This window comes from Medicago truncatula, chromosome 5, assembly GCF_003473485.1.
Source record: "Medicago truncatula cultivar Jemalong A17 chromosome 5, MtrunA17r5.0-ANR, whole genome shotgun sequence".
NCBI lineage: Eukaryota > Viridiplantae > Streptophyta > Magnoliopsida > Fabales > Fabaceae > Medicago > Medicago truncatula.
Window position 1 is genome coordinate 6,596,345 of NC_053046.1, and position 72,089 is coordinate 6,668,433.

A 72,089-nucleotide genomic window follows, 5' to 3' on the forward strand; every position below is an offset into this window, starting at 1 on the left:
CAGCTAACTTATATGCAATCAGCTATAAACTAGCTTGAATTATTTACTATTTTTAACCAAACAGAACTTATAGCGGTTGACTTATAAACTAGTTTATAGCTTATAGTGCATAAGTTGGATAATTGTGTTAGCCCTTGAACTAACTTATAAATGTGAAATGACATAAAAAGTATGGTTATTGAATATTAAATTTTTTTCAATTAAAATAATATGGGTAAAATTTGGAGAAAAAATATAACCTATAAGCTATTTGACTTAGCTTATAAAAAATGTTATAACCAAATAAACATAAGTTATAGGCTCATCAGAAAATAGTTGTTACTAAACAGATCTTTTTAAGTAATTTAAACTTATAAATAAGCTATAAGCTCAAAAATATGTTTTTTTAAACAGACAATAAAAGTCGTATTTATGTCATTAGAGTCGGATGTGATGAAAATTTAAAATGACGAGATGGTGTCACATTACTCAACATAATAGACTATGCTTAAAATAAAAACACTTACAAATGATTTTACATTTATCACTCTCTAAGAGCATTAGTCGGCATCGAGATTATATCCATTTTTCGTATGAATTTATCATCCGTTGGTATATGACTTGCCAACATTAAATTAGAAAAGGTTGGATAAATCAGATATTTTTTTTGGTGTAAAGATAAATTAGCAATTGAATCAACTAATAATATAAAATTAATTATATTTTTAATTGACAGTCAGATTTATATAATTACCTCAAAAATAAAATAAAATTTATAGGATCATGTAACAACATCAGTTACCAACTTTACCTTCTTTTTTTGAGAAAAATAGTGGATGAGGTACAAACAAGTACTTCCAGCAAATTAATTTATTTTAATCCTACAAGCTTATCCACTACAAGTTAAAACTAACAATTTGACCTCAAATATGCCTTAGTCTTTGTAACTTGTGTATTGTTTCATAAGGTAAACCATTTTTTCACATTACAATTTCTAAAAACCAAAATCTAAAATGATGCTAAGAGACCAAAAAAGAGCTCCAAAAACCTCTTTCATTCAGCTTTAAATGCAAGTGGACAAGACTGTCATTTTTCAATTCTGAAACTCAGAATGTGTTACAATATACAAGTGTACCCTTTTAATAACAAACATACATATTCTCACCTGTAACTTAACACACTACAACTTTACAGTGGAAAACACAAACTCCTATGGCAAGGTAAGGTTTAACTAACTCAAACGGTAAAAAGAAAAAAGAGAGAACTTGTGCTTTGTATTGTATCGAGCTTCCAAAGTTTCTATTGAACTTTTGCAACACTTCTTGATGGGCCATGCAACAATTTCACAAATCCAAGGAAGCTTAACTTCCCATCAGTGTGCCGAATCCAATCATGAAGAACAGCATGAACAGGAATGGATGGACCAAGCCCAAGCTCCTGATTATTTCAGTTTAGACCAATCATCAGAAATGTAGTTCCATAATTATTAAAAGTGACCATTGTTTACTAAATTCAAGTGAAACCAGATAGTTCCATAAACTGCTAATGAAAAGACAACATTTATTAACTTATAAACATTATTATCAACTGAAACTAATTTAGAAAAAAGGAAAGAAAAAAAAAGCTAGTTTCTTTTCTTGCAATATATCTACAAGACTACAACAATATGGAGCTTTACATTCTATTAAATTAGCAACCACTAGGCATTATGTAAATGTAGCTAGAAAAGTAGATTATGAGGAATAAAGAAACTTCATATATTGAGATCAAAATGCAGCACCATGAGAAGTTTAAACATGTATAACTTATAATTATAGTCAAATCAATCATACCGAAGCTAATTCGTCAATGACTATGGCCTTGTTTCCATCCTTTTCAAACAGGTCAAAGGCATAACGTGCACGCTTCTCCCAGTGGTCGAGTGCTACAACTTGATGAACACTAAGGGCAGCTGCACAGAACTCGTCAAAATCCATCCTTCTATATTGCAATGCATTAAGCTGCCACCCAGATTATTGTATCAATAACTATTGTGGCCACAAAATTCTCTTTCTTAGTTTATAGAGGTATTCTACAGTTAAATCACAGCACTTACTGATGCCAGAAAGTCGGCAATGCGTGACTCCTTCATTGCATCTGTTGCATTTACTGAAAAGGCCTGAGCAACTCAAACTTGTAAGATGATGAACACCTTCCTCCCAATAGCATACATAAAAAAGAAATGAAACAAAATACCAACCGCTTTTATATTTTCCAAGTTAATGGTGCCACTTTTGTTAGGTTCTAAAAGTGCAAACTGCTCCTTCAAATAGATTAGCTCATCCACAGTTAATGCCTTAGACAAAGCCTGTCCCAATTCCCATAGAAATAACATTTTTAATAAGTTACTGAGAAGTACATAGATTGTTATAAACCAAAAGAAAAAAGACGAAAAAAAAACAAACAAAATAGCAGAAAGACTTGCTCACGCCTAATGGTTTGAAAGGAAACAATGTATAGATAATTTTTTTTGTCACGTCTTTAACTTCAAACTTCCAAAACTCATTTCATCTATAGAAACAGAAATTGAGTCTGCCATGTTGGAAAAAGAAAAACTCTGAAAAGTTTGGCAGGGCTGCTACTCAATATTTGGAAAACAATCAACTTTAGCTACAATTTGAACATTAGCTTCGACATAAACACTGGTGAAAATCTAATCATATTAATAGAAGAAGAGCGGCAGTACTGAAGTGGTGAAAATCAAGGTTGGAGAGTAACAGGACATACATTTCAATAGAGGCTCATTCCGGATCAAAATCAGGTTTTTTTTTTTTTTTTTTACAGTCAAAATCTAGTTTTTTAAAGTCAGGCAAGGATTTATATAAAGAGACACACCCTTAAAGCAGCTTTTCGTAGAGAAGAAGAGCGCATGTATGCCTTCATGAGCTTGAAAATTAAAATATCCAAAGGTACTTCCGTATCATCATAGTTTTTAATCCACGGATGACCTGCAGTACACAATTGTGAGTAACAAAAAAGAAATAGAAGAATGTGAGCCAACAATAATCGCCAAGAAACTTACTTAATGCTTGTGCTGCACTCATTCTTTTCCTTGGATCTTTATTTAGTAATCTCTTAACAAAATCGCTTGCCTCATCTGATAGAGATGGCCAAGGAGGATCGTCAAAACTTGGATCAGATTTCAATACAGTGCGAAAGATACCAGACTCAGTCCGAGCCCAAAACGGACGGCTGCCACATAATAAAATATACGCAATCACTCCAATACTCCAGACATCAGCCTCAGTACTATAAGCTCTAAGTAGAACTTCAGGAGCCACATAGTATGCACTACCAACAATATCATTGAGCCTTTCATCTATAAAGCAAAACGAGAAGTCAGAAAACAAAGCATCTCCATGATAATAAATGGCATGCAATATGCGTGAAAGGGATCCAAGCATACCTAGTTTAACAAAATCCGACAGCCCAAAGTCTATAGCCTTCAATTCTGAGTTCTCGTCCTTGGATGCAAACAAGAAGTTCTGATCCAAAAGTTAGCCATATTTAGAACTTTAAAGTTAATGCCTGATAAAAATTAGGAGGCTAGTCCCACAGGCCAAATCAAGCAAAAATCATAGCCATCATATAGCCATATTCTACTACCCCCTCTCCCCCACCCCCTAGGATAAAGAAAATTCACATAAAAAGAAAGGGTCTTTTCTAAATGCAAACGATACTTCAACAGGTACATTTGAGTGTCTATTATCTTAAAAGGACAATGTTAATAATTGTTAATATTATTATGCTGGGAGTGCGGTTTGAACCCTAGACCTCCTTATCACTCCACTCCTTAACTCCTCCCCCCAGCCACCAAACTAACCTTATACCCCTACATTTGAATGTCTAATTACTTAAGCTCAATAGCTGAGCTCAGTAATATGATGTACAAATAAAAAAGTAATATTAAAAACTGCAAATATATTTGACCTCAGGTTTAAGATCACGATGCACAACACCCTGTAGATGGCAAAATGCAGCAGCATTCAGTATTTGTCTCAGGATAGCTTTTGCATCTTCCTCCGTGTACTTTCCACCTCTTAAAGAGCACAAAACTAATTTAAAATCAAGCACACTATTTTGCCTCTTTCAATCACTCAACAATTTAAATTTTAGACATTCTGAATATTTTATATCTCAAAACTAACTAAATAAATACCTTGATAATATTCTGTCCAACAGCTCTCCACCTTCACACAATCTGGAAATGAACAAGAGTTTAAGAATGACTGTTTACTTATAAGAGAACCATTGCAATTAAATTTTCATTACTTAATCATCCAAAACGATAGGACAAAATATATAGGTACTGTAAATCAAATCAAATATTCACAAAAGATGAACTATGGCAGTCAACTCATTCGAGAAACATAGTTAAAGCTTACTCCATTACAATATAGACATTATCACGATCTTCATAAGCATCATAGAATCGTACTAGATTCTTATGTCCATTCAAAGCTCTCAATATTTTCACTTCCCTTCTCACATCCTCAATAGCAATAGCAGATGTCATCTACAATTAAAAGATAAAAGTTAAAACACAATTGCCCTATTTAGATGAACAGTTTAAGCATAAGCGCGTATCATATAAGTACTTATGTATACGATATGACCCTGTTTGGATAAACAACTTAATTTACAGCTTATAGCATAATCATTTATCTTGATACGCGCTTATGTATAAACAATTTCTATAACAAAAGATAAAATAAAGTTAAATTATTCTGTATAGGCTATAAGCTGTTTTGATAAGCTACCTTAGAGAGCTTATGAAAATAAGCTGAAAAGAGCTTGTTAACACATCAAAAGCTGTTTTCATAAATTCTCCCAAATAGTCTCACAAGTGTTCATGCCAGTGAATTAACTCAAACAAACAAATCCAGACAGGCTCATATATTTTTATAACAAAAATAAAAATAAATTCAAAATGTTTTTATATAAACAAACTATAAGTTGTTTCTAGGAAAAATGCTGAAAATGACTTATGAATATATGTCATAAGCCGTTTCCATAAACTCTCCCAATACGTATCACAAGCTTTGTAGCAAAGAACATGTCTGATAAAAGTTGTGTCAAACATGTCAGTGTCAAACATAACAATGTCACATGTGATTATGCTATTTTTATTTTTCTTTTCAAAATTATTATCGATGTCGGTGTTTGGTATATCACAAATTTATGTATCGGTGGATAAGCTTAAATAAGTCAAAAACAAACACGCTTAATCTCATAGAAACATTGAAATAGTGATTGATTTGCATGAGAACCTTAGCTTTGGGAATGACTTTAACAGCAACTTGTTGACCTTTGCGATCACCTTTCTTCAACCTCGCAGCACAAGTATATCCAAAATGTCCTCTTCCAACCTCATCTCCAACCTCATATCTACTTCCAAAATGCTTGGAAAATCCAAAATTCTTATCAAGAGCAACCACAGTCTCCTCTTCACCACCTTCCGGTATCGACACTTCAACGGAGCCACGCCGTCGAGCTAGAAGCGATCTTATATGCTTCGCCGGAGACGGCGGAGGAAACGGCCGCTTGAAAAAATTCCTCGCCGGAGACATCTTAGAGAAGAATTGATGAGCTGGACTTGGAGTGTAGAACGGGAATAACGGAGATCGCTTAACGGTTTCTGTTTCGTTAGAGTTTTCGCCATTGACAGTGACGGAGTTTGTGTGAGGTTCAGAACTTCCGTTAAGTGTGACGGAGTTTTGTTGAGGAAGTTCAGTGTTGAAATTGCGAGAGGAATGAGTGAGATTTTTTGAAGTGCATAGACCCATTGAATTGTTATTTTTTGTTAATGTAAATTTTGTAATGTTGGTGAATGGATGAAGTTGAACTAAAAAGGTGAATTAATTGGAATATGGTTTATAGTTAGTAGTGGGGAATGAAATGAAGTTGGTTAGGTTCGTTGATCACGGAGAGTGTGTGTGTGTGTGTGTTTTTGAAAATGGTGGGGTCTAAGAAGGTGATGAAGAAAGAAAAGAACATAGAAAAAGTTAACAAACAAAACACAACAAAAAATACTGGGATAAGATTTGATTTCGGTGATTTATTTTTATTATTTATTTACTTGGTAACGACTCAAGGTGAGGTATTCCTTTAAGACAATAAAGTAAATAATTGCATTAAACAATTATGAGTTATTGAAATTTGAAACCGTCCATGACATCTCATATTTGGGTTTGATACTTGTTTATCTTAGAAAATAATAATCAACTCCTTTTGACATTTTTCATTATATATTGTTCAAGGGAAATGTTAATCAAGTGTTCATGAATTATAAAAGAAAATGTATTCTCGAAAATTATAAAAGAAAAGGAAATGTATTCTACATCCTAGGTCTTTCTGTGTGTTCGTAGTGCGGTTTGGTTCCGTTTTGAAGGTAAAAGTCATCTGAATCATAAGATAAAAAAACATTTGGTTTGATTTGGTTCGGTTCGGTTGACTTTAAAAATAACATCCAAATCAAACCAAACCAAACTAATGTGGTTTGGGTTGGATCGGTTGATGCAGTTTTTTTTAGACGATAATTTTTTTTGTTTCCAACATTAAAATCAGATTAAAAAGTTAAAACACAACATATTTTTCAGTAATGTTTTAAATTTCATTAAATATTACAATTTTATTTTCATTTTACAATGTTTCCAACAACGTAGACCAAGGTAAAAACATCGAAAAAACGTAATCCTATTTTCTAAGAAATGCAAAAGACTAGGATTTTAAATAAAAAGAAAAGAAAGAATCTAACAAGAGAAAAAGTATGTAATTTTATAAAAGTTTCTATTGAGATTCTATGAGTATATATGTTTAATTAACATTTTTCTTATGTTGCGGTTTGGTTTGGTTTGGTTGGTAAAATGAAAACCGCAAACCAAACCAAACCATGCAGTTGAGCAAGAAAATGATCCATTACATCCGAATCAAATGCACTTTTTTAAGGTTTCAGTTTGGATTAATTCGATTTGCGGTTTTTCTATTGGATTGTTTCGATTTTAAACACCCCTAATTTAGACTTATTGAATGTTGATTCATCAGTAGAGTTGATCGTCTATTATTCAAAACTTTCAAACCAACTCCATTTTTTAACAACAAAAGTCACAATATTGGTAAATCAGTAGGTGGTTATATTCCTTTTCAAAGTTTAAATTTATGATGAAGTATGCATAATCTTAAACTACAATTAAAATAAGAATACTATTATTTTTCTTGTCGTATATGGGGTCTAAGATTTTTATTGAATGAATGAATCACCCTTCAGGTATAAATGCCAACCAGAAGAATCCTTTCACTCGTTCGTACTACCGCTATCAAAATTTCAAGACCCAAACATTAATTCAAAATAAATAAATAATTTGGTGAATAATTCCAAATTGGTCCCCCATGCACCCTTCATTCATTCGCTATCATTGTTTTGTTTTTATCATTATATATCGTTACTATGTTTCATGTTTTATTCCCTCTGTTTCGAATTTTGAAAAATTCTTCTGGAGAGTCAAAACAAATTTATTGTGTATTCTTCTTGCTTCCCACTCACCACGCCATCAACATTATTTAGCACCCCACAAATGTGTTCATCTAATGTTGCTTTCTTGATCGACATTGATCATTTTTGCAGAGTTAGCACTAGCTATCTCATAACAACTTTTGTTTAAACCTCTTGAGAATATATTTATTACTACTCTAGTAAAGAAATTAATTCAACAACTAATCACTATCATTGATTGTAAACATATAAGTTTATGAAAATGAAGTAACCAAATGATTTCAAATGAAAAATGATATTTGTGACAACTTTTGTAACAACTTTCTCTCTCTCTTGTACTCACATTATGTTTTTACTTTCTCTCTATTGCTTTGGTTTTTGTGTTAATACCTCATTTTCTTTGTAAATTATGATTATCCCATAAATTGTAATTGAAATGGTCGTTCAAATAACACAACTTTTTCAATTAACTCTAGTTGATTTTTTCCCGTAAGAGATTTGAGTGTGATAAATTACCTTAATATCATCGCCACCTTAGCAATATTGGGACCAATTAAATATTTTAAAATTTGTATCGTGTATTGAATCGATGAGACATTTAGTTCGTAGTTCAATTGTTTTACATCACTTGAACAGACAACAAACTGCGACTAAATTACTCAAATTAGTGAATCGCACTAACCAACTAATATTAGGTTTTTATATTGGATCTAACTTACCTTATAAAAATAGCTTATAGGGCAAGATGTATCACTCTTTATAAACTTAGCTTGATTTTACGTGAGATCATGTGAGTTTTTGTCAACTTAATTTTTTAATTTTAAATCTCAACCCTTGAATATTTTTTAGCCACATGTCATTCATCCAAGACCTTAAATATGGTAAATGGAGCCTATGGTAAACGGAGCATACCCGGCCTTGTTTTTGTCAACTAATTATAGTAATAGTATGTATGGAATTAATGGACGTTATGGGTAATAAAAATGTTGAAATTTGTTAACGCACAAGTTTAAATGATGATTAAAATTTGATTGCCAATATATTTTTGTTTATGGGATTTGATTGCATTCATTGATTGTGTCATTTGGTGGTGCCTTTTAAATAGTAGCAAGTTAGAGACCATGCAACATAATGAATCTGAATACTACAACATGTTGAGGGTGAATGTTTTAGTTATTGTTGTATTGTTGATTGTTGCAACTGCACAAGCTCAACAAGAAGGCGATTGGAACTTATACAAAACAACCGTTCGTGTTCAAAATATATTGGGAGGTAATAGTGTTCTTGTGGTTCATTGCCATTCATCAGACAATGATCTTGGCAAACATGATGTTATTGGCGGGGCATTTGTAGAATGGAAATTCCGTGTCGATTTGAGGGAAACTACACTCTTCCGTTGCACCCTTCAATGGGATAACGTACCTGAAAAGAATGTAGTCATTTATGATGCAAAAATAGACAATCCAATATGTAGAGAAAGATGTTGGCGAGAAGTAAGACCCGATGGACTCTTTTTTTTGCATGAGAAGGGATCTGGTTTTTGGGAGAAAAGATACTCATGGTGATATGATGTATATATAAGATTTTTAATCGTTTTTCTTCTCAACTATTGAAGAAATAAAATAATACTCATCGCCAATACTTCTTTTGATTATTCTTTTACAATTATAGAATCTTATATTTACAATAATCTTTGTTTTAAATTGTCTATCGGCAAAATTCACATATACACCGACGGAAGGTGTGTTTACATGAAGGGTTTAGGAAGAGAATGAGGGATAGTTTACTTTTCTTTTTTAAATTACGGACATTGTAAAATGATTTTTTGAAAATTGAAATAACAACATGATAAATGATCATATAATACACACTTAATTTATTTTAAAAAATATTTTACATTATTCATAATTTAAAAAATAAAAATGAGCCCTAACTTGGTCAGGTTTCTTTGTCGTATCATTATGAAGGGTTGTTTGTGGTTTCTTGATCATGTTTATGTCCCCTAACTTGGTACTTCCTTTTTCTATTTAACATATTTTTCTTACTTAAAAAAAAGAATTAAACTAATTCATGCAAATTAAAAATAATACATCCTTATGTCACCTTATAAGCAAAAAATTACGTTCACAACAATTAGTAATTTGGTTAAATGCAATTAATTTTCTAGATTTCAATATTTCATGCAAACCATAAATCAAATTTACTAAATTGTCCCTTTAATATATTTAGTGAATATAAACATTCAACTACACACATATATTTTCAAATTAAAGGAAGTAGGAGTATATATTAGAGATTATATCATCAAATAGCTCAAAAGTAGTTATCATAGTGACCAAAATTTGATTAACATTTTCTTTTTGCTTTCCCTAATTCCTTTGACTTCATCAAAAAACAATGATGCAAGTAAAAAGATGTTTTAGTAATCATGTTACAAAGTATCAATATAGAAAAATCTTTAATGGAAGTCAAAGGATAACCTCACCAGAAAATGATGATGAGGAGAGGTAGTGTGAACATGCATGAAGAAGACATATTGATGGATACCTCAATTTTGTATCCCCACAATTGATGCGCATGCTTACCCTCCTCTCCCTATCAAACAAACAGAACAAAAAATCAAACAAAATTGGCACTATTAATATTTCTTTCTTTTTCATTGTCACAATTTATTTATTCATCTGATATCAATTTCTCCATATGACATATTAGCATCATCAGAAATTACAAAATAATGCATCATATGTGAGTTTTTTTGTTTTGTTTGAGACAATCACATGTCAGTTTTATTCCTTATTAGGTCGTGAAATTCTATCCTCCCAATAAATAATGAATAAATAAGTTTAGTTGAGAGGTTTAAAGTTATAAGTTTTAGTTTGCTGGACAAAAACGAGTAATAATGAAAAAACAAATAAAGTTTTTAAGAAAAATAACACAAAAACGTAAACGGGCATAAAAAAAAACAAGAAAAATAGTAAAAGTTGAGATTCATACACTGTTCCATCAACAATAAGTAAGATGTTTTATCTTATGTGGACGGATGTGTACTAATCTAGTATGTTAAATAAACTCTTTTGTATAAATTTGATTATACTATTTATAGAAAAAGAACTAAACTAACTTATATGGTGCATGAATGTCAAACTTCTTCTAACTAACTTGAAAAACTTTTCCTCCAAGTTTCTTCTAGCATTTTCATTTTGGAACGTTGAAGGTCTCTGAAGTCTAAGTGCTTCTTTAAAAGTTCTTCTACTTATAACTTTTGATACGACATTTATTTTAAAAAGTTAGATGCTTCGAATCTTTGAATTTTCTTTGGGAACACTTTGAAAGATATTTAAACAGAGTACCAAAATCATAGATATCTAAATATATATAACATATTATCAAACAATATTAGTAATACCTTAACCGTGTACCTTGAATAGTTGAAGAATCCATGAGACTTGAGAGATTTAGAGTTTTGAGAGATGCTCCCGTCACCTTACTGATGGAGCGTTCTTTTGTTTCCAATGTGTCCAACCTAATGGAATAATTAAATTATATTCTCATCAGTGGAGACTGACTAATATGAACGACTCAACCCATCACAACCCGTTCACAATAAGCCCAATATATATAACAAGTAAAATAACATTAAATATTTAATACTACATATTTTATTTATATTTTAATAAATTATAAAAGTAAATCCAAAATATTCAACAGTACGCTTATCTTTGAGTTCCTCTATACTGATCTTTAAAAATGGTGCTTGAATTCTTGTACTGGCAGTAGAGGAACCTGCTTCGAATGATGAATTTCGAGGAATTCTTCTCAAACACCTTATTGTTTAATGACTTGGTAAGTTTAGAAAATATATGAATTTTAAGCACTCTTTTAATCTACTTTTACATTTTTTTTTGCAATATTCATTTTATCTTTTATTGTTCCATTGTTAACATAGGAGTTCAAAACTATTCATAAAAACTTGATTTTATTACAATTAAGGTCAAATGCATCTAAACGTTCTTTAAGTTTTTCGTTTTTCCGAAAGTGGTCCTTTAAGTTTCAAAAGTCCCAAACAAGTCCTTTTAGTTTTTGAATCGTTTCAAACAAGTCCTATTGTAGATAGCATAGTTGGTAATTGCTTCCTTGAACTCATCTTTGGTACCAAATCTGGCTTCTAACACCCACTTAAAATTAGTCATCTTTTTAGGCATGGTAAATGGTGGATAATGTTCTTTGTTGCTATCATCTGAATTATCACCATCATCCTCTAAGAGGACTTGTTTGAAATGATTCAAAAACTAAAAGGACTTGTTTGAGACTTTTGAAACTTAAAGGACTTGTTTGGGACTTTTGAAACTTAAAGGACCACTTTGGAAAAAACGAAAAACTTAAAGGACCTTTAGATGCATTTGACCTAATTTCAATTAATGAACTAAAATATTATGTTTTGTAACTTTTAACAGGGTAATATGCCACTATATATAGACAAAGACAATGCTGAAAATGTTGGTGCAAGCTTGATGCTTACACTCAATGATGAGAGAAAATAGAGAGTTCAGAACGTTGTGTTCTGTATTGAGCTGAATAGAGAGTTTTGTTTATGGTGAATTGTATTGCATAGTGATAGTGATTATGATACAAGATATGAATTATATCAACCGAGCACTTATAGGTTAAGAGGAGTTACTTGCACTACAAGCCACTAACTAACCAACAAACATAGTTGGATTTATCCACAATAGTGAAGAACATGTAGTACATCAATGGACCAAATAGGATTTTACTTCTATACAATATTATTATAGTATCACCTAAATTTTCCAAACACGAACAAACCAATAAAATACTAAACACACATTTATATCATTATTTGAGGCAAGCCCAGTTTCATACAAATACATTACTAAATTTTTTAAAATCACATATGTAGGTTTTTAGTTAACAGCCCTACAATTTTTCCTTATTTGACCCTGCTGTCCCGCAAGAATACCAATGCGACCCATTTTCTCAACAGAAACCGCAAAATCTCTGAAAAACAGAATAGGCCACTTGCTATAGTTGGTAACCAATGCAGAAGTTGTATTGTCACCCAAAAGAGCTTGGTCTGATTGTAGTAGCCCAGAATTGCTCAAAACATTTTTGTAATATGTGTTATCAAATGTGTTCGTGGTGACGGGATCCAATGGAGCCAAATTGGAGTCGGAATCAGCTTGATTTGGACATACTTTTTGTAAGTTCTGTAGAAGTGAAGAATCAAGCGATGGATCGGATTTACCGGAGCCACCAAAGTCGAATAGCCTTGGTTTGAATGTAAAGCATTGCGCGAACCCAAAGGTGTGTGCACCTGTATATATTGAGAGTGCATAGTCAATACACATGAAATTGGTCTCTTCACTAACTTTATATATATACAAGAAAGGACCTTATGATCATTAGAGTTAGAAATATGTTAGCCTTGAAAATGACGATAACATAATTCGAACACGAATCATAAACGTTATACATGTTATAAATATTTTGGTACAAATAATTGCAAGGGAAGCAAACCTGAGAGCACTGCTACATCTTTCTTTTCAAGACCCTTAGAAATGAACTTGGCAGTAATGTTTTCTAGAGGTTCAAAGGGTGATGGCAAGTTATTTGCGTCGCTCTCACTCGCGGTTGTTCCATCTCTACGACCAAGAGGTACAGCCCAAAATGGCCCTTTACTCTGAAATAATTAAAGAAGTTTTGATTAATAATATGTTGGAAGCATGCATGCAATACTCAAGAGGTTATTGCTCATGCATGATTCAATTAATCTGTTTTTCTTGTTCCCCAAAAGCATTATCATATATTAAATTTTTAACTTAGTCTCCAAATAATTAAACAGTGAGTTCTTACTTGATATACAGCATCTCTGGCTGCAAGAGTAAGTATATCAGCACATGACACTGTAGAAGGACAAGCATTCTCTAAATCAGACTTTATTTTATCAATTACATCAAATCCTCTTATTGAATTTTTATTAGGAAGTGCATTTTTCTCCCCTTTTAGTGTGTCTGTATCATCCAGTAGCACAGATCCATCACATCCCTATGTAACACAAAAATGAAATAAGAAACACATAGTTGATTGATAAAAAATTTCGAGCAAATAAATACCAAAAATAAAAGATAAACAACAATTGAGAGAGCTTAATTACATTAACAAAACAATCATGGAAATGAAGGCGCAAGAGAGAAGCAGCAATCCTAGAATCATTAGCTATAGCTGACAAGATATTGTCTTTAACAATTTTGTTCAGATTTGGACAAGTTCTGTTATAGAAATTGTAATATAGTTGAGAGCACACAAGTGGAGTAAGAAACACAAGACAAAACATGAAAATAAAAACATGTTTGTTAGAGACACACTCCATGAGCTGAAACTATGTTGACAAACTTAATTAGAACTTTGTGTGACAATAAGTTGTAAGCTGAAACAATTTATAGAAGGAAAAAATAGCACTTGTTAATTGTTAACATAGTTTTTATAGAGTGGCAGAGCCACTATGATTGTCCTTATCTGTTAAGTTTGTTACAAGTCCAAAATTTCTGCTCTAAGTGGCAAGATGATGCATGAGTATATTAAAAATAGTCTCCAAATTAGTATAGTGCATAGTTTACATATGATGTTTAAGGGAGCTAGATTGAAAGAGTGTTATTTTATTTTCGCCTAGTTGTCCATGCACTACTATAAGATACTAAGAAACTTGCATTTTCATTAGAATAAGTATTGTGCATTGTTAGAAGAAGAATATTTCAAAGAAATAATTATAGATATATACCGTAAGTGCTTCATGTTTCATGTTTGACTGTGTTATATTCAGTGAATATGTTATGTGGTGGAACATGAGTGTACAGTCATGATATAAAAGTTACCAAAACAAAACCAGGGAGAATAGATAATAATAATTTATTAACCTACATGATCAACTTTCTGCCATCTATAAACTTGTGGACAACAAATTAATTGAAATACATTGATTTTAATTTGTGGTCGAGTTCAAGTAATTGATAAGTATTGAACCTTTGATCTAGGTCGATTCAATTAGGGAAGTATCGAAATTTGATCTTCCACAATCCATAGCTACTTACTTTTTGATCGAACTTTAAATTACGGAAAATGTTTTTTTTTCTTTTTAAAAACCGGAAGACCAAATAAGTTGACTTTTCAACAAAAATAACATTGAGATTTTGGCTCTGTTTGGTAAAAATAGCGGATAGCTGATAAACTAGCTGATAAGCTAACTGAATTGTTTGGTAAAAATAGCGGTTCAACTAGCTGATAAATGTAAAATGACATAAAGGGTATTCTTAATTCATAATAAAAATTATATCATTAATTTAAGTATTTGTAATTTTGTAAATTAATTTTTCTTTAAAAAAATACTTTAAATTTATTAATTTAATATATCCTATGTATTATAAATTAAATTAAATTTTATTCACTAAAATTTTATCTTATATTTATTATCATTTAAGTGTTTCCACTTTATAAAGAAAATAACATTTACCTCAAAAAAAAAAAAAAAAAGGTAGCACTAATAGAGTAATACTAATAACAGAGAATAAAGAAAATAACACTTACCTCAAAAAAAAAAAAAGAGGTAACATTAATAGAATAATAGTATTTTGTTTCGTAAAAAAAAAAAAAACGAAGGTATATATTTTTTCAAAAAAAAAAAAAAAAAAAAGGCCAGCTGATATATATACAAAAATTGGAATAAAGGGATAGTAATCTTTATTACGTAGCTTATTATAAAAATTATAATGGATAAAAATACAATTTAAATGAAATAATAAGGGTAAAATTGGAAGAAAAAGTGAGAAGCTATAAGCTATAAGCTCAAACGCTACTTGAAATAGCTTCTGAAAAATAGCTTATAAGCTCGTGAAATAAGCTATAAGCTCACGGTGAAAAAATGTTACCAAACAGAGCTTTTTTTGTCAAACGAACTTATAAGCTATAAGCTAAAAGCTAAAAACTCTTTTTTGGGGTTTCCCACATAGACCCTTTATATGAACTAATACTAATGCTAAGGTCTTATATTATTTTTTATTTTTTTTGAATGGCACTAAGGTCTTATATTAGACATTAACGATTGCTCACACAAAGTGATTGATATTTTTTTTATTTCCCCGCCATTTTGTGTAATGGGATCAATGGTATTATATGTTTTTTATCTTCTAAGATGAGTTTCGTACGACTCTACTACACCTGCATTTTCTACTTAAGCGCAAGTCTTATGTTTCAAAACTTTATCTTCATATCTCAAACTTTTCATCTATCTCTTCTCTCGATTCTCTAATTAAAATAAAGTCATAAGGATATAGACTAAATAAATTAATTATTCAATGAATTTAAAAAGTCAATTGTTTCTTATAAATGAGACGAGACAAAATATTATTTTCTACAAAAGCATGCACCATAGAACAACTTTTTTAAATTAAACATGTCCATCTATGGAAAATTCTTTTATATTATCACTCACAATTTTAAATCTATATCCAACTTTTCATCTATCTTTTTTAAATCAAGATAAAAATTTCCAGCTATGGAAAATTCTTCTACATTATATCACTCATAGTTTTATAATAGTTGTATGGATTGTGATCTTCTCGTATAAATTTTTAATTGTTTGAACTAGCAGGTGGAAGTAGGCCAGGTCGATCGATAGAGATTTACAATCCGACCTACATTAGACTCAAGTCATACCAGACTTGTTTATTATAATAGAGAAAGCTTAGTTTTTTTTTTTAAAGAGAAAGCTTAGATTTTTGAAAAGTTTATTTAATTAAAAAGGTTAGACCACGAATTGTTAAAAAGTTTTTTAAGCATATATGACTAGCCTATTTAAATAAACATAAATTATATTTTTATTTCATTTCATTAGATTTTGTCCTTTAGATTACATTATAAATTTGCTAATGTTTTGAATAATTTATATTTATCAGCCTACAATAACTTTTTCATATTTAAATACATTATTATAAACTACCATTAAAGTATGATATCATATGTAGGTCACATTTTCCAAAATGTCATGTTAAATTTCCAATCTTTTCACAAATTATATTGTAGCAAAATGACATTGTTGCTTTGTTTCATTCTTGAGAAATGTAATGGTTCCTATTTCATATTGGCTACTTATTTGATTGGCTATTGATTTGGTATGCGAGTTTGATTGGAAGAGGATGATTAACATCTCATACATATAATGAAGCTTCAAAATGACCCGTTTTTGAACCTATATGTATGTTATATGTTTGATGTCCACTTTGTTTTACTTTTTTTCCCATATCTCTGAAACTAAGTAGTGTCATGGCTAACCTTGCTTTATGTTTGATTTCGTTGGTTTTAGTTTTTATAGTTCTCATATTTTGTAAATGGTTCTTTGCTTTATGATTTGTTCACTTTATTTTGAGCCTTAAAATGTTTGCATAAATTGAACGTTTCCAACTAGAATATGATTTGATTTTAGAACAAAAAGGGTCAGCATATGGATCATGAGGGATTTTGGAATCAAACATTTCGATATTTAAGTCATAGTATCATAATAAGTACATGCCCAAAAAATACAATGCAACTACAAATATTCATACATTATGTTTAGGATTTGCATCTAACATCACTTTGTGTCCTCTTTGTTTCAATATTTCAAGCACAAGCAAAACTACTTCCTTATATTTTCAAGAACAAAAAAGTTTCCAAAAACTATAATTTCACTCAAATTGAAGTTGTATTTAGTGCAATCTCTCAATTGATGCATTTAGATAACAAAAGAAGGGTGATAAGTGAAGTATATTTGAGGTACCATTATGCCTCTATGTTCCCTAAACTTAGGATTTATCATTGCAATACTCCATATTATCCTTTTTAGCTTTTAAAGTGTCGAATTTTGATTTTGAATTTTGGCTGAAATCATAATTTTCCTTTATCTTTTTTTTTTTTGGTTTTAATTTTAGCTTTGTTTGATTCTATCCACGACTATTTCCACTTCTTTCAAGTATAATACAAGTTGCTTTTGATGTTTCACTTATATTGCAGCAATTATATTTAGTGGGGTAAATGTCAACGAAAAAGAGTGTCCTTCTCTCAAGTATTCCTACATTACAGATATGTAATTAGTTCTGTTTTTCCTTAGCATGAATGCATAAGGGGTTTCTGCATAATTTGAAGTTGGTTCAAGGAAGGTATTTCACAACTATAGCTTCTACGTCGCGGTGCTTCAACCATGTTATAGGTATGCCATTATATTTATTTTTTCATGTAATAACTGGACTTCGATTTCTGAAAAGTTGAGTATTGTGAAAAAGGAGGAATTGGAAATATTGCTGCAATTATTCTTACAGGGGTAAATGTCAATGACATAATAAGATTGTTGTTCTCTTAAATATTCTTATATTACTGATTCATAAACATGGACGAACCCAAAAGTCTTGAGTAGTGAGGGCAATACACGCATGCACCCACCCACCCACAAAACACACACATGCAGACACGCATGCGCATGCACTACTTTAATTTTGAAGTCATAATTATACATCATAATTCTTTCGAAAAAAATATATATTTCATAATTGTTCTCTTGTGATTTCGCGTTCAGTTCTTAATAATATTCATTGTGCAGAAAACACTTTCAATAATTATAGTTGTCACATATATATATATATATATATATATATATATATATATATATATATATATATATATATATATAACTCTAAAAGCAAATATACCAATGAGTACACAACATATTTTCTTGTCTTCACTAATGTTATAGAAAGATTTATGTATATAAAAATAAGAAAATCCTAATAAACACCTTTAGGACATTCTTTAAGCAATCAAAAGGGATAACTTTTGCTTAAAAAATAGTGTAATTATTACCAAATATTTTCAAAACAAAAATTATTTTTATGAAATCCTTAAATAACACCCTTAAATAGAACACTTGTTTACATGATCATATATACCATTAACCAAAATATCTATATTATTATGTATATATCATATTACAAAGATCGTTATTTTAGTTAAAAATAATACAAAATAGTATTCAATTTTATCATATTATTTTGATGCTTGGAACAGATTTTGGCATGCTACTATTTCTTTCATCATTGCTGCAAATGCTTAATATCCTAAGGAGATCGGTGGTTTGATTTTGTATGTAATTAACTTGATTGTTGTATTAAGGCTTTTATTTTGGTTGGTGTGTTAGAGGCTTACATTAGGACGATTTTTATCTTAATATTGTATCTCTATTAGTCCTTTTGTGTTTTTTAATAGACCCGTCAAAAGTTTAGTTTAAAATTTAAACATAACCCATATACTTACTTATTAGCAAATACTAACCTGTTCCCTAACTTGTTGACCACGTTTATTTGTAGTGATTACTCCAAATTCTCTTTTGGTTTGCTCCTCATGATATTTTAACATAAAATTCAAATATGAAATATCAGTGATGACCACTCCAAATCTTATTTTGATCTGGTCATCACAATATCTAAATTGAAAATATAGTCTATATGAGTAGTGAAGGTGTCACTGTCAACTATGCAAATTTCAAAGTTGATGATTAATCTGAATCCTCTTTTGGTTTGGTCATTTGATTCGGCCGCTATCCTAATTTATAGATTATTAATTTTAGTGGCTCACCCGAGATTCTTTTTCGGGCTCAGCCATTGTGTGTTTTCATTTTTCACTTTGATGTTCTTCATTTTTCGATTCTTTGTGTTTTTGTTTTTTGTTTTGAGAGACACCTTCTACTTCCTCTTTATGATAAAATCGCGATTTTGAGAACGATCTTTCTATCTTCACGATATGCTCACCATTTACAGGAATTAAACAAGTGTAATCTTTTTATTGAATTCCCTTATTAATCTGTATCATGTTTTGATATGTTTTTTGATCATGTATGAACTTTATGTTTCAGTTATATAGATCATGGAAGCTTCTATTAAAAAGAAGATGATCGACAAAAGTGACACCAATATAGAGCAATTAATTAGGAAAGAAATTGAAAAGGTGTTTATACCCTAGCAGTGCATTTGTATCAAGTATAATGAGTATTTAGTTTTTTGTTATAGAATTTAATTCTGACAATTATTGTTTTAGACAAATGAAAATGAGAAATCTAATAGGAGGAGGATTGAGAAGGAGTTCAACCAGAAGCGCCTTGACTTGTACCAGAAGGAAAAAGAAGATATCAAAGAGAAATGTCCTTATTTCTGGACAAATCCAAACACACATAACATATTTATAGTACTAAACTTTTTAAAATCAAAGGAAGAGAAAATACAAATGCAGATCATATATCTAGTTAACAACCCTACAATTTTTCCTTATTTGACCCTGTTGTCCCGTCAAAACACCAATGCGGCCCATTTTCTCAACAGAAACCGCAAAATCTCTGAAAAACAGAATAGGCCACTTGCTATAATAGTTAACCAATGAAGCAGTTGTGCTGTCACCCAAAAGAGCTTGGTCTGATTGAAGTAGTCCAGAATTGCTCAAAACATTCCTGTAATATGTGTTGTCAAATGTGTTGCTTGTGACAGGATCCAATGGAGCTAAATTGGTGTCGGAATCAGCTTGATTTGGACATACTCTTTGTAAGTTTTGTAGAAGTGATGAATCAAGTGATGGATCAGATTTACCCGAGCCACCAAAGTCGAATAGTCTTGGCTTGAATGTAAAGCATTGAGCAAACCCGAAGGTGTGTGCACCTGTATATAGTTAATACACGCGTGAAATCGGTCGCTTCACTAACTAGTAATCCATTCGGTCTCATATGTAAAAATTCTTTTTTTTCAGATTCAATGAAATTTTAAGGATTTAAGGTATGTCTTTTTACTACTAGCCCAAACTTTTGGAGTTAAGGATTTAAACATTAATAGAGAAATGTTTTGATGACCTTATCAGATAAAATTATATGAGACATATATTTGCTATTCATTGTTTTCTTTTACTAGGCCAACTCTAATGGGTTTTATATGTTGTTCATGTTATGTTACAAACATTTTCATACAAATAATTGTGAAGGAAGTAAACCTGAGAGCACTGCTACATCCTTCTTTTCAAGACCTTTGGAAATGAACTTAGCAGTAATATTTTCAAGAGGTTCAAAGGGTGATGGCAAGTTATTTGCCTCACTCTCACTCGCGGTTGTGCCATCTCTACGACCAAGAGGCACAGCCCAAAATGGACCTCTACTCTGGAAAAGAAAAAATACAAAAATTTTAAGTAACAATATGTTGGAAACATGCAGTAATTAAAATGTTATTGCTCATGCATGATATATTGAATCAGCTTCTTCAAACTTATTCAAATAGTTATAAAGTAGTGAGTTCTTACTTGATATACAGCATCTCTGGCTGCTAGAGTAAGTATATCAGCACATGACACTGTGTTGGGACAAGCATACTCTAAATCAGACTTTATTTTGTCAATTATATCAAATCCTCTTAATGAATTTTTATTAGGAAGTGCATTTTTCTCCCCTTTTAGTGTGTCTGTATCATCCAGTAGCACAGATCCTTCACATCCCTATGTAACACAAAAATGAAATAACAAATCAACACATAATATTATTAAAGAATAATTTTAACGATCCAACGGTATATTAATTGACAGTGTAAAAAATAATGGAAATGAAGAGACTTAATTACATTGACAAAACAATCATGGAAATGAAGGCGCAAGAGAGAAGCAGCAATCCTTGAGTCATTAGCTATAGCTGACAAGATATTATTTTTAACAATTCTGTTCAGGTTTGGACAAGTTCTAATGTAGAAGTTGTAATAGAGTTGAGAGCACACATTTGGAGTAAGAAACACAAGACAAAACATGAAAACAAAAACATGTTTGTTAGAGACACACTCCATGAGTTGAAACTATGATGACAACAAAGGGAAGTTAAAATTTGTTGAGTTTAACAAACATAATTAGAATTGTGTGTGACAATAAGCTGTAAGCTGAAATAATTTATAGAAAGAAAAAAAAAACACTTGTTAGTTGTTACAATAGTTTTTATTGAGAGTGGCAGAGCCACTATAATTGTCCTTTGTAAAAGTCCAAAATTTCTGCTATAGTCCCACCTCGTGAAGTTAAACAATTGCTCTAAGTGGCAAGATGATGCAGTATATGAGAATATTAAAAACAGTATAGTGCATAGTTTGGTTTTATGATTTTGTGTGGCAGTTAAGAATTTTCTTTAATCTTGATGATATTTCATTGTTTGGATTCTATGATTGGTATTTTCCTTTATCTTCCCACCGTTGTGTGAAGGGGCTTTAGTGGTATTGTATGATTTTTTTAGTTCTAAGCTAAGATTTGTATAACACTTACTAAACCTGCATTTTATACACTATGTTTTACTTCTACTTAACCGAATATGTTGTGTTTCAACTTTCAAAAGTCGTGAACTATGACTATTATTCCTGTTTAGTCTCTAAGCTATAAGAAAATAATATGTAATCCTTAAACTTTGTGAAACCCTACACATACAAATCCAAATCACTTATGCACACACACAACAATAAACATTAACCAATGTTTTCAATAATAATAATAACAATAAATTAACTTTTTTTTCTTCCCTTTTTACATATAGTTTAAGGGTTAATTTGACCAACTTCATATATAGTTTAACAACTACTCCCTCCGTCCCATAATAACTGAGTCATTTTCAAAAAAAAAAAGTCCCAAAATAACTGAGTCATTTCACTTTTAAATACAATATTAATTACTTTTTTTTCTCTTTATAACTTTAATTAATATTACTTTCATCACTCCGAATTCAATATATTTCACTTTACATTTATGATAGTGGAGAATGCACCAATACTTAATAAAAACACTTAAACTCATTTTTCTCTCTCCTTCATTGATACATTTTTCTTAATCTATGTGAAATGATCATTTGGCTCAGTTAAACTGAGACGGAGGGAGTACCAGTTATTTTTATATGATTTGGAAACTGAGTAACAAAGAAGTTTTTGATTATTGATCTCCATATTATCAATGGTTAAGATCATAGCTCAAGATCTTCACATTATTTTCTCAAAAAGAAAAAATTCAACAGAGAGAATCCATTTCTGCCTATTATACTCCTTTTTTTCTTCTCCAACACCTTTCAAAGAACCTCTCTCGATGCTTTCTCATATGGTTTTTGTTATGGTACAAATTAGGTAAGATCACATGGACGAAAGAAAAAAAAAATCTCTCTAGAGTTCAACATTATTGCGTATTTTAGACAATTGGACAACGTGACATAAACTACCCTAATCTCCTAAAAAAAAAAAAAAAAAACTACCCTAATCTAATGTTCCAAATGGACAATATGATATAAACTAAAGGCATAATACTCAAAGCCACTGAAAGTAATCTATCTTGATCTTTGATTTCCTACTTGGACTCCAATGAAGAATAGTGGGGTTTATATGTATGAGTGTCCCTTTAATTAAATTGAATCTCAATATATCCCACGTTCTGCACATGAGAAATTAAAGATTAGGTTAGAGAAAAATAAAGAACTTTTCTTTCAGAGGAAAATAAAGAATGCTTACATACCCTCTATTTTTGGATGATGCACTAAAAATAGGTTAATATTTCTTTTGATCCCTATAATATTAGCAAATTTTTGTTTTAGTCTCTGTAAAAAAAAATAGATTTCAACATTATCATTTGAGATTCTTCCACTTTTGGGTGGAGGCGGAGGCGGAGGTTGTTTGTGTGGGAAGATGAGCAGTTGGGGGAACTATGTTTATTACTTCAAACTGTGATTTTGCAGGTTGACAAGGACGACAGATGATTATGGAATCTAGAAAAATCTAATGATTTCTCTGTTCGTAGTGCTTACAATTTTCAGACTGCTCAGGTCATTGTTGACGCTCCGGTGGATGTGAAGTTGCTTTGACATAAGGATATCCCTCTGAAGGTTGTGGTTTTTGCTCCGTTTCGGAATAGATTGCCAACAAAAGATAACTTGCTTCTACGTGGAGTTATAACTAATGATTCTTGTCCCTGTGTTACTGGATGTGGCTCTCCGGAAACTGTCAATCATTTATTTTTACATTGATCGTTTTTTGGGTCATTTGGAATTGTATTCTCCGATGGGTTGGCCTTTCAATGGCCATCATGTTCTATGCTTCAGATCATTTTAATCAGTTTGGTTTTGGTGGTGACAGACCTCAGGTGCGACAATCAATATTGAACGTCATTTGGTTTGCTACTGTGTGAGAAATATGGAAAGAAAGAAATAACAGGATTTTCAACGGTAAAGAATGCTCGATTATGCGATTAGTGGGCAAAATTAAGTTATTTTCCTTCTCGTGGTTGAAGGAGAAATTTGTTCAGTTTTCCTTCAATTACCATGGATGGTGGCTTAGTCCCCTCGCAATGTTGGGCTACGACTAGTTTGTTATTTCTTTCGTTTTTTTACCCTTTTTGTTGTTTTTTCTTTTCCCGATTTATAAATATTTTCAGACTGTTTTTCATGGACACACCCCATGCTATGAATGACATTTTAATTTGGTAATATATTTTATTTTAATCTCTTAAAAAAAAAAGTTAGCATGACACTTTTTTATAAGCAAAAGTTTTGGTGAGGGACAGTGCTTTAGTATTAAGTAAAGAAGAGACACATTCTCTCATTCCAAAGATGCACCATGTATGGATCACTTTACTTTCAAAGTCTTTTTGCAATAAGAAACTTCTCATGAATTAGGGCTAACATGACATGTTTTTGCCGAGACATATATACAACCACTAATCAGAGGCATGTCTAATGTTTTTTGGTCAATGACTTAAAACGAGTTAAATTTTTTACAGAACTGTTTAGGTGATAGTTGTAGGAAAAATATCGAGGTTGTAGCTTTTGTTATCTTTCTAGAATTTGTACAAATTATGCATCGATATTGATCAAATCAAATGCATGGACAAACTTTTTGTCCAAAAAAATAAATAAATGCATGCACACATTTTTCATCCATTAGAAATACAACACATGAATAATGTTTCTCAAAAATAAAAAAATCAAATAAGAGAGAAAGTTGAGGAAAGATGTATAAATGAATCAGATCGGATGACACCAAGAGAAAAGATATATCGTACCATTATAACTTTCATTTCTCTTTTCTCTCAACATAATTTTTATTGTTATTCCATCTATTTTACTAAGTGGAATTTTTAGGTTGTTGAACTGATAATGAATGACACACGGGAAAGCCTACCTCCTACTTTAAAAGGCACAAATCGTATGACAAACTACGCTATTGTATTTGAACAGCAAAAGAGATATCATCGGTCATGAAAAAATGTCAACACAAAATAAGAAACGGGTTTGAGGATTGACATGTTATGTTGTATTGCTTACATTATGTATGTCGTTAATGGAACTTGTGTGTGTGACAATTGTTTGGCCTCCAACCTAAACGAAGCGGAGCGGTGACGAAATCAAACTTATGGGATATATATGTGATGAAAAATCAAATTGTTGGATATACGTTGTTTTCTTGTCTCATGATGATATATTTGTCTACGTAGAAGATGGACGAATCAATTAAATTGAGGGTTGGGTTCCTTCTAATTTGGAATATAAAAGTTGTAAGTCAAAAATAGATGATCAAGATCCTCTTGTGAGCCACATCAAAGTTATCGCTTCCGGACCGACTTTCATACTTATCCTCTCTCATTCTCCCAAGCAGACCAGTATCTAAACTATCACTAGTGAGACCAATCTCACTCTGCCCCAACTAAACAACAAAAAATCCTTAGGGAAGGCTTGATATCTAGCACACATACAAACACTAAACATGATATCGGATGACACGACCGTGTCAGATTCTCCTGTAAGGGATGACACGATCGTGTATTCTGATGACGCGACCGTGTCAAGTTGTAGCCACACCAGATTATTACCCTTTTTTTTGTCAGATAGCCTAGTGGCTAGAATTCATCTTATAAGATCTTATAAGATGAATAAGTGGGGTGTCCGAGGTTCGAACCCCGGCCCCTGCATATAATAATGCATTGTTCTACCAGCTGAGTTATGCTCGCGGGACGATTATTGCCCATTTTTATTAGACTTAAATAATGCATTATATATTATATACAATATATGTTGTATTGTTGTATTTTGTTTCATGTATTCTTATTGGAAAATGTTATTTCTCTAGAAAAATATCATAAAAAAAAAATAAAAAAAAAAATCAGACACAGTCGACAAGTTTTAATTGCATGATTTATTTGTTCACTTCCTATTTTTCAGGCACACCTCCTTGAATTGTGGTGCATTCTGATTGACTCCTTGAATAATTCTTGATGCTATTTTTCAAGAGATATAGCACTGCTCATTCTTATTTCGCCTAACGATAAAAAGTGCTTTTACTTTCACAGCGTCTTAGTGTGTTACAGGTTCTCTTTACTTTTTCTAAGGCTAGTCTTAAATTAAATGAATCACACATGTGATATGAGAGATGGCGATGGAGAGGCGGCGTAACAAAGAGACGGTATATATGGCAGTGAGATGGCGAGGTGGTGACAGGGTGACAGTGAGACGGGATGACGCAGGCGGCGAGAGGGAGAGATGATTGGGTTACAATGAGAGTTGGTATCTAGACCTTTGAAATCTTTAATTAACACGTGTTGGATATCTGTTAAAGGAACTAGAAATAAATGAAGACCGGGATCATACATAGATTGAATAATGGTCTACCATTAAGAATATGAGAGCAGTACAATGAAACATAGGTGCCACATAAGAAAGAAAAATGACTGACTTGGAACAAATAGGATTACTTAGCAAAAACAAAATAATCAATAAAATAGTTTGAAGGTGTGATTTAAAAAACTTAATAGATTTAGGCATCAGATAGCAAATAACTCTAGTCTAGTCTAATATAGTCCAACATCACCGTAAAAACTGTGTCCTTAATCACCAACTACAAAAATTTGTTGTTTATTCAAGTTTCGCTACACTATAGTGTTATTGCGCCCCTACGATTGCTACTTGACAACACTCTTAACATTTCCCTAATATATAAAATAGCACACATACATGATGATTTTGGGGTTAAGATGGATACAAGTGGCGTTGGAAGAAAAAAAAAATGATTTTAAAGTAATATAATAGTGTTTTAATTAGGTATTTGAATATTATTACATATACATGTCATATTTTTCTTCGACAATATTCAAGATGGTGATTAATGAGTGGGTTAAAGATCTTAAATTTGATTACATTATTTTCAATTTTTTAAAGAGATAGATATATAGATGAAAGGTAAAATACTAGCCTATATTGTTTTAGTAATATGTGCAAATATATCGATGAAAGGATAAAAAGTGAAATATAAAAGAAAAAATGAAAACAAATAAGAATGTTATCAAGTAAATGATTTATATTTATGTTCAAAGTGGTAAGTGTAATAATTATAATGATTTGTCCAACAAAATAGAATGTTATCAAGTTTTATGCGATTATTTATAACGAAAAAAAGAAGTTATTTGAGATAGATAATAAATACATAATATATGAATGTATAAAGATAAGAATTTACAATCTTGTTGTATTTCTAATTAACAATACAATATTCATTATAACATGAAAAGCATGACTCTAACATTCATACTTAATACATGAAGAATTGAGAAAAAATTCTTGTATGTAGTTGGATGGTGGCCTTCTTAATGATTGATATGCATGTAGTTTTTTGAGGTGTTTTAGATGATTGAATATATGAATCCAAGAGTCATATTTAATACTTCTTCTGTTTCACAATATTTGTCTTTGTGCACGATTATTAAATAAATAATTAATTGTGTTGATTTCAATGGTAAAATTAGTAGCATTTACCAAAACATCCTTATTAATTTTAGTTAGTGGAGTGGTTAAGTTGGATGAATTCAATAAATAAGGGTATAATAGTGGAAAAAAAATAATAAATGTTGCATAGGTATTGTAAAGTGACAATTATTTTGAGAAAAAGAAAAATTGCTAAAGAGACAATAATCGTGAGATGGATGGAGTGCATGTGAATGAGTAAAAATCAATGGTGTATAATTTATCTAACATTTGATATTTAATTATTTAAATTTAAAGATTTGTTATTGGGTTAATTATTGAAATTGTCCATGTAACATACGCAAAGTTTAAAAAAAAAATTATGTAACATTCTACCATTGTAATTTAACATTCTTTCTATTTTTGTCCTCAAACAGCCTAGTCTCACAGAAGACGTTGGTGAGGCAGGGAATGTTGCCACTGCCACGTTGTTTTGCCTCAACTATTTTTTTAATTTGGCATCCAACTTAAGAACTAGCTATTCTGAGGGGCTAAATCTCACCTTCTACTTATGGGGGTTTCATTCAAAATTAGAGTATAAATATGAATCGACTTAGTCACCGAAATTAGCTTCAAGAGAAATCAAATCTAATATCTTGAGAGGAGCTCACATGCACACTTTAAAGTCTTAAGCCAACCACTAAATTAACGTCAAATGAGTTCAAAATTTACCCATTAGCGTAGCAGTGAGCTTATTTAAAAAAAAAAAAAAAAAGTTAGACATACTTTTATGTCCATATATAGGTGAAAACTAGGCTTTGTAGCTTGTTCTATTTTACATTAGGATATTTCCAGCCATGTGGTGGCGGCAAATAAAAGCTGAACCAAACTAGGCTTTGTGATCTCTTAGACTTTGTTTGCGAGTTTTGAGGGGAAGGAAAGGCTAAGGAGGGGAAGGGAAGGAAAGGGAGGGAAGGGAGAAAGGAGGGAAAACCTTCCCCTTGTTTGGGAGTTAAAAAGCCAATAAGGTAAGGAGATGGAGGGCTTATGTTATAATTTTACTATTTTACCCTTTTCCCTCTTAAAATCAATACATTGTTATACTTCGTAATTTAAATTCTAATTTATTCAAAACAACTTATCGCATGAAAAACAAATTATTAAGATCTATTTTTAAAAAACAACTTATTTAAGCTATTTTGCATAAATAAGCTATTTTTGAAAATAAGGTCGTAATAAGCTGTTTTGTATAAATAAGTTGTTTTGAATAAGCGGTTTTTGAAAATAAGGTCGTAATAAGCTGTTTTGTATAAATAAGTTGTTTTGAATAAGCGGTTTTTGAAAATGAGGTCGTATTAAGTTGTTTTGTATAAATAAGCTGTTTTTGAAAAAGACAACGTATTAAGCTGTTTTGTATAAATAAGCTGTTTTGAATAAGCTGTTTTTGAAAAAGAGATCGTATTAAGCTGTTTTGCATAATTAAGCTGTTTTTGAAAAAGAGGTCGTAATAAGTTGTTTTGTATAAATAAGTTGTTTTGAGTAAGCGATTTTTGAAAATGAGGTCGTAATAAGCTGTTTTGTATAAATAAGCTGTTTTGAATAAGCGGTTTTTGAAAATGAGGTCGTAATAAGCTGTTTTGTATAAATAAGCTGTTTTGAATAAGCGGTTTTTGAAAATGAGGTCGTATTAAGCTGTTTTGTATAAATAAGCTGTTTTGAATAAGCTGTTTTTGAAAAAGAGATTGTAATAAGTTGTTTTGTATAAATAAGCTGTTTTGAACAAGTTGTTTTTTGAAAAGAGATCGTAATAAGCTGTTTTGTATACATAAACTGTTTTGGATAAGTTGTTTTTGAAAAAGGGATTGTATTAAGTTGTTTTGAATAAGCTGTTTTTCTGAAAAAAGGTCATAATAAGCTGTTTTGTATAAATAAGCTATTTTGAATAAGTTGTTTTTTAAAAAAAGATCGTAATAATTTGTTTTTGATTGTAATAATTTTATTTTAATTTTATAAATAAGTTGTTTTTTAAAAATAGATCTTAATAATTTGTTTTTCATGCGATAAGTTGTTTTGAATAAATTAGAAGTTAAATTACGAAGTATAACAATGTATTGATTTTAAGAGGAAAAAGTGTAAAATAGTAAAATTATAACATAAGCCTTCCATCTCCTTACCTTATTGGCTTTTTAACTCCCAAATAAGGGGAAGGTTTTCCCTCCTTTCTCCCTTCCCTCCCTTTCCTTCCCTTCCCCTCCTTAGCCTTTCCTTTCCTTCCCCTCAAAACTCGCAAACAAAGCCTAATAGATCACAAAGCCTAGTTTGGTTCAGCTTTTATTTGCCGCCACCACGTGTCTGGAAATATCCTAATGTAAAATAGAACAAGCTACAAAGCCTTAGTAAACATCATGCTTAATCGGAGAGAGATTTGGGCAAGCTTTGCACTGCAAAATGTTGAAATTTTATTTTGGCAATTAATCCTTAAGGTTTTGTTTGCGAGTTGGATTTTGGAGGGGAGGGAAAGGGAAGGAAAGGTTTATGGAGTGGTAAACCCTTGTTTGCGAGTTTTAAAAAAACAAGGGAAAGGTTTTGGGGGGTTTTGAAGGGCTTCATTTGTCCAATTTTAAAGTTCCCCCAAATTGGAGGGTTTTGGGGAGTTAAACATACAAATTGACAATTTTGCCCTCTTAATAATTCAAAATTCCAATTTTAGACATTACTAAAATTATTACAATCTTTTTTAAAAACAACTTATTTATACAAAACAGCTTATTACGGCCTCATTTTCAAAAACCGCTTATTCAAAACAACTTATTTATACAAAACAGCTTATTACGACCTCATTTTCAAAAACCGCTTATTCAAAACAACTTATTTATACAAAACAGCTTATTACGACCTTATTTTCAAAAACAGCTTATTTATGCAAAATAGCTTAATACGATCTCATTTTCAAAAACAGCTTATTTATGCAAAACAGCTTAATACGATCTCTTTTTCAAAAACAACTTATTCAAAACAGCTTATTTATATAAAACAACTTATTACGACCTCATTTTCAAAAATCGCTTATTCAAAACAACTTATTTATACAAAACAGCTTAATATGACTTCATTTTAAAAAACAGCTTATTCAAAACAACTTATTTATGCAAAACAGCTTAATACGATCTCTTTTTCAAAAACAGCTTATTCAAAACAGCTTATTTATATAAAACAACTTATTATGACCTCATTTTCAAAAACCGCTTATTCAAAACCACTTATTTATACAAAACAGCTTATTAGGACCTCATTTTCAAAAACAACTTATTCAAAACAGCTTATTTATCCAAAACAGCTTATTATCACCTCTTTTAAAAAAATAGCTTATTCAAAACAGCTTATTTATGCAAAACAACTTATTACGACCTCTTTTCAATAAACAGCTTATTCAAAACAATTTATTTTTACAAAACAGTTTTGGATAAATAAGTTGTGTTAAATAAGATGTTTTTGAAAAAGAGATCATAATAAGTTGTTTTATATAAATAAGCTGTTTTGAATAAGCTGTTTTTGAAAAAGAGATCGTATTAAGCTGTTTTGTATAAATAAGCTGTTTTGAATAAGCTGTTTTTGAAAAGAGATCGTAATAAGCTGTTTTGTATAAATAAGCTGTTTTGAATAAGCGGTTTTTGAAAATGAGGTCGTATTAAGCTGTTTTGTATAAATAAGCTGTTTTGAATAAGCTTTTTTTGAAAAAGAGATCGTATTAAGCTGTTTTGAATAAGCTGTTTTTGAAAAAGAGATTGTAATAAGTTGTTTTGTATAAATAAGCTGTTTTGAACAAGCTGTTTTTGAAAAAGAGATCGTATTAAGCTGTTTTGTATAAATAAGCTGTTTTGAATAAGCGGTTTTTGAAAATGAGGTCGTATTAAGCTGTTTTGTATAAATAAGCTGTTTTGAATAAGCTTTTTTTGAAAAAGAGATCGTATTAAGCTGTTTTGAATAAGCTGTTTTTGAAAAAGAGATTGTAATAAGTTGTTTTGTATAAATAAGCTGTTTTGAACAAGTTGTTTTTTGAAAAGAGATCGTAATAAGCTGTTTTGTATACATAAACTGTTTTGGATAAGTTGTTTTTGAAAAAGAGATTGTATTAAGTTGTTTTGAATAAGCTGTTTTTCTGAAGAAAAAAAAAGGTCATAATAAGCTGTTTTGTATAAATAAGCTATTTTGAATAAGTTGTTTTTTAAGAAAAGATCGTAATAATTTGTTTTTCATAAGATAAGCTATTTTTTAAAAAGAGGCCGTAATAAGTTGTTTTGTATAAGTAAGTTGTTTTTAAAAAGTGATTGTAATAATTTTATTTTAATTTTATAAATAAGTTGTTTTTTAAAAATATATCTTAATAATTTGTTTTTCATGCGATTAAGTTGTTTTGAATAAATTAGAAGTTAAATTACGAAGTATAACAATGTATTGATTTTAAGAGGAAAAAGGGTAAAATAGTAAAATTATAACATAAGTTATCCATCTCCTTTTCTTATTGGCTTTTTAACTCCCAAACAATGGGAAGGTTTTCCTCCTTTCTCCCTTCCCTCCCTTTCCTTCCCTTCCCCTCCTTAGCCTTTCCTTCCCTTCCCCTCAAAACTCGCAAACAAAGCCTAAGAGACTTCATATATACATATTTGATGTTAAAAAAAGTAAAAGAGGAAGTGAATGTTTGATATCACATAATTTTACCAAACATGCAGCCCGCCGGCCTTACTATAGAATAGCAACAGGATCCTCCGTAACTGTACACAACACAACACTGACAACAGAGTTTGGAAAGGGACCCAAAAATAAAGGAAAAACATAATGTTCTACAAGTCTCAATAACTAAAACCACAACTTTATATAATAAACTAATTAATAGAGAAATGGTTGAGGAAATAGAAGAAACCCCCATTACATAATTGACTGTAATAGTATATTGTTGCTAATAATACTTGAAATTGAAATCTAATTCAAAGAATTCACCAGAAGCTGCAACACAAGAAGTCAAAGAAACCTTGTGTACAGTCATAACAGCAAGAACAACTGCATCATCCCATAATAAAAAACAAAGTCAGACAATTAATATATGTTTGGTGTCACAGTGGATGTATTGAAATCATAGGAAGCCGTCTTGATTTTGCAAAAGTTATACAATGTAGTTTTTGCACAATCACGGTAATCTATATAGCTCTTGCAAAATCAGAATAATTCATCGTAATTTTGACAAACCTACCACGATACCAAATAAATGTTTTTATTTCTTAGAATTATTGCAAAAATTGAATGAATTTATGAACAAAAAGAAACAAGATAGATTGATTACCAATCGTTGATGATTTTGTCTTGTAAATCATCTCCAGCTGGGTTTGAAATATCAATGGATTGTGTTTGAGGAGGGTCCATAGCTTTGTTCTTTGATGTCTCTCACTTGTTCTATCTATCTAAGAATTGATGATGAGTATGTTCTATGGGAATATGACAGGTGAAGTGATGTGAAACAATGAAAGTGAAGTAGGAGAGATAATTAATGCACGTGAACGCGTATTGTCATGCCGTTACATTTTCTAAATGAATCAACGCTCATTCTTAATTTCTCATGCCCCAATTAAATACATTCCTTATTTTTTGCACAACAATTAAATATGGGTCATTCAACAAATTAGTATGTGACACAATTGGAATTGACTATCTCACTCACAAAATGCATAATTTTGATCTTAAATCTCTTTAATACTCCATTCGTTTCAAAGTATTGACATTTATATATTAGTTGATTGCGACATATATTTTTAAACGGAATTAAAAATCTCATAACTACATTCTACAACACACATTGCATTCAATAAATATTTGATGCATTGAGATGTTGATCGAATTCTCATTTCCACACTTTCATGCACATAGTATGTGAGAGTTTCATTGCTCAAAATGAAAAGACAAAAAACTTAAGTTGAGTACCTCTCCTTTTATTTTATTCCTAAAAGAAAGTGTAAAAACTTCCTGAGAGAAAATGTTTCTATTAAATAGCGCTAGGTTCGTGAAAAATAAGGTGTAAAAACTAATAAAATAAATTGAGAGCTATTTTTATCCGCTAATTTCCTTAAAACCTACCCGACTAAAAGTACATTTTTGGATGAATAAAAAACTTTTTTTTTTTAATTTGAATTTACCCAATTGGAGGATAAAAATATTTTTTTTCCTATATTTATGCATGTGAAGTGCATGTTGGATGAGAAAAGAAGCTCCCAAAAGTTTGGGTATCAAGAAAATAAGTGTATGTTTGGCTTAAAAAAAAAAATATGTTTGATTTCATTTTTGGAGGAGTTAAAATTAATTCTAAATGTGTAGAATTTATTCTAACATGTTTGATGTTCTTGAGTATAATACAACCGATTTAACTTAAACAATTGATTATAGCTGGAAGTCTCTCAAAAAAAGAAAATTGATTATAGCTGGAATTTGTAGTTTTTGACTTCTTTAATTGATTTCTTGCCTTTTTCAATTCACTTTTACATATGAATATATTAAAACATATATGATCACATTCAACTCAAGTTTAAAGAAAATCAATTAAATAGAGTATCAACTTACGTCATAGAATCAAACACACACTAAAAACATTTTACTAGATTACATCCCCACCCAAACCGGAGGATGAGGCAGACATATTATGTACATAATCAAATTTGATTTCATCCTAATGTTGACATTTCTGTCCAATTTTTTAATTTTTTTACAGAAAAGTTGTCAAATAAAAAATACAATGGTGTGATCCAATCTAATGAAAAATTAAAAGAAAAACAACAGCTTTTGATGTAATTGTTATTATTTTTACATAACTTATGTCACCGTTGGAGCACTCTAATAATAATATACAAAATCTGCTTCTACATTCACTTGCAGTATAAACTCCATATTGAATTTGCCCTTACTTTCATAGGCATCAATGAAAATTTCAGGAAGATCCTACATCAGCAACAGCTGCAAGTCACCAAAAATAAGGTACACATGAACTCAAGTCATTTGTATAATGAGTGAGAACTTCCCTTATCACATTCATCTGAAAATGACCCTTTTTGTTTTCCTATTGCCATGTTTGACACATCCTACAATGACAATAATCACAAATCTGATTGAGTGTGTTGCAAGCCGAGCATAGACTTCGAGGGTGAGCAGGGAAATGCTTCAAGAGTAGAGCGAGTGGGACATCCCAATGCCACTGTAATGTAGAAGTTACTATGTTACATACTTCAAGAAAAGGATAATGGATTGTAAAGTAGAAGTTACTTTCTCATATACTTAAAGATAAGGATAATGCATAAAAATTATGCAGAACATAATGGTCAAGTTGTACGCAGGATGGGTCATGGATTCAGAGGTTAAAAAATGTAGGAAGATAATCAAGATATCCAAGTAACTAATGAAGAATCCTCACCTCTCGGTGGCAGATTTCCCTTTTCCAATCTGTGCACTGACAATGGAAAACTGATCAGGTTTGTTTTCTGATAACCCTCTGGGGCTATGGGGTTTATCCTGCCAGCATAAGAAAAGTTAATATCAAATGCCTGGTTTGGCAAATAGAAAAGAGCCACAGATCTTATATTATTACCATCAAGGTTGTTCCATTATATAGATGGGAGGAAGGTGAAGGATCTGAATGTTGTACGTTTTTCAGAAACCGATGCTCTAATAACATTGAAGCAGTTGGCCGCTCTGCTGGATTTCTTACAAAGCAAAGCCTCAAGAAATCTTTACCTTCTGTTGACAATGTTTCAGGTATAGGAGGGGTATCCTTCATTACCTTAAACATAGCTGCAGCCTGCATAATTAGATCAAAATTCACACCTATTTAACATATGAAGGACATGTATACATACAACACCTCTGTTAAATCCACAAGCTACATATAGAGAGAAGGGGGGAAAAAATAGTTGAATAAAGATGCTTGAGTTGGTTGTTGAACGAAATTTTACCGAAACAAGAGATATTAACAATTCAATATTATATATCCTCCATTGGCAAATTCAGTTTCTCACATAAGCTCGTATAAGACCATTTCTAAATATGAGGTCACATTGTTATCAAGTTTATTTTAACAAATTTTGGGGCTTATTATACTAATGGGAAATCAAATTATGATATGTATAATGAAGTGGCCTGAATAAAAATTGACAGGAGCCAGAATTTTATTGTAGGGGCTTACTCCTTCATATTCACTCCAAGGAGGCTTTCCCGTGAACATTTCAATAATTGTACAACCCAAACTCCAAATATCAATTGCAAAAGCTAGATCAGAGCTGTTATCTTTATGTATGACCGCTTGCATAAGCTGTATGAGAAGCAAGTTTGAGTAAAGAACACGTGATACATAAGAGAGTAATTTAGAGTTCAAATATACAAATATACCTCTGGAGCCATCCAATATGGACTTCCTTTCAAAGACAGATCAGCAGAATGCCCAGTTAGCTGTGGAAACAGAGATTCCAAGACTATTAATAGGTGCAAAGTAACTACTGGCAGCAAATTGGTGGTGAAAGCTACTAAAATTCAAAAGAAAGGATAATTCTATGTCATACATAATTCAAACTAAAGAACATATAAAACTTAGAGAAGCACACTGTTCTAAAAGCAAACGTATAAACATCACAATCATATCCGAGTAATGAAAATTAATAGATGATCAGTTGATCACCCATATATGCTGCAAGAAGTTTCGTTAGTCAATTGCAACTGAACCGGCTTGAATGGGTAATAGAATTGTTGATTTCAAACAAGCAAAATAAAATTTGTCCTTCAAGTTTAACTCCTGAACTTGAAATGCAAATTCCTTCTTGTATCATGATATTGATTAAAAATTCAAAGTATTTGTACAACGAGTAAACCATTCTCTTTATGTCCTCGTGAGCTTAGCTCAGTTGGCATGGACAATGCATAATATATGCAAGGTCCGGGGTTCGAACCCCGGCCACCACCAAAAAAACCATTCTCTTTATTGAAAAGTATATCATAGAGGGGGGATTTTACAACTCACATGCTTGGCCATCCCAAAATCAGCAAGCTTAACAACACCAGAAGAATCAACAAGCAAGTTAGCCCCTTTGATATCCCTATATGAAAAGAAAAAAGAATGTCATAAGATGGTCTAAATAAAAAATCAAATAGTAATTTCTGGAAAAAATAAATGAAAAGCAGAAAACACACTCCATTCAAATATATTTGCACAAATATCAGGTAGAGATTTCTTATCCTAGTTGGATATTGAGCAGCTTATCAAGCATGTGACCCATACCTGTGAATTGTCTTTTTGCTGTGCAAGTAAGCCAACCCCGAAAGAATATGTCGTGTGAAATTCCGAACAACGGATTCTGTTATCGCACCACAGTGGTCCCGAACGTATTTATTTATTGAACCAGGATGGATAAATTCCAAATAAATATAAAACTTGTCTTCTATCTGAAAATATTATGACTTATAATTAGGTTGTGTGGCATTTCTATCAAAAAAATTACTTATCATGGACACAGGACTCCTAATCAACATTTAGAGTACTTACTATTTCACTACCGTAATACTGCACAATATTTGGATGTTGTAGATGGCTGAGAACTTTAATTTCCTGAAAAAGAAATGGGTACAAAATAGTAATAAGGATCAAGTGAGCTAACAATAAAAAATATCTTGAATAGCTAAGTCATTTCAGATAGCAAATTGATGAGATAATTTGATCACACATCCATCTCCCCCCAAAAATTACATATCCAATTGTCGAGAATCCAAAGCAATGAGCAATGCAGTCTGCATCTAGGCTAGCTTGGAATGAAATTTATTGTCTCTATGACATTGACACTGAAATATTCTACATTCACATTTTAAGTTTTAAACTCTTTAACCATAATAATATGGTTCTGATTATAACTGAAGTGTCCACACCAACAGACAGAACAAATAAAACAGATAGTGAATTTAAATGTACATACTTCATACACCATACATATAATAAATAAACAGCATTAACAACCAAGTGATGGATGAAAACCTGTTCTAACTGCTTTATACTCTCGGCAGATTTTGGATCATCAAAAAATATGTCTGCTTCCTTCATTGCACACAATGCTCCAGTTTCTCTGCAAGGAATGAAAATATGTTTCAGAGATGCCAGATGAGAAAGAGAAAAGTGAATAGCTCAAACTGGTTGCCTAACTTTGGTACACATACCTATTAGTGGCAACATAAACACTTCCAAAAGTACCTCGCCCTATAAGTTTACCCTTTTGCCATTGACTTTTCATAGATAAGGACTCTGTCTTAGCCACTCCAGGTTGAGAATAGGTAGCATTGGCAGAGGGTGAAGGTAAGGAAGTTCCAGGCCAAGGAGGCAAGGGTAACGGGTGAACACTGGGAGGAGGTGCAGTTGTTGGGTATTCAAGAGATAACCTTTCACGGCGTGCAGCTGTTGGGTAGTCAAGGGATAACCTTGGTAGGGGTGAAGAAGATCTAGCTGGGCTTTTGGGGTTTTTTCCTCCAGGACTTTGATGGGGAGAAGAGGCACCATCAATGCCTGACGCAGATAAATCAAAGAAAGCAGGAGGTGGTTGCCCCGTAGATGTTGGCATTTCTGGTGCAGACCAGAATTGATTTGCTTTTGGTGACACATAATAATATGGCACAAAATCATCTTGTTTGGTGTCATATGGGCTGATTGTGGGACTGGTAAAGGGAGTATTTGAAGTACTAGTACTCCTTGGAGGGACACTTATCCGGAAGTTATTCCCTCGAAAGCCTGGAGCTGCATCCCCACTTGTATCTTGACGCACACTCCTACTCCCAGGTGGCCTTGTCTCCGCATTCTCTGCATTCCTTCTCGTCTCTTTGCTTGCAAAAACACTGTACATGGAATTTAGAGGTCAGAACATGCTGCAAGAAAATCCTCATTAATCAAAAGGACTATTTTTACATATCTTTTTTGAGCAACTCACTCTCATTTACTTCAATGGTACAACTCTTAAGAACTCTGTATTTGAAAGGCATCTACGTCGCGGTGGCCTAGTGCGCCCCAACTTGGGCGGGCGTACTGGGCCACAACAATTTAATACCCTTCATTGGAGTAGTTCTAACATAATCATTGATAACTAATATGAGTTTGATGACATTAATAATTTAAAAAAAAAAAAATGAAAGTCCATTGTCTAATTAACTTAACCTAACAAAATCCTCAAAATGAATTACCTGCGCATTTTAAATCCAACGGGAAGAGAACCAACACCAACATTAACATCAGATTCCGTGACTCTACCAGAAGCTTCTCTCGGCGACAGGGATGGTCCAGAAGCTTCTTTCGGCAATGGCGACGGCAACCGACAATCAGCATCTCTTTGCCTTAACAACCCACCAGGTGACTCCGGCAACGGCAACGGCTGAGGTGCAACGGAGGAAGAAGTATTAGACCGAATATAACCCCGTGCACTCGGAGACCGTTGAATCGGTGCGGTTGAGTATTCAACGTTAGCATCATCCACGTGTCGTAGCTTCCTTGATCGCGTTGATTTTTTACCGTTGCCGAAAAACCACGTGCCGCGCGAGCTCCTCCTTGAATCAGAAGGTTCTGAAGAAGCAGATGAAGGAGAAGAAGAAGAAGCTGATGATGATTTTCGCGTTGAAGGAGATGTAGCGGAAGAGGAAGAAGAAGAAGAAGAAGAAGAAGGATTGAAAATTAGGGTTGGCAACCAACGCATGGCGAATGCAAGCAATAATTTACATTACAATAATTATGATTAGAACAAGAATGATTCATTATTTGTAAAACATTGTCATTGGGAAGAAGAGGAAGAGAAGGAAAAAGAGAGGAAAGAAAATGTAGATTTCTTCTCTTTCTCCTTCTTTCTATCTTCTTCTTCTTTCTTTCTATCTATCTTTCTCTGGTTGTTGTTTGTTTTTGTTTGTTGTTGCTGCGTTTGTTTTTTCTGTGTAAACGATCACACGGTTTGGCAACGCCAAATGCGCTGCTCTACCGTTCCCGCCAGATGTGCAAACTTCTTTTTCTATCTTTTTTTTTTTCCCTCACCAAACGAACAAAATTGTGGAGGTGTGTTTAGTAAAAATATATGTAATATGATTTAGGCTATTGTATGTACGGTGGGTCCATTGAACCTATATTTTTTCCTTGGCCCACTGTTTTGGCAATTTCATATGAAAATTGCTGTTCACACATATGCAAAGGCTTAAACACGCATATAAATGACTGAAATACCCTTACGATAGTTAACTGTCGAGGAAAGGAACCGGCTTTCTTCGGAAGTTAATTTCCGATGTGTCAACAACAATTAAAAAAAAAAAACTCCATCGACACTTAATTATGAAACAACTCCTCGGTACTTAAGTGTCGATAGGATTTTTTTTTTTAACTGTTGTTGACACATCGGCAGTTAACTGCAGCCGGTTCCTTTCCTCGGCAGTTAACTACCGCGAGGGTATTTCATTCATTTATATGTGTGTTTCAGCCTTTGCATATGTGTGAACAACAATTTTCATTTCGTATTGGACTCACGTTGTAGGTTTATGATATATGTAATTTAATTATTTTTAAAAATTATTTACAAATAGGAAATTCAAGGAGTGTATCACTACCATTAATAAACAAGGAGTTTGTCCCCTTGATACGATCATCACACAGACAAATGTGTTTTCTTACTTCCAAGTTAGCCTCAAATGTCATACAAAGAAAAAGACTCATATATATAGCCTACGCATGGACATTTGGTGCCTAATTGCTGCACACAACTTAAAATGATGGCTAAGCTGCATACCATCTAAACGCATAATAGTTGTGCATATGATATCATGTGTTTAGGTGCGCACACAGTCCAAACATGGTTCCTAATTGAAACTACGATTGTTTCATCCTAAAATTAGAAGGTCTTAAGTACGTCAATTCTTTAATCAAGAGAATGATTAATAGGATGTGAACCAATTAATATTGTCATAGATCTTAAGAAAAAGAAAACTAACAACTTGTTGCTTCAATTGCACCTTTACTTCATAGCATTATATCTAGTTAATGGCCTTTTAACTTGGCTATTTAAGCTCCATAACCTTCATGTATGGTTGATCCACATCATTTTGTCACATACGTGGAAAATGTCAGGTCTATGGAAAGATTATCTCTCTTCAGATCTAACGATTCTCACGGCTGATGCATTGTAAAAGTATTATTGATCTATTTTCTTAAAAGAGGTGCTATATGACACGAGATGTCATATAGCACGACATAAACAAGAGCACAATATTTATCTTTTAAAGATATGAACTTGCGTCCCTTCTATATTTAAAAGCTAAAATTGATTTTGGTTCAAAATAATTATTAACTTAGCTTTTGAAGAAAAAATTTGTAGAAAATTTTAAATAATAAATCCATTTAAGTCCCCTTAAATTATAAATATTAATCCCTCCGTCCCATTTTATCTGAGCCTTTTTTTCTTTTCACACATATTAAGAAAAAGTGTATAAATGAAAGAGAGAAAATAGTTTTGAGTGTCTTGTCAAGTATTGGTGCATTCTTTTTTATTATAAATGCAAAGTGGAAATATATTAAATTGGGAGTGATGAAAGTAAAATTAATTAGAGTTATAATTAGAAAAAAGTAATTATTGTTGTATTGAAAAGTGAAATGAGTCAACTTTTTTTTTGCAAATGGCTCAGTTATTATGAGACGGAGGGAGTAGATGTTTTGTTGAGTAATTTTTTTTGTTCTTTGTCATCCTACTTTTTAAAAAAATTGGTATTGGTTCCGGGACTGACTAATCTGATGTGTTTTATTCCATTGATCACTTGTAGACGATCCTATTTAAAACTAGGCTTAATACATCATTTGGTCCCTTAACTTATTTGTGGTTTTCACTTTGGTCCCCTAACTATAAAGTGTCTCAAACTGGTCCATAGTATAAGTTAGGGGACCAAATGATATATTAAGCCTTAAAACTAAAATACAACTCTGTATGGACTTAGTCCATCAAAACCGACATCAGAGATAATCGAACTTGAGACCTTGAGAAGAGCACTCCAGGATCATCCTATAAATTACAATTGTTTGTAACTTAAGAGATCAAAAACATAAATAAATAAAAAAACTTAAAAAATTAAAATGCCTAAAGTTTGCAAATTAAGGAACCAAAACGAAAGGAAACTGACTTAAGGTACTAAACTAAAATCTAAAAATAATTTAAAGGACTAAATTGTAATTTAAAAGAAGAAAGATAAGAAAAAATATCAATGGATATTGGTTTAGTAGAAGATACTAAACTCACACACCATGATAAAATTAAATCTTAGCGAAGAGAAGTACTCACATTTTATCTAAGAAACTTCAAATAAGATTTCAACTAATAGAAAAAAAAACCTATTAAAAACTTTATTAAAAAAAAATAATAATTGCAAGTTGGTTAAATATTCATGCGAGGACGACGACGAATGTTATGTCACATAAAGAAAAATTATTCATTTTCTTTCATTTATCATGTTTGTGAAATAGTCAAATACGTCAATCATAAAGAATTTTTCAATTTTTAACCATGTTGGTTAAAAAATTATTCATTTTCTTACGATGATTGTCGTATTTGACTATTTCACAAACATGATAAATAAAAGAAAATGAATAATTTTTTTTCTTCTAAAACATCCTCACTAGCTAGCCAGTGTTACATTTGTGTTAATGTGCAAATTATTATAGAATTGAGCAAGATAACTTCTCTAGTTGCCTTGGTATTATATGCAGTAAAAGAGAAAAGAAGAAAAAAATGAAGCTTGCCCAAATAAAATTGATTCTCACAAATAGAGCTGTAAAAAAATGGGCCGGGTCAACGGGCCAGCCCAAAAGCCCATATTTTTAGACCGGGCCTAAAAAACTAGTCTAAAGATACACTCGGGTTTTTTTGGCCCATACAAAATTTGGGTTGGGCCGGCCCATTATTACTATATAATTTGAGTTTTTGTTAAAAAATAGTATATTTGTAAAAAAAATTATCAACTATTTTACTCAATAAAAAAATATTTAAATAAATAAACTTAATAAAAATGAATGAATTTAGCTTAAAGCTTTAAAATTTTAAAGTTTATAAAATATTAATTTGATTTAATTGAATGAATAATATAGAGTTTCATTAATATTCAATGTTAATGTAAAATCCAATTTTATTTTAAGAAAAAAAATAGTGGTGAGTGACTAATATATAAAAAAAATGAATAAATTTTAAAAGTAAAAAATAAACGGGCCGGATCAGACTGGTCCATAACCCACACAGGCCGGACCGGGCTCTAGAATAGCGGCCCAATTATAATTAAGCCGGGCCGAGCTGACCCATTTATGTAGTCGGGCCTCTTAGATCCAGGCTGCGTCAGGCCAGCCCATTTGACACCTCTACTCACAAACAAGGTAAAATCTCAGTTACCAAGCAGAAGATGGTAAACCTTCCCTTTCTGGGTAGATAGGTAAAGTCTTGAATGGGAAGCGCAGTATGATTGACTAGATAGATGACACATGATAGTGAGTGGGGTATTGGTTGGCTTGGCTGTGAGGACAAAAAGGTTGTAATACTAATCAGACAACATAGCAGACCAGACCAGGAGACGTTATTGATAGCATCAGAATATTCATATCATCCATTTAATAGTAATAATGACAAATAAAGTTTCATTGGTATTATTCATTCCCATCATGTCAAATCCATGCACGTGATAGGACTCCCTACTTCTTCTCAACAGTTTCCACACCAATTTCAAAGTCAACAGCGACAAAAAGCATTAGGAGAAATCACAAGGAGAATTGAACTTTCAAAATTTGCTAAATAATTCAGCTTTGAAGCAAATAAGACAACCTAGTGAATGTTGCTGCAGGAGTCATCAGGTCAATCTTCTTCATGCAACAACTACTTCATTTCTAACTCAAAAATAATAAATTAAAAATTATACTCTACTTAATTTATTTATTTTATACTAAAAATTTATGATTTAACTTCAATTATATAGTCCAATTATTAATTTTAAGATAATTAAAAATTTAAATATATTTGAAGCTTTTATAAAATAGTTGTAATTCTTTCTTATTAAGTTTAGTTATCTATTATCATTATATTTTTTTTTTATCGATACTTAGTTTTTTTTTTTTTTTTGTTAATTTAAAGTTAAAAAAAAAAATGAAAATTGTCACCAACTAATTTTTTTTTTTTTTTAATAAGATAAAAGATAAATTGTCACCAACTAAATTTGGGAGTACACACAAATTACAATTTTTGGATGACTGAACTTGATATATAGTATGGTATTTTAAAAGCATTTTATTTTGTGCATTAGTTATATTTATAGTTTAACGTTTTGAAACAAATATTTCTTTCATCCTATAAAAATATTTTTTATAAGGAACCCGGAAAACTGTTTCTTTCGTCCTAATGCATGGCTTGGAAGTCTCCTCTGTCTCTTACATATGTTTGTGAATATGAGCTTCCACAGGGACATCCTCGATCGGTCATTATATCAAAGGTTTTCATTGTCACATTAGAACTTTTCTGTTGTGGATGTTGATATTTGGGGTATGCTCTATGGCCTTCTTGCCTAACCAGACAACTTTCAATCATGTGACTCTACGTAGGATCAGACTTTAGGCTTTGTTTGCGAGTTTGGAGGAAAATGGAGGGGAGAGTTTGAAAAAAAGGAAGGAGTAAGTGGAAGAAATAGAGGATATTGAAAAAAATGGATATGAGAGTTTATTTTTCTTCCAAATATAAAATCCTCATCATTTTGGAGAACTAAAAATTTATATTGGAGGAGAAATTTGGGGAGTTTGAGAGGGTTTATATGAATTATTCAAATTAATATATGTTATTATAATATTCTTAAAATTAAAAATATACTAATTACAAATATTAATTTATCACTCTCTAAAAAAATACTTTTTTAAAAAATGTGGAAGATTATCAATTTTTTCTTATATTTCTCACCACCCAGAGTCCTAATTAACTTCCCCTCTCCTCCAAACTCTCAAACAAAGCCTAAGGTGTTGATTACTACCATTAAAAAAGGATGCACTAAAATTGCCAACTCAAAGATCTCTTGATCGAAATCTTCAATTTGATAAAGGAAAATACTAACAAGTGCTCTTAAGACATTGTTTAAACATTTAAAAGTAGTAATTTTTATATTAAAATTTGTATAGTTATGACTTTTACCCATATGTTATTTTAGGTTCCTTAAGCAATGCATGTATGGTACATGTTTGGCAGGCCCTTTGATAAATGATTCTACCCTACGGGTTCATTTATAGGGTGATTTTTTTGGACTATTTTGGAGTTGGGACTTGGACGATCTTCCCCACCTTTTTTGTGTCTTCTTTTACAATTTGATGTAATAAAATTTAGGGGTGTTCGCGGTGCGGTTTAGTTCGATTTTGAGGCTCCGAACTGTAAGATAAAAAAGCATGTGGTTTGGTTTGGTTGACTTTTAAAATAAAATCTGAACCAAACCAAACCAATGTGGTTTGAGTTGGATCGGTTGATGTGGTTTTTTTGAGCCAATATTTTTTTTTGTTTTCAACATTAAAATCCAGTTAAAAAGGTAAAACACAACATATTTTCAGCAATATTTTTAATTTTATTTCACATGATAATTTTATTTTCACCAAACAACATAAATCAAATTAAAAACATGGACACATAATTATGTAAGAAATATAAAAGATTAAGATTTTATCATTCTCTACAAGTTCAAGTAGCACATCAATACATTTTTGAAATCAAAAGCAAAGAAAAAACTTATCAACAGAAAAAATATGTCATTTTATAAAAGTTTTCATTGAGTTTCTATGAGTATTGGTCCACGTGACATAGATTTAATTAAAGTTTTTCTTATATTGCGGTTTGGTTTTTTTTTGGTTCGGTTCGTAAAATGAAAACCGCAAACCAAACCAAACCATGTAGTTGAGTGAAAAAGTGATCGGAATACATTGAAACCAAATTCAATTTTTTGCAGTCTTGGTTTGGATTGGTTCAATTTATGATTTTTCTATTAGATTGGTTCGATTTTGAACACCCTTAAAATTGAGATCTACTTTGTTTAATTTGTTTTGTTTATTTGCTCTTTGAAGTTTGAACTCTAAGAGTGTGTTTGGATGGGGGGATATTTTGAGGTAATGTAATGTTTTGAGGGAATTCAATTATTTCGAGTGAATTCAAACAATAGAATTCACCTCAAAGTAGTTGAACTCCTTTAAAATATTACATTCCCTCGAAATGTTCCCCCATCCAAACACACCCTAAGATCTTCTCTATTTTAATTGATCTATCATCCTCTCAACATAATATTTTTTCAACAAAATAAATTACTCAATCATTTCCGGTAGAAGTCAATATTACAAAGACAATTGTAGATACTAATTCTTGAGAAATACTTTTTTTTTAGAGGATTGGTCTCTACAATTTGTAAATGGTATGTTTAAAAAAAACATTAGGTTGTTGAAATGACAATATTATTGTGGTTAGACTGACATTAATTGAGGTAATGAGGTCCCCTGTTTATACGGGGCAGATAAAAACATGGTTAATTGGTTTGTGAAACAAGAAAGAAATGGTTACATATGAAAAGACAATGATCTTAACCCACACAAATAAACAAAAATTGTACCTCAACCAAGTGACAGAAGGTGTGAGGGAATACATTAATTGAAAAGAGTCCTTCTGTACGCAATTGCTCACCAACACACTGAGTCACTGCACCCCTCTGGTCCTATGTCCTGCTTCTTTTGCAGTCACTGTGACACACCAGTCACTACCATCATTCTCTTCTCCCACCCTTTTGCCCCCCTGTTATATTCTCCTTTTTTGTTTTTACCCTAATAACCTTCTTTTTTATCTTTGTAATTGTACCTACCCTTTGGTTTTTCTTTCCCCTAAAATATGTAAGGATTAAACAAGACCTGAAAAGTCACTTTGGCTTTAATACATCTTTGACTCTTCATTGCTTCATCTCTATGAGTATTTTAGTAGTAAAGTTAAGGGTATTACAGTCCCCCGTTTTTGTTGTAAACAATATTTTTTTTATTTTATTATAAGTTGTTTTAATGTTTTTACATTTTTTTTTTAAGGAATGTTTTTACATATATTAGAAATGTGATTAAATTCATATTACAAAAATAAATTATGAATGATTTTAAAAAGTTATTTCTTCTTAAAGACATGGGAAATATGATTAAAAGAATAGAAAAAAGAGAGAGTGATAAATTGTGAAGGGAATGTTAAAAAAAAGGCTTAATATCCGCTTCTCTCTTTCTCAAACTCTAGCCGTCACCCCTTTCTTCTTCTCCTTCTTGTCAGAGGGATGATTTAGGGCCAATTTTGACCCAAAAATCACCCTCTCTGAGTTGTTTTTCCTTCTATCATAATTGAATAAGTGATTTCACATATTTTCTGTTTTCTTTAGTTTGTTTTTGTGATTTCGTCGTCTCTGAACGACTCTGTTTGTTTTGATTTTCCTTCTTTGTAAGGTGTGTTTGATTTTCCGTCTTAGTGCGGTGTTTATTTGATTCAAGTTGAAAGATTAGCTTTGAGCAAATGCAGATCCGATCAATGACAATGACTTTGGCGTCGTCAACGTTGCAGATCCGGAGACATGAGTATTCCGGAGATTTGAATATAATCATATTAGTCATATTTGTAGGCATAGGTACTTTGTCGTTTTATGCTATTATCATGGATACTGTGAGTTTGTTCACAGATTCATCCTTTTTGTTTTTAACGAATTTGAATTTATATTGTATCGATGTACTCTATCAATTTGAATGAATGAAAATCGTTTATTTTTGTCAAAGAAAAAAAATATATATATATATATATATATATATATATAATTATTTTTTCTTTTCTTTTCTATATGCTCCCTTTTTAAAGTTTTTGCACACATATTAAACATGTAATAATTGAAGAAAATGAATGGTAATTGTTATCAAATTAAGCTTTCCTCTAGTGGAATATGATGTTTTTGAAGTAACGTGTGTTTTATCAATTAAATGGTCCAATTGAAAATAACTAATGGATTTTTCTAGGTTTCTTTTGAAGAATTGTACTAACTAATTTATTCAACGATCAATAAAAATATTCACATTAACGAATTGATAAGTGAAGTAAAATTATTTTGTAGATATCACTTGCAAATTTACTCACGTGGCTAATGCTTATTGATTTTGGGTAAATTATTTACTCTTTCTGGTCACTATTATAAGTGAAAAAATATTTTTTGGATTTATTGAATAACTGATGTATATGGAACACAATTCTTCAAAGATATCATAGACCTCAAATTAATTTTTAACAAATTGAAAAGTGAAAATAATATTCGTTTCACATTATATTTTTCAGAATGACATTCATTTTGAAATAGATCGACTAATTTATGCTTGTTTTTAGGAAGGGAAACATATACAAAATCATCTCTAAAAAAAAAATTACCAACGCATATTTTTTGTTTTCTTATAGATTTTCATCAAGTAGGGTGAATTATGCTCTTTATCCAAACGATTCTGCTTATTTCCAAAGTAATTGTTCAAATTGCCCCATGTAAGTTAACTTACGTTGCGTGTTGTAAACTTAACTCAAGTTTTTTCACTGCCATTTTTTCCTTCTCTTCTTCTTCTCCCAATACTACCATACGACTACCATCATTGTGCGTTTTACACGAATTATATTTTTGGTTTGTTTTGTTGAAATCTCTTGGCAGCAAACCTAGTTGGATCAAGTATTGTTTTCAAATTCTGCTTGCATGCTTGAATCCACAATGGACTTGGCAATTGTGGTTTCACAGATTCTTCTTGCATGCTTGAATCCACTATGGACTACGCTTAGAAAACTGCTCACGCTGCGTACAGAAAGAAGAAAGAAGAAGAAAAGAAGGGAAATGGTAGTTAACTCACGTGAGTTAATTCACGTTGATTTTTTTGAAATTAACATTAACATGAGTTTAAGTCACGTAAATTGTTCAAATTGCCCCCACGTAAATTAACTCACGCAGGGATATTTTGGTCATTTATTTTGGGAATGAACATATTCATTTGGATAATGAGCAGAATTCTTCAACATTCGTCCGTTCATACATTTTTTTAATAATCTAAAATAAACTTATATTTGGGCTTTGGCCCTCTTTTGTACCAAAAAAAATAAAAATAAACTTATATTAAACGATAAAATATTATCTTCTCAGCGCAAGATGTGCCAAGAAAGAGCAGTAGAGTTACACCAAAAAGAAGAAACACAAAAAAAAACATTAAGCAACGTTGAAACAATATAAAGGACGTTGTCATACATACTCAATATGAGAACTATTCATACTATTGAGTATGTATCAATTTGAATCGGTCTCAATTGATCTATTGTTACTGCTCATACGATAACTAGTAGTTAGGGATAGGGATGACATGATTTGAACTTGTGACATTTTGTAATCCAAGTAACTCAATAGAAACATTGACAACATTTTTCTTCAGCCACCACATCGATAAATATTTGACCTTTTCCAACATGAGGCATAGATTTTACCTTATTATTAAAGATCCTATAATTTCTATCTTGCCAAATCACCCAAACCGTAACAAGTCACAATAAGCACATAAAAGTTTGCCACTTTTTCAGACCGCATGACAAATAAGCATAATGGTAAAAATTGTTAAGAGTCCACATCGGTTAGGAAATGGCCTGACAATGTGTTTATAAGTGGGGGTAATCCTCACCTCACAAGCCGGTTTGCGGGGTTGTATTAAGCCCAACCACGATTTATTAAGATGGTATCAGAGCCTCCTCCACGATCTGTTGGGCCACTTGCTATCGGATTTTCATTATCGGGCCACCCGTCATTTATGTTCACGCTTCAAATGTCCAGTCCTGAGCGTGATGGGGTGTGTTAAGAGTCCCACATCGGTTAGGAGATGACCTGACAATGTGTCTATAAGTGGGTGCAATCCTCACCTCACAAACCGGTTTATTGGGGCTGTGTTAGATCCAACCACGATTTTTAAAAAAAATTATTCACTATAGAATCCTGATCAACTGACGAAACCCCAATCCAATCACGAACCAAGTACCATAGAATGCAAACAATATTACAATTTAAAAATAAATGGTGAACCGATTTCACCGCACCACAACCAAAAACACATAGAGAATCCTCATCAAGTAACTCACCACGCCTACCTAAATTGTATTGGGTTGGTAACCTGTTTTGAAGGAGGCGTCAAGCAAAAACGGAAACCTTCAACAAACACCCTTATATCAAATCAACTCAAAAATCACTCTTGTCTATTGCATTTACGGACTATTAAGATACTCCCTCCGTTTTTAAATATAAGCAAATTTTACTTTTTAGGTTCATTCAATTAATAGCAAATTTTACTTTTTAGGTTCATTCAATTAATGATGTATACGGTTCATATTATTGACCACATATATCATTAATTGAATGAACTTAAAAAGTAAAATTTACTTATATTTAGATACGGAGGAAGTAATGATATACCCCTCGGACTAAGTGCACACCCCGTTCATACGTCGTTAGAATCTAAATTTTAATCTCGTTGATTTCAATGCTTACTTATTACTCATATGTGTGTGGAGTATTTACATTTTTTAGGATAAAATCATGTGTGGAGGAGTATTATTCTAGACAGCATCAATAGAGTAGCATTTAATACCACGATTGACGATAAATGAATTGATGAATTTTCTGCAGTTTCAAATCCCAATTAGAAGGCATACCACGATTCACGATGGAAGAGCTGAAGAAGGAAATTTGGTTTTCATGGGATGGCTTTGGCAATTTATTTGCGTGTGAATTTCAATAGTACAATGTTTTATCTAGTCTTTAAATTTATTTGTATCCTCATTCCTCAAAGTTGTTACATAAAAAAAAAAACAAATAGTACTCTACTCACTCTCATTTCAAATACTAATTCCTCAGTTACCATGGTTTTGTAAAATTTAAAAAGAAAAATGAATTTTGTATTTCGATGACAATTTTCTCTTTTTCCTTTCCCAAGTCATAGTCGTCACAACTTTTCTTCTTCTTAATCTACATACCAAACAAAGATGATTTATGGTCAATTTTATCAAAAATCATTCCAAATTGTTTTTCTTTCTCTTTTAATTAAATAAGTCATTTTTCACATATTTTCAACTTTTGTTGGTTTTGTGATTTCTCATATATTACGACATTGTTTATTTTGATTCCCCTTCTTTTTTCGTTGTGTTTTTTATTCCTCATCTTAATGCGAGGTTTATTTGATTTAGATTGAAAGATTAATTTTGATTAAGTGATGATTCAATCAATGACTTTTGCGTCGTCAACGTTGCACATCCGGAAACATGAGTATTTCCGTCGCTTGAATATAGTCATATTTGTCGGCATATGTTTTATTTTGATTTATGTTATTAACATGAATGTTGTGAGTTTATTCGCATATTCTTTCTTTTTATTTTTAGCGATTTGAAATTTATATTGTATCGATGTATACTCTACCAATTTGAATGAATGAATATCGTTTATTTTTTGTCAAAAATAAATAAATATTGTGCACACTACTCTCAACTGATCACTATATTTCAATATGTATTTATGATGATAATAAAAAAAACTCAATTATTGATAAGAATTATTTTGTAAATTTGTATCACTTATTTATTTAATTATTGTTTTACTAAATTATTATGCATGAAAAAAACTAAACAATAATTATTTAGAAATGTAGGGTAACTATATATATATATATATATTTACATCGAGTTTAATGGCTGCCCCTTCCTAGTTCCTATGCGGCAGCCGGCAGCACCTAATCCTACCTAATATATCATACATCTCAGTAAATTGCTTCTTTTGTGGTGGAGCAGGGCTAAGGTAGGAGTTGCGTTGTGACAGAAAAGCCAAATAAGGAGTTTGTATTTTTCAGGAACTTTCAGACGCCAAATCCAAGATCAAGTAGTATCATTATTTGATGTTTCGGAAAGGGAAAGAAGCCAAGAGTACCCGCTTTTCGTGGTATAAACACCATTCTTGTTGTGGTTCCAAATGGTAGCGTCTTCAATATTTGCATTGAATCTCATGTGAGAATTGTTGATTGTGTCGACTATGTCTTAAGTCAGATTGGTGTAAAGGACATCAATATGCTGGCCAACGGATGTGAAGACATCTTTGACAGTGAGATGGATGTCGTGGATGTCAATGATAGGGATCAAGGAACCAAGGTAGCCATGAGAGCTCCAATTACTGAACCAAAAGGAGGAGTTGCCTGCGCCTGCACGCCAAGTATACCCGGTTTTGAGAATGTCTTTGGCTCGAATTATGAAAACCAAGATGGGGAGCTGCTGCTGCTGACGTTGGCCTCAAGCATGCGTGAACCGGCTAAATACTTATTAGCAAGGAGATTAACCCATAACTTATTTGTGGATTGGACTATGTCCCAGACAAGTTTCCCAAGCATACAAATATTGGCATCTCATGTTGAGTGAACACCCAATCCACCAATACTCTTCGGCCTAGTAACTGTTTTCCAATTGACAAGGTGGATCCCTTTGTTGTTGGATCCTTTCCAGATGAAATTGCGGGTTGTTTGATCAATACTATCACAAATATTTTGAGGAAGCCAATTAATCTGCATATAGTATGTAGGAATGGAGGATAAAACATAAGTTGCAAGAGTCAATCTACATGTTCTATTTAGGAGTCTGTTCTTCCAAGATGCAAGTCTGGTTTCCATTTTTTCGACAATAAAATTAAAATCACTTCTTTTAGGTCGACCTTGAAGCATTAGGAAACCTAAATACTTGCCAAGGGAAGTTGTGCTTTGGATACCAGAAATAGTAGCGAGGCTATTGATTTTGCCATTCGGGGTGCCAGAAGAATAGTAAGCTCTAGATTTGGGAATATTAATTTTCAAACTTGAAGCTCGACTGAACCTATCAAATAAATTGGTGATGAAATAAAGTTGGGAGCTTTTAGCCTTTGTAAATAGAAGAACATCATCAACAAAGAGCAGGTGAGATATCTGAGGCCCGTTATTTGTGATGTGGATTGGTTCCCAACTTCCTTGAAGAACAACATCATGAATATCAACTGAAAGTTTTTCCATGCACATAATGAAGAGGTAGGGAGAGAGCGGATCACCTTTTCGGAGGCCATGAGTGGGCTTGAAAGGGGACATTTTGTTTCCGTTCCATAAGAGAGAGTAAGTGGCTGAGGAGACACAATACATGATAAGCTTGATTGTGATATCCGGAAAACCAAAGTCATGGAGACAAGAGTTGAGGAACTTCCAATTAACATTATCAAAAGCTTTTTCCAGGTCAAGCTTGAAAGCTACATAGCCCTTTTTTCTTTTGGATCTTTTCATAAAATGGACAATTTCCTGCAAAATAATTGAGTTATCATAAGTGCCCCTACGAGGTAGAAAACTACTTTGATAGGGGCCAATAATATTATTAAGAAGGGGCCTTAGGCGATGTACTAAAACCTTAGCGATGATTTTGTAAACTATATTGCAAAGACTGATGGGTCTGAAATCTTTGTAAGTGTTTGGAGAATCAATTTTCGGGATCAATGCAATGAGAGTGTTTGAGATCTCCGGATCAAAATGACTTGTTAGGAAGGCGGAGCGGACTAAATGGAAAATGTCATCACCAACATTGTGCCAGTATTGTATGAAGAAATTGCAGTGAAAACCATCAGGGCCAGGGGCTTTGTAAAGTTTCATAGAGCTGAGAATATTCAAAATAACCTTTGATTTCTCCAAAAATAAACCTCAATAAAAAAATATTTAGTTGGATTTTAATCTATTTTGAATAAGTTTTCCATTTTTATAAAACATAGTTCTAAATGAATGATACTTTTTAAAAAATAGGCCAAATATCTCCCCGGGTCCTTAAGTTTCATGTTTGTTTCAGATAGATCCTTTAAGTTTCTAAGATTTCAGATAGGTCCTTTAAGTTTGAAGTTTGTTTCGGATAGACCCTTTAAGTTTCTAAGATTTCACATAGGTCCTTTAAGTTTCGAGTTTATTTCAGATAGGTCCTTTCTATCAACCTCCGTTAAGCCAAAGTTGATTTGATAGAAAGGAACTATCTGAAACAAACTCGAAACTTAAAGGACCTATCTGAAACCTTAGAAACTTAAAGGACCTATCCGAAACAAACTCGAAACTTAAAGGACCTATCTGAAACCTTAGAAACTTAAAGGACCTATCTAAAACAAACGTGGAACTTAAAGGACCCAAGGAGGTATTTGGCCTAAAAAATACGATCTTGTTAATTCTGAAATATTTTTACAAAATGAGAGTATAAAAAGATACTGGAGAGATATCATAGAGAGAGGGGTTAAATTTAGGAATAAGAGTTTAAGGGTGGCTCTTGATTTAATCATGTTGGATGTCCAACCTCATTATCCTTATTCTCCTGTGATTAGAGATTGGATTGTTAATTTTGATCATACCATCCTCAAAGCGACAAGTGCGCGGATTGACTTGCAAACCATGATGCTCTGAAATCTTGAATTTTTCTCCCCCATCAGCTGCAGCCCAACACTCCCTCCTTGCTCACGTTCTTCGAGTTGCTTGCCTCATAGTGTAGTTTTTAATTTGTTTTGTCTTTTCTTCTTGATAAAAAATCACATAAATTAACCTTTTTAACGGAAATTATATTAATTAGGAAAAATGACTCTCGTGATCCCTTAACTTAATTTTAGATATCAATTTCGGATTTTATCCTTTTTCATGTCATTTTCGTCTTTTTGTATATGAATTTTCAAGTTTCAATCATGATTTTATTTCAATATAAGCACTTAGAGTTCAAATAAATGGCCTTTCATTCAAGTACTCTTATGAATTTTAAATTTGATGTTCGAAAATCGATATGCAGATAGACGTGTCAAAATAATAAAAATTACAAGAAAAAAATGACAAAATCATTATCTGAAATTAAATTAATGGAGTTCGATAGTCATTTTGCCATAATTGTATTAACTAACATATATCTAGTTATTATATTTTTCTGCTATTGTACTTTTAGTTATTTTTGAGTATGAAGGAAGTACACCCCATCAAACGAAAAAGAGTACGAAGGAAGTTAATTTTTGTGACGGAATTTATTAAGTAAATACACTAGTAGTATACTAATAGTACTTGGTATATAGTATCATAGCATATTATACTACTTTAGTGTATAACTTATAATATAGGTGCAAGTTGGTGACAACAATATTACAAAGTACATGTAGCATGATATCACCATTATACGGGATGTCATTAAAAAAGAGGAAAAAACATTATACGGGATCGTGCAGTCGTGACTTATAACTACAAGTTTGAAACTTTAAGTTTGGTAAACCTAAATACTAGAGAGATAGTTAACATAGGTTCCTTTATCAGCAAGTTAAGACAACTTTTTCACACTTCAGGAAATTAAGTTAAGATCGTTAGATAATAAAGTATTGGGCTTAAGTTATTGGGTCATTATATTATATTAGTAAGATAGAGTCAATTAAATTTTATTATATATTCTCATATAACCTTTTACAATGTTAAGCTATGTTATTCTATGAAACCCTAGCCATTTTATTGTTTCCATTCTCTCATTTTCTATTTTGTATCTGTATTGTTAACAAAGATAATTTACTAACCATTTCATATCATTAAAGAATTTCAATAATTTTTTATCATTGCTCATTGATAATTAGGAGAGGAATTGAAATTGGAGATAATATGTGTAGGAGGATATGGGTGTGCTGAAAGAGTGAACCGTTTATTATTTGAATGCATTTTTTTCTTCAATTGTGTGGAAAAAAGTGTTGAAGTGGATATAGAAATGTATATGGTCTTGATTAGGGTTGGGAATAGGTCAGGCCGGCCTACAGGGGCCTATGGCCTGGCCTGTTTAAGTCTGGCCTTGCATGACCTATTTATTAAAAAGATTAGGCTTAGACTTTTTAAAAAGCCTATTTAAGTAAATAGGCCAGACTTAGGCTATCAAAAAAGCCTATGAAGCCTAATGGGCCGGCCTCTTTATGCATGTTAGGCTTCATAGTGGACTTTTTAAATAGACTTTAAAGCTTTATAGTGAAATAGGCTTTTAAGGCCTCATAGTAGTAATAGACAAGTCTTACACTGAAATAGGCTTTGAGGCCTATTAAACCTATTTAAAAGTAGATAAAATGGAATGTTTAGTGACTTTAATAGTAAATAGGCTTTCAGGTCAGGTCAGGCTTTTAAATAGGTCAGGCCAGGCCAAAAAAATAGGCCTATGAAAGGCCATAGGCCAGGCTCAGGCCTGCAAATTTTTTCGTAGGCCAGGCTCAGGCCTATTAAAGCCTGGTCTGGTCTGGCCTATTCCCAACCCTAGTCTTCGTGGATAATGGAATGAACCATTTAAATCAGTTTTTAGGAATATTGAATGGAGGAAGCGTAATAAAAATGAGAATCTTGGTTGTGTGGTTCGCTTACATTCCAATAAATTTGGAAAAGTATATACATAAACAAATCAAATTTTCTAAACATAATGGTTGTTCAAGAAGGTGGGAAAAAATCACAACATGGAAACGATTTGATGTGAAATTTAATCAATTGAGCAATGAGTTCAGAGGATTAAATACTTCTTCTAGAAGTGGTTTTTGGGTTAAACTTGTCATTTGCTGAGACCGATACTGGTGGGTGGAAAAAAAAACCAAAAAATCGAACTGAACAAAAAAAACCAAATCATTAAAATTTCGAAACCGAATTGAAATAGTTCAGTTCGGCTCAAAAGAGGTCAGTTCGATTCAAAACAGTTTGAAATGGTTCATCTCAATTTAGCTCGGTAACTAAAATTCGATTTCGTTTGTTTTTTTTAATATTTTTTTCAACAGTATCAACAATAACAGTTCAGTTCAGAACAGTTCAATTCGGTTTGAAACAGTTCAGTTCAGTTCGAAATGCAAATAGTTCGGTTCAATTCAGTTATTTTAAATTTAGCAAACAATTTAGTTTGGTCAGTTCTGTTTTCATTCCGAATCGAATCATGCACACCCCTATGATTGCATAATTTGAGCATGACGGTAACCAACCTTTCTTTTCTAATGGGAAATCAAATATAATATATAATTATACCAAGTATAAAAGAATGAGATGTTAAATTTTCATCTAAAACTTTGAGTAGTGCTAACAACACTCTCTTTTTAACACTTTCTTCATCACCACTTATCTTCTTATTGGTTTAAATGGTGGGTCTCACACTTTGGAAACGAGCTCCACTAAAAATGGTGGGTCATACATTACATTCATCCAATGAAAGAATGAGTGTTAAAAAAAAGTGTCCCTAGCTTTCCTCCTAAAACTTTATGACACTGCGGTTGTGAAACAGTACTGCATATACTTGAACCCTATAATTTCAATAATATGTACTGTGATGTATCACACTAATTCAATCAATAAACTTCTTGTGACATTGCCTCTCATTTAAGCTAATAAATGATGGTTGTTTTAAACAAAAGGATGAGTATCATACCCTAGGGCAATATGGAAATTAGGTTCAGGGGCAATTGACTGGTTCAGAGAAAACAAATTTTTATAGGCCACATTCGCATGACATATTGATGTGGTTCAAACTTAAAAGCATTAGTTTTACGGTTAATTTTAGAGTCAATATTTTCAAAATAAATTAACCTAATACTCAGTAGTTTCTTACGAAGTCATTTATACTTACTTGATTAAACTTTAATGAATCAGATAATTAAATAACATGAGAAATAGTTATTTTTAGTTCCTAAATATATAAAAGTAGTTACAATAGTCTATCAATGTATCAAAATTTTAAAATAGTCTTTAATTATGTAAGATGTTTGTTAAAATAGTCATTTACATTAAAATGTCTCATTATTATTGTCATATCAGTCTCAATATATTTAATTATTATCGTATTATTCATTTTTTATTTTTTTATTTTTTTTGAAATGACAAATATTATTAAACCGGAACTCTCGCAATATGCTAAGAGACGGTAACAGAAAAAGTACAAAGATGCTGCATATAGGCGTAACATCACCCAAAAACCAACCGCAGAGAAACGAGGCCAAACCTAAAACAACCAACCACCACTCTGAAATGGCTTAAGCTATGACTCAAATCTAATACAATCCACCAAAATTCAGTCCCATGGCTATGCCTCAAAAAGCCCCGCCAAAGGACCCTCAAAATCAACCACAAGGAAAGGAAAAAAAACCCAAATCAATGTAGAACAAAGTTAATGTTAGCGCTGAGGAACTATTTTAATATTTGATATATTGAAAAATTATTGTCCATTACATATTCTCATATCAAAGTGATTATCATCCCTTAAATAAGGAGAATGTTAATCAGTGTCCAAAGGATAATGTTTAAACATCTAAAACAAGTAAATATTAATGAAAAAATTGTGTAATCATTACATTATCAAAAGTAACATATTATATTTCAAATATAAAAATTTTATTTGTATATTATTTAATCATTGCTCTAAGGGCACCGGTTAACAAGACTTCTAAAATAATAATAAAAAAAAGTTGATGAGTTAGGTTTGTTGGGTCAAAAGAAGGAAAAATAGTGAGCAGTGACGGCTGCAGCGGAAGGCAAGATGTGGAACGGAACAGTCATTTGCGGGGGATAGCTTAAGGTTTAGTCACTTCAGAAAAGTGAATGAATCATCAAAAGCTGGTAACATGTCAATCAAAGCTACATTGCATGTGCTCAGTATAGTCGTCAGTGGTAGGAGCTCAAGTCAAGAACGGGAGGAGAAGAAGGAAGAAGAAAATAAAGAAAAAAATTAATCTAAACAACCACTCTTCTTTTTTACTAAAAAAAAGAAGATTAACCAAGAGGTATTTACTAAAATGCCCTCTTAGGTGAATGTGTGACAGAAAAGACAAGTGTTGGGGAAGTAGTGGAGAGTGTACGGAGAGAGGGAGAGAGAGCGGTGACAAACAATACAATAGTGTTGACGCGCACGGTACACGGACGTATGCTGCAGTTTTCAGTGCATAAAGAGAGAAAATACATTCATCATTGCGTTTCGCAGCAAAAGCCTGAACTAACTTAACTCTCCAACCTTCATTCACACCTTTTTTACTAAGGAAAAGTTTGTCCTTTCATTTTTTACATTTTATCCAAACAATCTTTAACCATTAGTTATTAGAGAGTCAAAACTAATCGGAAAATTGTATTTTAACTTAATTTTAAATAAGAGTTTAAATGTTTATTTTTTTTAATTGCAATTTTCTCTTTTTGGTCTATTTGTATATAAATTTTCAAACTCAAATCTAAGATTTATATTTGAAGATTGGAGGTTCATAAGAAAATAAAATAATTGATTTAAAACTTGAAAAATCATATGAAAATAAATCAAAAGGACAAAAATGGAATGAAAAAAGACGAAAGATCAAAATATTACTTAAAATTAAGTTAAAGGATTAAAACTGTAATTTTGTCAAATCATCTTTTGAAAATCGATCAAAGTGTAAAGTATTATTTTCTTATAAACTCTATTTAAGTCTTATCTTTATTTAAGGTGAAAAATCAAGTTTTTGCCCGTACATTTCTTAAACCCAACACTAATGAACTTAATGTGTAGATATGAATAATGGTTTATTTGATTAATAGATTTGGATATTACATTACATTTTTTGACAAAAATAAATGATATTCATTCATTCAAATTGATTGATAGAATACATCGATACAATGCAAATTCGCTAAAAACAAAAATGATGAATCTGCGAATAAACTCACAACATCCATGTTAATAGCTTAAAACGGAAAAGTACAAAAGCCTACACATATGACTATATTAAAGTCTCCGGAATATCCATGTCTCCGGATCTGCAACGTTGATGACGCCGAAGTCATTGATTGGATCTGCACTTGATCTAAGCTGACCTGACAATCTGAACCGAACAAATAGCTGAATAAAACAAGAAAGACAAACAACGCCGCACAAAGACGACGAATAGCACATCGTCGCACTAAGACGACGAAATCACGAAAGAAAAAACGAAATAATGTAAAAAATCACTTATTTCAATAAAAGGGAAAGCGAAAAACGAGTTAGAGGAGTGATTTTGGGTCAAAATTTGACCATAAATCGCCCCTCTTTGATGGATGAAGGAAAATAAACTAGGGTTTTTGGATATTACATTATATTGTTGTTTTTATTTCAATCATTCTTATAAAATCGACTTATAAAATATGGTATTATCACTCTTTATTCTATATGTGCATTTAAAATATCGTCATTTTGGTATTATTTTCATGTCATCTAATGAATACATACTCATGAAAAATGAAACAATAGTAAATAATGTTAGTTTAATAAACGCGTCATGTATCTTGACAACTTATTTTATTTCTTAATAAGTATGTACAAACATTTAACGACACTTGTTTTAAAATAGAGGGGGAATGAAAAAAAAATAGAAGATGAATTAATAAAAATATCATATTTTTAAGGATGATAAAAATACCATTTATTAATCATTATTTTATTTAATGCACATGTCCATTTCAAGTTTTTGGGGATTTCAAACTTCTAATTTTAATACTCAGGTTGCACTATCTTCTATAAATCACTAGTAATCAACTAGTTGGAAAAAATACAATTTTAGTAATGTCAAATGCATTGAAGTCACAAATTCAATGCATATACACTATACTACCATTTTAGTGCTTAATTAAATGTGGAAATTTAAAATTCGATGAGTAACATACAAAAAGGTTGATATCATCATATCATATCTGCTACTATCTGCCATGTATTTAGATAAAGAAAACTTGATGATTGGATTTAGCAGAGTAGGGAAAAGGGCAAAGAAGATAGTTTATTTTGTTTATTAGTATAAGTTTGGTTCATGTAATCATGAGATTAAATAACCCATGATCTACTCTTAACTAACACTAGTATAAGGATAAATTTGCCAAACATATACTAATAATAAAAAAAATTCCCAAAAAAGAGAAGACAGTTAAGAAAATGACACTGATGAATGACTATAAATAACAAGAATGATAGTTAAGGAAGGTAAAATAATTAATAATAAAGTGATTTAATGTGATTTAAATATATAAAGATAGATTTTAATGAAGAAAAAGGAAATTAAGTATTGGCTGGTCCATGAAAGGTGTTTTTGCTTGCTCTTGTGGCAGTGTACTCAAGAAACTAAAAAAAAGAAAATCTATTTCTCTTCTCTCTCTCTCACTCTTTCTCTATATAACATTTCATCTCCTTCAACTCTTTCTTTTGCATTTTCTCAAACAAATCACATGCTGTGAAAATTTCTTTCTGATGCCGATTCTTTCACACCTCACTGTAAGCTCTCTCTCTCTCTCTATAGCTATATATTCATTTGTTTATATATAGATATATATTCATATCGATCAAACGAATATTTCGATTTTGAGTTTGTCACTGATGGATCTAACAACTTCCATTCTCCGCCGAAACCCTACGATTCGTTTTTTCGTCTTTTCAAACTTCACTTGCACGCAAACTACGTCATTTTCAGATCTATCGGTGCAACTTTCGTGTTTTTCTTTCACTTTCACATCTTGTTTCGTTTTTCTTGATTCTATTTATTTTCTTTTGACATTTTTTTTTGTCGTAACGTGATTTGAAATGTGTTAATTAACAGAGTTTTTTGTTGACTAGTTTTTTTTTTTTTTTTTTTTTTGTTTCATGTCGGTTAATTTCGTGTCAAAAGAGGATTAAAGAGATCACGCTTTTAATGACCTAGATTAATTTAATAATTTCATCGTTGAATTTTTTAATTTCTCGATCACGAATCTGTACGTACGTGATGAAGCTTCGTTGAATCAATCATCAATTTCATTCCTCAATTTCCATGCTTTTTTATTATTAATTTATTTACAGCTATCACTACTACAAAATTATTCATTATTATCTTCATTTGACTCTCTCTTTATCTCTTGCGTTTGTTTGTGTAGAAAATTGAAATTCAATTCTGATATTGTGAAAGCTAGATACTATTTAGATTAGATCACTGTTAGTACTAATTTTTTATTAGGGATTTCATTTAATATAATATAATCTCATTTTGATGATTTAATTAACTTTCAGAAGTAACGTTGGTGAGTGAGAGAGAAAGGAAGAGAGAAGAAAAAATTAATTCAAGATCGGAAAGAGATGTCGTCATCATCAAATTCACCGTGTGCGGCGTGTAAGTTTCTCCGGCGAAAATGCACTCAAGAGTGTGTTTTTGCACCGTATTTTCCACCGGACAATCCTCAAAGATTTGCATATGTACACAAAGTTTTTGGAGCTAGTAACGTGGCAAAGCTGTTAAACGAGCTTAACGCGACGCAGCGTGATGACGCGGTTAAGTCGTTGGCTTATGAGGCCGAGGCGCGGCTGAGGGATCCAGTTTATGGTTGTGTTGGTCTTATTTCACTTCTTCAGCATAAGCTAAGAGCTATTCAAGGTGAACTTAATAATGCTAAGAAGGAACTTGCTACTTATATTGGGCCTCAAGCGCTTCAAGGTATTCCCACAACTATTCTTCAGCAACAGCAGCAGCATAATAACCCTTTTGGTAATTCTCTTTACCCTTATAATGGTGGTGTACCCACAGTAACCGCGGGTGCACAGATGGTGATTCGTGACCCGCAGCAGACGCCTGCTGCGGCTCAGCATCAGATCTTGGAAGCTCAACAATTGGCTGCTGCTGTTGCTGCTAGAGAGCAACAGGAAATTTTTAGGACTTTTGAGAATCAACAACAGCAGCAACAGCAAGAGTTTTTAAGGTTTAGTGGTGGGTTTGATGTGGATTCAGTTTCTAATTCTTCTGCTGGTGGTGGGTTCAACCAAGTGTCCCCAGTTTCTGCTGTTGGTGTTGCTGCTGATCAATTGTCTCCTTCTTTGGCTTTGGGATCTTTTGATAATACTTATCATCACATGCAACAAGCACAACAAGGACAAGGAGGAGAATCTCATAATCTTCATCATCATCATAATCATCATCATCATCTTCCACTTCAGGCTCAGCTATTACTTCCACCACAACAGAAGCAAGCACAGCCACAAACTCATCAACAACAGACGGAAAGCGAGGAGTGTAGGAGTGTTGGACTTGGTCCTTGTTGATTTTCAAATTTTGCACCTCTTGCCACTTCCTGCTTTTTCGTCAAACACTTTCCAGCCTAGGTATGTTTTTTTTCTCCATGGCCCATTTCAATATTGATATTGTTTGTTAATGAATGATGAATGATTTACCTTTTAAAATTTTGTTTTTTTCTTTATTGGGTTAATTCATGATGACACTTGATGTAGGACTGTTCACGTGGGTTTCCTTATACTTGGTAATCTGTGATTATGAATGATTTCTATCAATGCTTTTTGTATGTCATTGTAATTATTAGAAGAAAGATAGTACTAGCTTTTTTCATTAACAAGGGCAATCTAGTTTGGTGGCAGGGAGAAAGTTAATAACTTATTGTGGGGTAGTATAGTATAGTAAGCAAAAGGGTCTGTTAGGGGAATGGTCTTTTCACAATCAGAGAAGTCTAGTCTGGTTCCTCAATTATGAGCACTTAATATAAAACAGTAAATATGGCTAACTTTGGTTTTGCCAGCACGGCATATTCTATTGATTTGTCTGTCAAGTTAAAATGTCATGCAGGGTAATAAAAACAAAGTTTACACTTTTCAGGGAGAAAATGTTAAAAATATCGAATATTATGCTCTGAAGTCAAGTAAGGTACCTGTAGGTATTACTGGAATTCGGCAATCTATCAATTCAAGACATTGGCTTTTGCAAACATATTTAGCTATCCTAGCATCTTGTGTATAAATATAAATAATAACAATAGCCTCAAAGTGATTGCTCGTGTTTACCTAATGAAAGAGATTATAAGTTTTGTATATTTTGAAAGGGAATTTGTGGAAACCGACATACCAGCCAAGTTGGTATAAAATACAAGTTATATCCCATTGTGGGCACATCTTGTACTTGGGGTTAGCTACTACTAGTATTGATATATACCTTGATTTACCCAAAACTAAAATATCCCAATTTCAATATTTTTTACAATAGGTAGTTTGGTCAGCTTATATTGCATCCTTATATCTTCACAACTAAGATTATTTGAAAACACTTTTTCTTGATTTTCCATGAATGTTGTGTCACAATTCAAACAAGTTCATGTTCCCTCTTTGAGAAAGGCTTTCATTTGTCCGATAGAAAGATAGTAGTCCCTAAATTACTTGTTTGAGGACATGTGGTATACTTTACGTTTCATGCAATGATTAATCATTATTTATATATTTAGTGTTCTAGCTAGACTTCAGCTATTCAAATCTTTTGCATAAATTTACAAGCTGTTGATAACATTCAATGTATTTGTTAGGCACTTCTTAACACCTTTCTTAATTTGGCTGCAGTTCTTACCTGCCGGATACTAATGGATAGACAAAAAGAAGAGAGAAGTAAAGCATACTCACTCGTAACAAAATATAAGAAAACTCAATCCAAAAAGTCAAGTATTTTTTGTCTAAATTTTGGACGTACATCTGATTTTGTTTTGGATTTTTTTGCTTATATTTTGTTACGGACGGAGTATATGCGAGATTCATTTATCCGTATTGCTTTACTTGGTTTTGAAGGAGATTTCAAAGACACAATCGGAAAAGTAAGCTGATTATTGATGATTTTGGAGACTTTCTTTATTGAATCAAAAGCAGTAGCTACGTTTTAATTGATTCCTCTTTTTAGTTAAAAACTAAAATGTAAATCAGAATTCAGAAACTGTTAAAAGGCTTTAATTAGCAGCCCTTTTTCATATTTTTCTTTTATGAATAGCTCCATCTCCTTTGTCAAATAACTTTTATCGTCATAACTTCAATTGTTATTTGGCTATAAATTCTAACTACACAGTTCTGTTGATGCTATTTGAATAAAGAGAAGTGCTTTAATTTTTCAAATTAAAAGACAATAAAGTAAACACAATATATTTACTTGATGGATCTTAGCGATTATAATTTGAAAGTCAGAATCTTTATATACTATGAGAATGACTACTTTATATGAGAGTGATGAGAATGAATATAAACCTTAAAGATTTTTTTTTTTAAGTTGAGATAATAAAACAGAAAAAGTGGTATTCAAAATTTATCTTCTCATAAATAAGAAAAACAGAAAAAGGAAAAGAAAAAAAAAAAGGTTTCAGTCTAGTTTTTTTTAGTTAAATCCACTACGTGCAAACCTTAAAGATTTTTTAATTTTTTTTTGGTTTATAAAGTAAAAAAGAATATGAATGCCCAAGAACATTTGATAATAAGGTTAAAAACAATGTTCTTTTTGCCCGGTCATTAAAAATTTTTTTAAAATTTTTCAAATAAAAACGATTTTTAAAAAGTTTCTAGTATTCTATTTTTTAAATTTAAATTTTATCAAAAACTTGAACATAAAACATAATTTTATCGAAATACATGCCTATGATGGATAACTCATATAATTTTTATGCATGCAATGTATTCTTATACTCTAGCCTTAAACCAATAAAGTATATTTGAGGTCATGACCATTAGATTAGTCTCGATGATATTAATATTATGTATAAGTTTCATAAACAGACTCGTAATAATAATTAAATATTATATGTTTATTTTAATAGAATGTATTGTAAACAAAAAAAAGTTACCGAATACCGATGGTGTTGAGTCTAGCAAAGGAGTTTAGAATCACATAACATCATAAATCAAGGTTCAATTCTTAATTGAAAATGATACTTACATCTCAAAAAAAATTGATACTCATGCTTACGTAGAATTATTTCACACATATTGCATGTCTCCATTAAACATTCGACGATCTCTAGAAGCTGATAACACATCTAAATGTAACTTTAATCAGGCTTTTGTAAAGGTCACAATATATTTATAAAATAATAGTACTATTAATGACTATTGAATATTTTATCTATGTATATAATGTAACAATAATTGTTAGAAGATAGAAACTGAGCATAGTGAACTTGGATGCTGATCTTTCATATTGTTTTATTTTTTATGGTGAGTTTCATATTATTTAAAATTTGAGATTGAGAGTACTTTATAAACAGTACTCACACTTTCTAATTCAATAAGACGTGTTTTGTAAATGACAAAATTACAAGGCTTTTTTACAAGACTCCAAAGGGAACAATATCTCACTTCTCCAAGCAAAAAGGGTGACAAACCCTTAGCCCCTTAGCCAGAATGGTTTGGGGCTATTGTTTTTGTACAACCAAAAAAACTCACAATCTTAATTAAGGTTTTATACAAGACTCTAAAGAGGAACATAATACCTTTAAAATGTGACTTAAAGTCGGAACATATATGTCTGAATTTACGGAGAGTTTTGAAAAATCACGCTGAATCATCGATATTGTTAAAGTTTCATCGTTACTTTCAACATCTCTCACCCCTAAAGTGAGATTCCCTTTCCACGGAAATGTAGTTCTTGTGCATGGCGTCATGTTTCCAAAGTCTGAACGCCATATCTAATCTCATTTCTGTATAGCTTGACAATCTTTTTCTATATCTTCCTTGGTTGCCAATTACAATTATCCCTATTTTTTAGAGGAAATTAAACCCTATTTGTTACTAATAGATGTGTAATGTACCATAAAGTCAAAAATGGTATATAAATACTTCAAATAAAAAAACAACTTCACGGCATGTGCATCATTTTATGAGTGATTTGTACACAACCGACAATATTACGTAAACAAAATTTTCATGTACAAAATATAAAGATCGTAGTAATTATTTTATATGAAGTCAATGAGTGGCTTCTCGATCGTCAAATATAACGTCCTTTAATTCAACATTCTGCATATACTGTTGTTGCACAATTCGTTAGTAAAAACGTGGGCTGCTACTCAAGGATTTCGTTAATTGACTTCGATTTCAATAAGGTACGAACATTTTTATTTTTATTTTAAGACAAAATGATAAACATCACCTGAAATTAACACATACAAATTACAATAACAAAGTTTGGATTCGAGTTCAGATGAAGACATGCAAACTAACAATATGACATGAGTTTGATTAGATTTTTATTAGAAAATATTTTAATAGTTTATACTTGTTAGATTTGATTATTTTATACAAATTAATTAAAGAAAGAAATTATAAAATGAAAAAAAAATATTCATTTTAAGACAACTTCATTTTGTAAATATGACATTTAATTGTAATATATAAAGTAGGAAGTAATATCTAAAATGCCTTTTTTTAAAGTCGGTATTTGGTCAAAAGACATGATTAATTTGAGGGACTAATTTCATCGATTATTGTAGCTACAATTGAAGCAAGAACAAAGTTTTGTATAAATGAATCCAAAGTAGGAATCGTTGATACAAAATGGCATGTAATTGATTTCTTTTGAGATTTTTTTTTTTCATGAAAGCATTTCGCAACACTTATCTATTTATTTATTCAATTGTTTACAAGTCATTTTTATCAATTTTCAATTCACTAATTAACCCTATTGTAATCAGTCTTTTTTTTTTAATTTATCATAGTGCCTTGATGTCTTTGTCAGGCTAGGTCAAAATGTTGGGAAGAAATTCACAAATGGTGGAGTGGTTTTATTTTTACTCATATCTTGATACTATGTAGGCTGGGCGGATCTCTGTTGAGACCCCCAGGTGCCATGGCTTCTCCCAAGATTGTTATATATATGATATTAGGCATAGTTGTATTACAAATTTCTCTTGGTTGCATTGATAGGGGTGTCGAACTTTCACTGAAATTGCGCAGGTTTGAGTCCTGCCTCCATCTAGTTTTTAATATTTCAACTGTAATTTTTATATTTATTCAAAAAAACATTCCTGTGGGGAATCAAACCAGCTCCCAAAGACTAAAATCAAAGAGTGACCAACCACTACAATGTTGATTACTCATTGATGTTTTACGAAACTGTTTAAGTTATATTACATACAATTTTGGTATCCCCAAGAATTTTTTTCAAGATCCACCACTGTTTATATAATATCTTCTTGATATTAACACATGTATTTGAATATTCCGATTTGAAAATTGTTAACCGGTGTTTCGGAACATTGGTTAAGGATACTAAAAATAAAATTATATAATTGAAAATTGTGAAATTAATCCACTAAAAAGTCAACAAAAAAAAAAAATTCCTTTTTTAACATCCTTCTGACTTATATGATTTTAACCTTATTAATTTTTAGTACATTTATTTAATGATTCTTCATATTTCCTTTCACTCTTGAATGTCTGTTTTAAAAGAACAACTTGGGTTTTTCTCGATACCTCAAAGGCTCAAACAATATATATATATATATATATATATATATATATATATATATATATATATATAATCATTTGAATCATGTCTCATTATATGGAAGTCAACCTCTGGCAGGTGAATTCTGATGCCAACAAATCGGAAGAAGATACCATAGGCCATAGCATAAAGGAATTAGAATATTTCGTCGTATATAATGGAGTAATATTATCATGACTTGTCTTATTCAATATAGTCAACAGGATGGGGATAGAAGTAAAAACAAATAGTAGTAATTTTTTGTGTAAAGAAATAAGAATGGTGAAATTTCCCACGGCAACACTGCCCGTAAAAACCACTAGGAGTATTATATTGTTTTGGGTTGATTAACTTTTAGTCCTTATAAATATTTACAGTTTTGTTTTTAGTCCCTATAAAATAAAATCACATTTTTTAGTTTCTGTGACATTTTCCTTAAGTATTTTAGGGACCAAAAATGTTGATGGAAATTTTTGATATGGACTAAAAATGCTGACGGAAACTTTTATAGGGACTCAAAGCACTAACGAAAAATTTTATAGGGACTAAAAAGTGTGATTTATTTTTATAGAGACTAAAAACAAAACTGCAGATATTTATAGGGACCAAAAACTTAATTAACCCTCTTGTTTTTTAATGTTACTGGGATACAGCTCACTATGCATGGCTCTTTTTGAGTATTTTTTTTGTTTGTTTGGGATTTTATGAGATTATGCAATTATTTAAACATTTCAATATCTATATACCTAATTTTATTCGACAAGAAGTGTGCTTGGATGTAATGGTTAAGACTAAGTTTTATACAACTAACGTTTATAAAATTTAAGTTTAGTCGTCTGGTTAGACTAGAGTAATGTAAGATAGCAAGAGGCGCTATGAGAAGTTAAGTCGTTCCTACTATGTTGTTGATACCGCAAACATAAACCAGTTAAACAAAGACAATCATCCCAATTAATTTGACATCATTGATCTAATCCAAAACAACCATCCAAACTTTTTTTATTAAATAAAAAAGGAGAAATTACAAACCATGGGGGACGTAAACCAAAACTCATGCGCATCAAGAAAATCTAAAGTTAGGAAGCATATTCCAACTACGAAAGAATTCCTCGTAAATAAAGAGACGAATGAAGTACCACCAAACAAAGTCATGACTGAAAACAAATATTAACTTCTATAGATGTACACAAAAATGAAGCTTCAAACAAACAGATGGACCATCTATTTTGAAGTTTTCCGTGGACGATATTAATATTTGACTATTACTTTTTCTATCATATGACCTTCTCGCAAGTCTTATGCAAATTACTAAATTGTTCTTCGGATTTTATAATCCGGAACATCTATACGTATTCCGGAATTTATATTCCGGACAATTGCGAAGTATAAAAGGGACTTCATCCTCCATTTTTACAGTTTCACATTCAACATTCACTCTCTCTCCATTATCCCAAAATCCGAACACCACAAATCTTGTCCAAATTTGGAGTTTTGTTGCTCAAAAGCACCGCATTTCAACCCTTGTCAACCAGCATGGAAGGTAAGTTCGATTTATGTACATTTGCATGGTTAATTTGGTATTTTTATTTTTGGAATTATGGTCGGGTGCAATCCGGATTTCACTTTCTGGACTGGATTGTTATGTCCGGAATTTGAAATCCGGACGAACCCAAAATGTTTTTTTTGCTTCTGTTATGTGCAGTTTGATTGTGATGATTGATTACCCTAATTTGAATGTTATAGAAGGTTCAACATCTAATACTCGGCGCGTAAGGGAGGCAAGGCATGCTTCTCGTAGGAGAGCGCATAGCCAACTGCTAGAGGATGAAGGTGGTGTTCCTCCGAGGCGTCGGGGTGCTAGAGGACGTCGTGCTGATGTCGAGCCTGGTGTCGAGCATCAGCTGGAGCAACAGGAGTATATGGACTTGCAGCAAGAGCAGCCTGATGTGGGCTTGCAGCACATGGAAGAGCAGGAGCTTGAGGAGGAGTTGCATGCTATGGACGTGGAAATGGAAGATGCCGAGCCACAGCAAAGGCGAAAGAAGAAGGAGAAGGTGGTGGACCTTGAGCCACTAGATGACTATCCCGGTGGCCCACACGAGACTGGCCTGTTGTGGAAGTACCATATGCACGTGGCCAGGAAGGCAGCTGATGGCGAGGTATTTATTAATGTTAAACTCACTTTAAACTCCCTTAATTAATGTTAATCTATGTGAAAATGATGTTGATATTTGTGAAACTGCCTTTGTTAATTTTAAACTCACTTTGTTAATTTTAATTATTTGCAGTGGCGTGGAAAATTAAAATGCATCAACAACGGAAAGAAGATAGAAGAGATGCATGATGATGACACCAGACCTATCATGGTTGCACGGTGGTGGGAGAACAGATTGCAGGGCACCGGCCTTGGTTGGCTCTAGGATACCAGCTACAACATGATTGACCATGGTCTGATCTGTGCCTTTGTGGAGAGGTGGCAAGGAGACTTCCAGCTTCCACCTTCTGTTTGGGGAGATGACAGTCACACTTGATGATGTGGCCTCTTTGCTGCATATCCCCATTGACGAAATGTTCCTGTCCCACGGGTCCATATCACGAGACGAGACGGTGAAATTGATGAAGGAGTACTTGGGGTCAGATACGGGTGATGCTCTTATTGAGGTCGACAAGACCAAAGGTGCACATTGTCGATTTAGCTACCTGGAGAAGATCTTCAAGGAGCGTTTGAAGGAGCAGAGGGATTTCGCGGCTGAGTATGGTGTGACTGAGGAGGTGAAGAGGTTGCGGGACCAGGATGTCCGCATTGTCCGCATATATTTGCTATACTTTGTGGGGATCACGAGATTCACTGACAAGAGCCAGTGGGCTGTTGATGTGGTCTACCTGAAGTTCTTCAGAGACCTTGATCTTGTTTCTAGTTTTTCATGGGGAGTTGCGGCACTAACTCACTTGTATAAGGAGCTCAAGAATGCTACACGTTGGAACTGCAGTCAGGTGGTAGGATACCTAACTTTGTTGCAGCTATAAATTAAAAACTATGTTTTATTTTTTTTAATGTAAGTGTATATGGTTTGTATATTTATATGTGGTTGTCTTTGGTGCAGGCTTGGGTGTTTCATCAATTCCCATGTATGGGAAGTAAGGATGTCTGGGAAAATTATGTAGAGAATCAGTATCCACGCGCGATGCTTTTTTTACCATTGTCTGTTTTAGGCACAGTGGACCACTACAAAAAATATCTCGATGTGCTGGATTTGACGAGGGTTGTCATGGCCCCATATGGAGTGCACCGTCAGGCACGTCAGTTTGAGTTGGTCAGCATTTACTCTGGACGGCTGAGATTCGGAGACCGCATGGTGAGATATATGCCGGAGAGGGTGCTTCGTCAGTTTGGGTGGGTTCAGACCATACCGAGACATCCCGTTGAGAGTGCAGTTGTTGATGTTAATTTGACGGAGATCACAAACCGCTTTTTTTGTGCACTTGATTATGCGCTGACACCTCAGCAGTTGGGAGAGCCTGCAGTTCATGGTGTGGAGGCAGAAGATGGATAAATCGATTGGTTTTATCAACATTTTCATCCACGCATGATTCTTCCAAACATGCCAGTACCGGTGCTGAGGCCACGGGAGCGTGAGATCCTTGATGCACGAGCTGCTCAGGAGGATGGAGACCTTGCCTACTTATAACTTAGCGGAAGGGTGAGCCGCATCAGTGACCACATCTATGCTGTGATGAGAAGTGGTCTGGTGCCGAAAGGGACTGAGGAATGGCAGCATTTGGAGGACGCATTGAAAAAGGTGCATGATGGGAAAGTTTACCACATCTATGTTGTGATGAGAAGTGGTCTGGTGCCGAAAGGGACCGTGGAATGGCAACATTTGGAGGACGCATTGAAAAAGGTGCATGATGGGAAAGTTTACCGTCGTCGGGGAGCTACTGATGGTGGCAGGGGGTGGTGGCAGAGGTGTTGGGGTGTAGTTATTAGGGATTGATTGTATTTATTTTCTTTTAATGTTTGAATATTTTGGATCATAATGTTATGTAACATTTGGATAATTATGTTTTATTAATGTTTGAAAATTATATTGTGTTGTTAATTTCAATTTTATAACTTGATTTTTTGGTTTGCATATGGTCAAAGGCCAACAACATTGACTAAATCTGCTCTAAAACAGAGGCTCAGCCAAAACAGATGGCTTCTGCCTCTGTACTGATGAATTCCGGATTATATAATCCGGACAGGTTTATCACTTTCCGGATTATATAATCTGGAACCGTCGTTCACCACCCACTTTTGTTGACTTTCAACGGGATGATTTACACTAGTCGAATTATATAATCCGAAAATTATATAAAATGTTCGAATTATATAATCCGGATTCATCTATTCATCACTGACAT

General features: G+C 32.2%; 6 protein-coding genes and 1 long non-coding RNA gene across 9 annotated transcripts; 2 read left to right on the forward strand and 5 right to left on the reverse strand.

Annotated features, from left to right (window-relative positions):
• Window positions 1-1,012: 1,012 nt before the first annotated feature.
• On the reverse strand, window positions 1,013-5,988 carry LOC11408588 (CDPK-related kinase 5). 2 transcript variants are annotated; one of them, XM_003611738.4, is made up of 11 exons: window positions 5,289-5,986; window positions 4,404-4,534; window positions 4,178-4,219; window positions 3,949-4,057; window positions 3,425-3,503; window positions 3,041-3,337; window positions 2,854-2,966; window positions 2,219-2,326; window positions 2,075-2,137; window positions 1,812-1,979; window positions 1,013-1,416 (listed from the first exon to the last, which is right to left on the reverse strand). In XM_003611738.4, the coding sequence occupies exons 1-11, from the start codon at window positions 5,802-5,804 to the stop codon at window positions 1,279-1,281; spliced, it is 1,764 nt and encodes a 587-aa protein (XP_003611786.1). In that variant the 5' UTR covers window positions 5,805-5,986; the 3' UTR covers window positions 1,013-1,278. The 2 variants fall into 2 exon arrangements, with proteins under 2 accessions (XP_003611786.1, XP_024641018.1); XM_024785250.2 differs by having other exon boundaries at window positions 3,041-3,503; window positions 5,289-5,988.
• Window positions 5,989-8,631: 2,643 nt separating this feature from the next.
• LOC11407043 (S-protein homolog 5) lies at window positions 8,632-9,075 on the forward strand. The gene has a single exon (XM_003611739.1). It carries the CDS (start codon window positions 8,632-8,634, stop codon window positions 9,073-9,075), a length of 444 nt encoding a protein of 147 aa, XP_003611787.1.
• Window positions 9,076-12,204: 3,129 nt separating this feature from the next.
• Window positions 12,205-13,947, reverse strand: LOC11411940 (peroxidase 10). The gene is made up of 4 exons (XM_003611740.4): window positions 13,686-13,947; window positions 13,385-13,576; window positions 13,049-13,211; window positions 12,205-12,845 (listed from the first exon to the last, which is right to left on the reverse strand). Exons 1-4 carry the CDS (start codon window positions 13,899-13,901, stop codon window positions 12,436-12,438), a joined length of 981 nt encoding a protein of 326 aa, XP_003611788.1. The 5' UTR covers window positions 13,902-13,947; the 3' UTR covers window positions 12,205-12,435.
• A 5,743-nt stretch (window positions 13,948-19,690) lies between these two features.
• On the reverse strand, window positions 19,691-21,488 carry LOC11405486 (peroxidase 10). Its single transcript, XM_003611741.4, has 4 exons — window positions 21,199-21,488; window positions 20,885-21,076; window positions 20,582-20,744; window positions 19,691-20,256 (listed from the first exon to the last, which is right to left on the reverse strand). The coding sequence occupies exons 1-4, from the start codon at window positions 21,412-21,414 to the stop codon at window positions 19,847-19,849; spliced, it is 981 nt and encodes a 326-aa protein (XP_003611789.1). The 5' UTR covers window positions 21,415-21,488; the 3' UTR covers window positions 19,691-19,846.
• Window positions 21,489-31,994: 10,506 nt separating this feature from the next.
• Window positions 31,995-32,921, reverse strand: LOC112422216 (uncharacterized). Its single transcript, XR_003012532.2, has 2 exons — window positions 32,653-32,921; window positions 31,995-32,372 (listed from the first exon to the last, which is right to left on the reverse strand). It is a non-coding gene; the product is annotated as an uncharacterized lncRNA (long non-coding RNA).
• Window positions 32,922-33,941: 1,020 nt separating this feature from the next.
• On the reverse strand, window positions 33,942-39,310 carry LOC11406312 (mitogen-activated protein kinase kinase kinase 5). Its single transcript, XM_003611744.4, has 11 exons — window positions 38,556-39,310; window positions 37,545-38,213; window positions 37,366-37,453; window positions 36,883-36,945; window positions 36,619-36,782; window positions 36,361-36,436; window positions 35,736-35,795; window positions 35,533-35,658; window positions 34,939-35,148; window positions 34,765-34,862; window positions 33,942-34,548 (listed from the first exon to the last, which is right to left on the reverse strand). The coding sequence occupies exons 1-11, from the start codon at window positions 39,059-39,061 to the stop codon at window positions 34,515-34,517; spliced, it is 2,094 nt and encodes a 697-aa protein (XP_003611792.2). The 5' UTR covers window positions 39,062-39,310; the 3' UTR covers window positions 33,942-34,514.
• Window positions 39,311-60,519: 21,209 nt separating this feature from the next.
• On the forward strand, window positions 60,520-64,224 carry LOC11408612 (LOB domain-containing protein 36). Of its 2 annotated transcripts, none has more exons than XM_003611749.4 (3): window positions 60,520-60,700; window positions 61,469-62,551; window positions 63,788-64,224. In XM_003611749.4, exon 2 carries the CDS (start codon window positions 61,535-61,537, stop codon window positions 62,489-62,491), a length of 957 nt encoding a protein of 318 aa, XP_003611797.1. In that variant the 5' UTR covers window positions 60,520-60,700; window positions 61,469-61,534; the 3' UTR covers window positions 62,492-62,551; window positions 63,788-64,224. The 2 variants fall into 2 exon arrangements, with proteins under 2 accessions (XP_003611797.1, XP_024639237.1); XM_024783469.2 differs by having other exon boundaries at window positions 61,472-62,551.
• Window positions 64,225-72,089: the final 7,865 nt, after the last annotated feature.

Coding starts and splice junctions, on each gene's coding strand:
- LOC11408588 (XM_024785250.2), bottom strand. CDS start 5,804: ATGGGTCTATGCACTTCAAAAAATCTCACTCATTCCTCTCGCAATTTC. Junction 4,535..5,288: donor AAGTCATTCCCAAAGCTAAG/GTTCTCATGCAA, acceptor TTTTAATTGTAG/ATGACATCTGCTATTGCTAT. Junction 2,138..2,218: donor ACTTGGAAAATATAAAAGCG/GTTGGTATTTTG, acceptor TGAGTTGCTCAG/GCCTTTTCAGTAAATGCAAC.
- LOC11407043 (XM_003611739.1), top strand. CDS start 8,632: ATGCAACATAATGAATCTGAATACTACAACATGTTGAGGGTGAATGTT.
- LOC11411940 (XM_003611740.4), bottom strand. CDS start 13,901: ATGGAGTGTGTCTCTAACAAACATGTTTTTATTTTCATGTTTTGTCTT. Junction 13,212..13,384: donor CCAGAGATGCTGTATATCAA/GTAAGAACTCAC, acceptor TAATTATTTCAG/AGTAAAGGGCCATTTTGGGC. Junction 12,846..13,048: donor AGATGTAGCAGTGCTCTCAG/GTTTGCTTCCCT, acceptor CAATATATACAG/GTGCACACACCTTTGGGTTC.
- LOC11405486 (XM_003611741.4), bottom strand. CDS start 21,414: ATGGAGTGTGTCTCTAACAAACATGTTTTTGTTTTCATGTTTTGTCTT. Junction 21,077..21,198: donor TCCATGATTGTTTTGTCAAT/GTAATTAAGTCT, acceptor TGTGTTACATAG/GGATGTGAAGGATCTGTGCT. Junction 20,257..20,581: donor GGATGTAGCAGTGCTCTCAG/GTTTACTTCCTT, acceptor AACTATATACAG/GTGCACACACCTTCGGGTTT.
- LOC11406312 (XM_003611744.4), bottom strand. CDS start 39,061: ATGCGTTGGTTGCCAACCCTAATTTTCAATCCTTCTTCTTCTTCTTCT. Junction 38,214..38,555: donor GTTGGATTTAAAATGCGCAG/GTAATTCATTTT, acceptor TTCCATGTACAG/TGTTTTTGCAAGCAAAGAGA. Junction 34,549..34,764: donor GGGAAATCTGCCACCGAGAG/GTGAGGATTCTT, acceptor TCTACATTACAG/TGGCATTGGGATGTCCCACT.
- LOC11408612 (XM_003611749.4), top strand. CDS start 61,535: ATGTCGTCATCATCAAATTCACCGTGTGCGGCGTGTAAGTTTCTCCGG.